The sequence below is a fragment of the Salmo trutta genome, chromosome 12 (assembly GCF_901001165.1).
Source record: "Salmo trutta chromosome 12, fSalTru1.1, whole genome shotgun sequence".
NCBI classification, from domain to species: domain Eukaryota; kingdom Metazoa; phylum Chordata; class Actinopteri; order Salmoniformes; family Salmonidae; genus Salmo; species Salmo trutta.
In genome coordinates, this window is record NC_042968.1 from 36,623,686 (window position 1) to 36,694,983 (window position 71,298).

At 41.5% G+C, this 71,298-nt stretch overlaps 5 protein-coding genes across 5 annotated transcripts; 4 read left to right on the forward strand and 1 right to left on the reverse strand.

Moving 5' to 3' along the window:
- The first annotated feature begins 1,949 nt into the window (after positions 1-1,949).
- On the forward strand, positions 1,950-11,996 carry LOC115203465 (uncharacterized). Its single transcript, XM_029768163.1, has 4 exons — positions 1,950-2,443; positions 8,151-8,327; positions 10,272-10,697; positions 11,641-11,996. The coding sequence occupies exons 1-4, from the start codon at positions 2,272-2,274 to the stop codon at positions 11,937-11,939; spliced, it is 1,074 nt and encodes a 357-aa protein (XP_029624023.1). The 5' UTR covers positions 1,950-2,271; the 3' UTR covers positions 11,940-11,996.
- Positions 11,997-16,439: 4,443 nt separating this feature from the next.
- On the forward strand, positions 16,440-19,758 carry LOC115203466 (U2 small nuclear ribonucleoprotein A'). The gene is made up of 9 exons (XM_029768164.1): positions 16,440-16,653; positions 16,816-16,963; positions 17,065-17,143; positions 17,381-17,427; positions 17,603-17,705; positions 18,124-18,203; positions 18,550-18,628; positions 19,020-19,113; positions 19,302-19,758. The coding sequence occupies exons 1-9, from the start codon at positions 16,572-16,574 to the stop codon at positions 19,625-19,627; spliced, it is 1,038 nt and encodes a 345-aa protein (XP_029624024.1). The 5' UTR covers positions 16,440-16,571; the 3' UTR covers positions 19,628-19,758.
- A 9,980-nt stretch (positions 19,759-29,738) lies between these two features.
- On the forward strand, positions 29,739-31,708 carry LOC115203467 (guanylyl cyclase-activating protein 2-like). Its single transcript, XM_029768165.1, has 4 exons — positions 29,739-30,353; positions 30,487-30,636; positions 31,086-31,194; positions 31,481-31,708. The coding sequence occupies exons 1-4, from the start codon at positions 30,153-30,155 to the stop codon at positions 31,606-31,608; spliced, it is 588 nt and encodes a 195-aa protein (XP_029624025.1). The 5' UTR covers positions 29,739-30,152; the 3' UTR covers positions 31,609-31,708.
- A 4,990-nt stretch (positions 31,709-36,698) lies between these two features.
- LOC115202532 (sushi, nidogen and EGF-like domain-containing protein 1) lies at positions 36,699-46,432 on the reverse strand. The gene is made up of 7 exons (XM_029766657.1): positions 46,414-46,432; positions 44,405-44,443; positions 43,148-43,186; positions 42,389-42,427; positions 41,785-41,906; positions 38,489-38,767; positions 36,699-36,707 (listed from the first exon to the last, which is right to left on the reverse strand). The coding sequence occupies exons 1-7, from the start codon at positions 46,430-46,432 to the stop codon at positions 36,699-36,701; spliced, it is 546 nt and encodes a 181-aa protein (XP_029622517.1).
- Positions 46,433-53,181: 6,749 nt separating this feature from the next.
- Positions 53,182-57,725, forward strand: LOC115202533 (guanylyl cyclase-activating protein 2). The gene is made up of 4 exons (XM_029766658.1): positions 53,182-53,605; positions 56,130-56,279; positions 57,171-57,351; positions 57,580-57,725. The coding sequence occupies exons 1-4, from the start codon at positions 53,399-53,401 to the stop codon at positions 57,723-57,725; spliced, it is 684 nt and encodes a 227-aa protein (XP_029622518.1). The 5' UTR covers positions 53,182-53,398.
- Positions 57,726-71,298: the final 13,573 nt, after the last annotated feature.

Consider the following 71,298-nt stretch of genomic DNA (forward strand, 5'->3'; position numbering starts at 1 on the left):
TCTGGAAGGTTCTCCCATCTCCACAGAGGAACTCTGGAGCTCTGTCAGAGTGACCATTGGGTTCTTGGTCACCTCCCTGACCAAGGCCCTTCTCCCCAGATTCCTCAGTTTGGCCGGGCGGCCAGCTCTAGGAAGTCTTGGTGGTTCCAAACTTCTTCCATTGAAGAATGATGGAGGCCACTGTGTTCTTGGGGACCTTAAATGCTGCAGAAATGTTTGGGTACCATTTCCCAGATCTGTACCCCGACACATTCCTGTCTCGGCGCTCTACTGACAATTCCTTCGATCTCATGGCTTGGTTTTTGCTCTGACGTGCACTGTCAACTGTGGGACATTATAAAGACAGGTGTGTGCCTTTCCAAATAATGTCCAATCAATTGAATTTACCACAGGTGGACTCTAATCAAGTTGTAGAAACATCTCAAGGATGATCAACGGAAACAGGATGCACCTGAGCTCAATTTCGAGTCTCATAGCAAAGGGCCTGAATACTTATGTAAATGTGATATTTCCGTTTTTATACTGTTTTCGCTTTGTTATTATGGGATATTGTGTGGAGATTGCTGAAGATTTGTTTTTATTTAATCTATTTTAGAATAAGGCTGTAACGTAACAAAATGTGGACAAAGTCAATGGGTCTGAATACTTTCCGAAGGTACTGTAACGGCTACATATCAATACAGCATTATGTACTGAACAAAACATATAAAGGGCAGAGGCAGGAGCAGGGGCCCAGCCATGAGTGGGCTTGGGAGGGCATAGACCCACTTGGGAGCCAGGCCCACCCACTGAGGAGCCAGGCCCAGCCAATCAGAATGTGTTTTTCCCCACAAAATGGCATTATTACAGACAGAAATACTCCTCAGTTTCATCAGCTCTCCGGGTGGCTGGTGTCAGACAATCCCGCAGGTGAAGAAGCCCTATGTGGAGGTCCTGGGCTTGAGTGGTTTCACATGGTCTGCGGTTGTGAGGCCGGTTGGACGTGTTTCCAAGTTCTCTAAAATGACGTCGGAGGCGGCTTATGGTAGAAAAAGTAACAATTATCTGGCAACAGCTCTTGTGGACATTCCTGCAGTCAGCATGCCAATTGCACACTCCCTCAACTTGAGACATCTGTGCCATTGTGTTGTGTGACAAAACTGCACATTTTAGAGTGCCCTTTTATTTCCCCCTGCATAGGGTGAACCTGTGCAATGATCATGCTGTTTAATAAGCCTCTTGATACGCCACACCTGTCGGGTAGATGGATTATCTTGGAAAAGGAGAAATGCTCACTAACAGGGATATAAACAAATTTGTGCACAAAATTTGAGAGAAATAAGCTTTTTGTGCATAAGGAACATTTCTGGTAACTTTTCTCAGCTCATGAAACATGGGACCAACACTTTATATGTTGCATTTATATATTTTTCAGTAAATCATTTCCCATGTTGCATTTTACCGAATTTTTCCCACCCGCGATATGAATATCGGGTCGCGACTGAGGCGACCCTGTGAGTTTTCCATACCAAAACAAAACCAGTTGACAACCACCGCTTTACACAATTATATTATGTTCATAGCTGAAAGTAAAGGTGCAGCCCTTGGTTGTTTTTTTCATTGACTTAAAGGAATCATTTAAGTACTTATGTCATGTGGTGGTTGGGGAAAAGAGCTGGATGTTTAACATACAACTCTTTCCTTTTTTCTTAGTTCAATTCGACAAGGTAAATAAAATGAAATAAAAAGGTGATTTAAAAAAAACTAGATTTCTCTCATATAGATTAGTGTTATATACTGTTTTTTGTTTTAAGCCTTTCACAAACCTTAACCCTAAACTATTCCTTAACCCTATCCCTAACCATTCAGAATTAATACCTAAAATGACATTTTAGTTTCACTTTATGTAGAGTTTGACTTACAGCTAAGATAAGGGACCACATGGCAAAATGAAAACATCTTGACGAATTCTGTTGACAAATTCTGTTGCAGCAGTTTTGTCACCAAGTATCATACATTTTTGTGCATTCCTGAAAATAAAGGATTTACTACACAGCCCTTAGTTGTTGTTTTTTTCATTGTCTTGAAGGAATCATTTCTGTGATCTGTTTATTTGTAATCTACTGTATGTTATGTTGCTGCAATATAATGTTTCATTGTCAAATAAGATCTTTTTTCACAAAAACATAAGCGAAAGTGAAACCAGAAAGAACACACCACACCCTGCAGTGAATACGCTGTCTATCTCTACAGCAGCCTACAGATTTGTTCATTCATTGATGGCCAGCAGCAATGGCAGAAGCATACTCATTCTCTCTGCTTGTTGAGCTAGGAAACCCTGATGTCCCCAAAGTACAAATCAAGTTGATCAAATATTTCCAGAGTAAAAATTCCAACAGTGGTGATTGTCTAGTTGAAGTCTCAAATGGACAAAGAGCAGTTGTGTGGTTCCGGACAGAGGAGGGTAAGTTTTATAAAAGTTCACTTGTTTTTCCACAAATTATACAGGTTAATGTGCATATTGAAATCAAAGGCATAAGGCTGTTTATAAGATACACTATTATGAAATAACAACCCTTATTTATTTTCATTGTCCTAATGGAAGGGTTATATGTAAGCTAAATATGTGAAGACACTCTGTCACGTCCTGACCAGTAAAGGGGTCATTTGTCATTGTAGTATGGTCAGGGCATGGCAGGGGGTGTTGTTTTGGGGTTGGTTTATTTAGAGGGGATTTGTTCTAGTTTTCATTTTCTATGTTCGTTTTCTATGTGTGGCCGAGTATGGTTTCCAATCAGAGGCAGGTGTCTTTCGTTGTCTCTAATTGGAAGCCATACATAGGCAGCCCTTTTTTCCTTTAGGTTTGTGGGTGGTTGTTTTCTGCATAGCCTGTGATCCTTACGGAACTGTTTCGTCGTTTGTTTATTTTGTTTGAGTGTTCTCTCTAAATAAAGAAAGAAGATGAGCACTATACCCGCTGCGCCTTGGTCTGTCCGTTACGACGCATATGACACACTCAGACATTTCACATCTAAAAACACAAGATTTTAAACATTTTACTTTTGTTTTTTCACATGAAGATTGAAGCGTCAACTTCAAATCAAAGTTTATTTGTCAAGTGCGCCGACTACAACAGGTGTAGACCTTACAGTGAAATGCTTACTTACAGGCTCTAACCAATAGTACAAAAAGGTATTAGGTGAACAATAGGTAAGTAAAGAAATAAAAACAACAGTAAAAAGACAGTGAAAAATAACAGTAGCATGGCTATATACAGTAGCGAGGCTATAAAAGTAGCGAGGCTACATACTGACACCAGTTAGTCAGGCTGATTGAGGTAGTATGTACATGTAGATGTGATTAAAGTGACTATGCATATATGATGAACAGAGAGTAGCAGTAGCGTAAAAGTGTGGGTGACGGGTCACAATGCAGATAGCCCGGTTAGCCAATGTGCGGGAGCACTGGTTGGTCTGGCCAATTGAGGTAGTATGAACATGAATGTATAGTTAAAGTGACTATGCATATATGATAAACACATATACCATGTTAAATCAGAAAGACATTTGAATTATGCAATTAAAACATTGAGACACATCATTTTCTGAAATCTGTATTTTCTGTACATATTTTAAATAGAAAAATATATTTAATTTTGAATAGGCTTTCTGTAAATTATTGTAGGCTATGCCTATGATAATTGGGTCTGTCCACCAATTGAGTACCTTTTGGGTAGTGTAACTTGGTCCAAAAAAATTATGTTATTTCACACTTTCACATTGTCATAAAGAGCACGTTCAACTAAAAGAAAAAACATGTTTTCCCACCTGAAGAATAAACGACTCGCTATTATGTGTCAAATAAAGTAACAGGGTTGACCGTAACAGGGTTGACGATTTAATCTTAAATCAGCCATGAATTCCCTTGTGACAGAAGGAATGGATTCTTGTTATGTGCACAGGGAGGGGCAATTGAAATCGAGCTTCACCCCCCAAAATTACATTGTTAAAACATTTCTAGCCTGTCTATCAATGGGTAACAGTGTTATGCTCGACCTGCCAATTTTTTCCACCACAAAACAACCAGCTCACCTGCTTTTACGCTTTGATTTGACTATTAGCTGTTCAATGTTTCTTTAGATTGAATCACTAATCTATTTAAAGAAGCTGCCAGTTGAGGACTTGTGGGGATGTCTGTTTCTCAAACGAGACACTATAATGTACTTGTCCTCTTGCTCAGTTGTTCACCGGAGCCTCCCACTCCTCTTTCTATTCTGGTTAGAGACAGTTTGCGCTGTTCTGTGAAGGGAGTAGTACACAGTGTTGTGCGAGATCTTCAGTTTCTTGGCAATTTCTCGCATGGAATAGCCTTAATTTCTCAGAACAAGAATAGACTGACGAGTTTCGATAGAAAGTTCTTTGTTTCTGGCCATTTTGAGCCTGTAATTGAACCCACAAATGCTGATGCTACAGATACTCAACTAGTCTAAAGAAGGCTAGTTTTATTGCTTCTTTAATCAGTACAAAAGTTTATAGCTGTACAAACATAATTGCAAAAGGGTTTTCTAATTATCAATTAGCCTTTAAAAATGATAAACTTGGATTAGCTAACACAACGTGGCATTGGAACACTGCCGCTTTCAAGGTGCGGGACTCTAACCCGGAAGCTTACAAGAAATCCTGCTATGCCCTCTGACGACCCATCAAACAGGCAAAGCGTCAATACAGGGCTAAGTTTGAATCATACTACACCGGCTCCGATGCTCGTCTTATGTGGCAGGGCTTGCAAACTATTACAGACTACAAAGGGAAGCACAGCCGCAAGCTGCCCAGTGACAAGAGCCTACCAGATGAGCTAAATCACTTCTATGCTCGCTTCGAGGCAAGCAACACTGAGGCATGCTTGAGAGCATCAGGTGTTCCAGACGACTGTGTGATCACGCTCTCCGTAGCCGACGTGAGTAAGACCTTTAAACAGGTCAACATACACAAGGCTGCGGGGCCAGAGGGATTACCAGGACGTGTGCTCCGGGCATGTGCTGACCAACTGGCAGGTGTCTTAACTGGCAGGTGTCTTCACTGACATTTTCAACATGTCCCTGATTGAGTCTGTAATACCAACATGTTTCAAGCAGACCACCATAGTTCCTGTGCCCAAGAACACAAAGGCAACCTGCCTAAATGACTACAGACCCGTAGCACTTCATGTCCGTAGCCATGAAGTGCTTTGAAAGGTTGGTAATGGCTCACATCAACACCATTATCCCAGAAACCATAGACCCACTCCAATTTGCATACCGCCCAAACAGATCCACAGATGATGCAATCTCTATTGCACTCCACACTGCCCTTTCCCACCTGGACAAAAGGAACACTTATGTGAGAATGCTATTCATTGACTACAGCTCAGCGTTCAACACCACAGTACCCTCAAAGCTCATCACTAAGCTAAGGATTCTGGGACTAAACACCTCCCTCTGCAACTGTATCCTGGACTTCCTGACGGGCCGCCCCCAGGTGGTGAGGGTAGGTAGCAACACATCTGCCACACTGATCCTCAACACTGGAGCTCCCCACGGGTGCATGCTCAGTCCCCTCCTGTATTCCCTGTTTACCCACGACTGCATGGCCAGGCACAACTCCAACACAATCAATAAGTTTGCAGACGACACAACAGTGGTAGGCCTGATCACCGACAACGATGAGACAGCCTATAGGGAGGAGGTCAGAGACCTGGCCGGGTGGTGCCAGAATAACACCCTATTCCTCAACGTAACCAAGACTAAGGAGATGATTGTGGACTACAGGAAAAGGAGGACCGAGCACGCCCCCATTCTCATCGACGGGGCTGTAGTAGAGCAGGTTGAGAGCTTCAAGTTCCTTGGTGTCCACATCAACAACGAACTAGAATGGTCCAAACACACCAAGACAGTCGTGAAGAGGGCACAACAAAGCCTACTCCCCCTAAGGAAACTAAAAAGATTTGGCATGGGTCCTGAGATCCTCAAAAGGTTCTACAGCTGCAACATCGAGAGCGTCCTGACTGGTTGCATCACTGCCTGGTACGGCAATTGCTTGGCCTCTGACCACAAGGCACTACAGAGGGTAGTGCGTACGGCCCAGTACATCACTGGGGCTAAGCTGCCTGACATCCAGGACCTCTACACCAGGCGGTGTCAGAGGAAGGCCCTAAAAATTGTCAAAGACCCCAGCCACCCCAGTCATAGACTGTTCTCTCTACTACCGCATGGCAAGTGGTACCGGAGTGCCAAGTCTAGGACAAAAAGGCTTCTCAACAGTTTTTACCCCCAAGCCATAAGACTCCTGAACAGGTAATCAAATGGCTACCCGCACTATTTGCAACTCCAAAGCAATTTTCTGACTATGGCGCAGGAGCCTCTGACTCGCTTTCTTTTTCTATTATGAAGACACCTGCTGGTAACTGTCAGCGGGTTAGGACAGCTCTTGAGGTCTAATAAAAGTTTTTCAAGTAAGTGGGACTCTTGTGTCTAAAGAGGTTTCATGCATAGCTTTTATATCTACCCATAAGAGTAGGAGAAAAATATCTATACTCTCAGCACTTACGACCAATTTTCCACTCTGGGACACTTTGTGGATACGGCCCCTTGGTCTGACAAACAACGCTTTACCTCAGCCGCCTTCCACCACAGATGCAAAGTCCAACATTGGCGGATGTGGTGGATTGAGACGCAGCCGATGCAAAACCCCGAAAGTCTCTAGCTTCAGATGGATTTTGATGAATAAAAACTATGATTCTGTGCGGATGTCGAAAAGAGAATAAGTTTACCCTATCAATATAATCATATTTTCTCTGCTACCGCATGGCAAGCGATACCGGAGCGCCAAGTCTAGGACCAAAAGTCTCCTTAACAGCTTCTACCCCAAAGCCATTAGACTGCTGAACAATTAATCAAATGGCCACCGGACTATTTACAATGACCCCTCCCTTCCATTTGTTTTGTCCACTGCTGCTACTCAGTGTTTATTATCTATGCATAGTCGCTTCACCCCTACCTACATGTACAAATTACCTCAACTAACCTGTACCACCGCACACTGACTCAATACCGGTACCCCCTGTATATAGCCTCATTATTGTTATTTATATGTGTTTCTTTTTATAATTTTTTACTTTCGTTTATTTGGTAAATATTTTCTTAACTCTGCTTGTAAGTAAGCATTTCACAGTAAGGTCTACACTTGTTGTACTCGGCACATGTGACAAATAAAGTTTGATTTGATTTAATCACTATTCTGATATCCAGAAGCTCTTTTCGTTCATAAGAGACGGTGGCAGAAACATTACAAAATAAGTTACAAATGTAAAAGAAACACACAAAAAAGCTCAATTGGTTAGGAGCCTGTTAAACGGCAGCAATCTCCTCCGGCGCCATTGTAACAATCCTTGCAAGCTCCTGCATGTCATCTCTAGCTGAAACCTTTGCTAACAGGTATTGTGTCAATTTAAAACTTGCATAAGACAGTTCACAGAATTGTCAATTTAAAGAAATGTAGCTAATTTATGAATTACTACATTTAGCTAACATTAGATAGTTTATTCAGAGATGTTTACCTTTGCCTTGATCTGGCAGTCTCGTCCGGATTGTAGTTTTTATGATAGCCACATTAGCAGCAAATTAGCATTTCATTTTTGGGAGGTAAATACAGGCAAATATATTGATAAAAATCACCTTTTCCCTGAGAGATTTACACGGTTATAAAAACATCACGCCAGGGTAAGCCTAACCAAAACACAGCCCTTATTTGAAGTGTTTCTAAAAAAAAACTATGAGGAAAATGAATGGTGGAAAAATGATTGGAACCATTTCCCTGTTTGACTGCTAGGTTTTATGTATGACTCATACTGTTGTACTCTATTGCCTTGAAACAAACCAGGCTTTATGTTAGCCTATGATGCAAATCATTACATTACATTTACACTTTAGTCATTTAGCAGACGCTCTAATCCAGAGAGATTTACAGTTAGTGAATGAGATTTAAGTACATTTCAATCCATTGCTATTCTAGTACACTATCTTCACCTACTTTTCTTGTCAGTCTTTCACTGTCCTATTCAACAATCATGAAATAAGCAAGAAATTATCGATTTGCTCAGTTCTTTACAATGAAATCTACAATGTTTATTTTCAGGAGCCGAGCCTAACGAAGGCATGATAATGACAAAGCCAGGCAACCTGCAGTGTAAGAAGATCATCCACTTGGTTAACCAGACAGACACGAAGAAGATCCAGCAGTCTGTTGAAGGTGCACTCAAAATGTGCACACAGAATAACTTCACATCCATATCTTTACCTGCTATTGGCACAGGTAAGTTACAAAAACAGAGGAGGGAAAGAGAATGTGAGGTACTGAAAGGAGATTTTAGTCTGTATGCATTAGTCAATGATTAACTTAACATCAGACATACAGTAAGGCTGTTAAGATATGTTCACACTTGTTCAATCTCAAATCCATGTTTGCAATGTGTGGCAACTAAAGTGTCCTGTCATTCAGGGCCAAGGCAACATACAGCCGAGTGAAGTGGCAGACGCCATGTTGGATGCTGTTGTGGAAGTGGTGGGCAAGAAGTCCCAGAACTCCCTGAAGCTTGTCCGAATGGTCATCTTTCAGCCTGCCATGCTTAATGATTTCCACACAAGTATGCTAAAAAGGAAGGCACTGACATTCAGGAAAAGGAGGGCTTTTTCCAAAATGTTTTATGTATGACATACTTCATTTTCTAAACTTTGATCTGCAGTATGTCGTGTCTTTGGCTATGCCGGATTAAGTGATATGACATGCTAACCTATAAAATTCTTTCTCTGTAATTAATATTACCTGATTAAGCTAATCATGTAAATGTAATTAACTAGAAAGTCGGGGCACCACGGAAGAACGTTTATAGAGCCGTTATCTTCCGAATAAACTCTTAAAATACTTAGTAATATTTTACATCGATAGCAGTCAATATTAACCCTTATCTTATTTTCAGTCTCATAATGAAAGTTGTAAATTCTTGGCTATCTTCACGAACCCTGGCTAACATGTTGAATCAGCAATACAAAATTGGGTTTAATTATTTATTTACTAAATACCTAAACTAATCACACAGAATTACAAATACACAGAATGCAAATGATGTCATACAGAAAACGTCCCGGTGGACAGAACAGATATGACGGCTGGTTACACAAAGGAAAGGGGGTTGGGCTTGAATGAAAGAGCGGGAAGACTTAGGAACAAACAAACAGCAGCTATGCTATCGTAAATACAGTATCTTATGCAATAAATATTTACTCTGAGCTGCGCTTCGGTAGATTGGTCGTAGATGCTGGCCGGGTTGGCCAACAGATCTTCCTGTCCTCGGAAGAATGTCTCTGGTGGTACATTGGATACGTGGTGGTATCTTTGTCTGTGGTTGTTAGACTGGATCCGTCGTCCGTCCTTTCCTAGCCCACGTCTACAGCGGCCGCTGCTAACTCAACGGCTAGGAAGTATCACTTCTGTAGTGAATAAGCTCAAAGTTCATACCATTCGCCACCAAAGCTCACGCTGAGGTTGGCTTAGTTCTGTACTTGACATGTGTGTCCTTCTAACGTAGAGGCTGCAGACCTCACGTACTGGAACAACGTGGTTATCTTTTCATCAAAGGCTTATATAGTGGAGAGGGGGAAGGAGGTGTTTCATCGTTTATAACCCCTGTCTCTTCACAGGGTTGGGCCACTGATCAAGCAGGGCACTTTCCTTATGAAAACCCAATTCTCTCATTTGGAAGCTAAAATTACATTTAATCTCCTAACAAACAATTTCAATATCAAACATTTCAATTGCATAACAATTCCATGTGACTCTGATAACTAGAGGGTGTATACTTTCCCAGGTACAGTTTATGTCGTCCTGTCATCAGTCATAATGTCTCAGATGACAACTGAACTGACATCCATACTCATTACGTTCCAAAGCATATTTCCAACTGGTTTTATTACCAAAATATGGTTCCTTTCCCCATTTGTTTGATGTTCCCAGACTCTCTATATTTAACAGGACAGCAGTCCTTCAGTAGGGTCAGTAAGAGAGGGGAAGGGAAAAAGGTATTTATGGGGGGGGGGGTCATAAACCTTACCCATAGGCCAACGTCATGACAAGTACATCATTATTGAAAATAAAGTCAGGTTTACCACTGTGCTTAATAGTAATATTTCCTGTTATTGAGACCTGTAAAGACTATTGGACTCAACATACTGTAACTAAATTATCTTCATATTCTTACAGCATTCTTTACCAGAAGGAAAGTTGATAATTCACAACAGAATGAAGTCATTGAAATTGAGAGCCAGGACATGGATCCTGCTTGCTTCCACATCTGTGGTGTGTCGCAGGCCCACGTTGATCATGCCAAGCAAGTGATCAAGGACCTGATCGTGAAAGAGCAAGACTTCAACCTCATCAATGACAAAGCCCTCTTCAGCCTATCAAAATTGGAGCTGCAGAACATCTATGACATGCAGACCGCCATGGACGTGAGCATAAGTTTTCACAAATCTTCCCAAGAGGAGGCTAAACTCACCATAGAGGGTCTCAGCAAAGACGTGCTCAAGGCTTCCAATGAGATCCATGAGATGCTGAAAAAGGTCCGACCCGAAGAGACTTTTAAAGATGTCCCCCAGCACTGGGATGACATGCCAGCCAACACTCCATGTCTGTCTTCAAAAAGAAAGGAGGACCAAGGCACTCTTCATATAATTGATTAAAATGCCTTTATTAGTATGGCATGTTCAATAGAAACAATGTTTTTAAAAAACCGACGCGTTTCGGCTGCATGGCCTTCATCAGGGTGTACAAAGAAATAATACAATGTTCTCTGTTTAACAGCTTTTCCAATTAACCCTAATTAGAAGGGGGAGTGGTTAAAATTGATTGGACACACCTAGTAAGCAATAGTATACACACTTTAAAGTGAAATGCTGTAGCTATGTTATCATAAAAATGTAACTCCAAACTAGAAGTATCAGAACACTTAGAAAGGTAGTTCTAACCTTAAATATGTCTGGGCGAAGTGTCAAGAATAAGAAAGCAATACATTCCATAGTACACTAGAACACAGCAAAACATGAACAACAAGAGTCTAAACATAGCTGAGGGCAATTGAGCAAAGATATCCACTAGATGCCAGCAAATGTACCCATCACAACCCTACAGGAAGGGTGAGAAATCCATATCTTCATTCAAACCCGGGTATTTAGTGGCCTGTAGTTTGTAAATCCAAAAACTTTCCATTTGGTTTAACTGTTTAAGGCGGTCCCCTTTTCTAATAGAGGCCGGGATATGATCAATACCCATAGCTTGTAGGGAGGCAGGGTTGCCATGGTGTAAGGACTTGTAGTGCCTTGCCATGGGGTAGTCTTCATTGCCTACCCGTATGGCGTACTTGTGTTCCGCTAGGCGATCTTGAAGGCGTCTCTTTGTCCGTCCAATATAGAACACCTTGCACTGTGGACATTCCAATCTATAGATGACATGAGTGGTTTTGCAGTTAATGAAATGCTTGACGTAATACTCCATTTTGGAAGCTGTATCAACGAAATACTTTTTCTGTGCAATATTTCTGCAATGGTTGCACTGGTTACATGTCTGTCTCCATGTCTGTCATTCCCCATTCAACCTCAAACCCAAGAGCATATTGACGTACTAAAACAATTTGAGGATACTTGTAAGAAGAATGTTCTAAAGGTCTCTCTTCTCCTATTTTCCATAGTAGTTACATGTATATTTATTTATTGTACAACTATCTTGTACAAGTCTCTTGAGATCATGGCTGGATCTGGTGAATGGAATGATTTGTACATACTCCAGAATGGGTTGAAAAAGTACAATAGCCTTTTCAATTTAATTGAACTAGATTCTAGGTTCAAGCATCACAGCTTAGCAACATTATATTAGGGATTCTGGAACCTCTTTATGGAAGTGAAAGATCTTTGTCACTGTCTAGTTAGCCAATTAATGTGTAATGCAAGGTTGTTCTTCACTCAGATTGAGAGGATCCAGAACAGAAGCCTCTGGGGGGGCTTTCAGATCAAGGAACGGTCACCTGAACAATGAGAGGAAGCTCTTCCATGGAGCCTGCCACACAACCATAGATAAGATTAACGAGCTTGGCTTCAATCGGAGCTACGCTGGGAAAAATGGTAAGTAATGGCTAAATCAAAAAGAGAAAAGCCAACAATTTGAGGTTTCTTTCTGTTTGAATGTTTGAATTCTCATATTTTATTTTGTTTGAATTATTGCATACCGATCGTAGAGATCTACTAGAGAGCTCATCTCCTATATTGGCAATGGCTTCTTCAGTGACAGTATGGGCAGTGCCATTGAGGGCTAATTCCATTTTAAAGTATTGTCTGTTCATACATAAATTGAAAAAAGGTGCATACCACCACTGTGCTGGACAGTAAAGTCTTAAAGGGTATAAAGCCAAGTTTGGTGATTTACTGTCTGGAACCTGCACTTATGAAATATTTTCTCAGGAGTGTAATTGATTGGCTACTTCTGGGTGTGACTATGCTAAAACAAGATTTGGGCCAAGTGCACCCTCTATCCAACTTTATGATTCTGATCTATATATTGGCATGATGTTTTTGCACATTTTCTATTCAAATGCAATAAGCTTTCTCCTGCATTTACTCTACAGTCTGCAATGATTTAAAGGTTTAGAGAATTTCATAACTATTCCAAAATAATTTCTGCAGCTGCATTGTATGGAGACGGCACCTACTTTGCTGTCAAAACAAATTACTCTGCCAGTGACACATACTCAAAACCGGATCCCCAAGGCCAGAAGTACGTGTACCTATGTCGAGTTCTGACTGGAGATTTCACAACAGGAAAACCGGGGATGAAAGTACCTCCACCTAAAAGCACCACAACTATTCAGCTCTATGACAGTGTGACAGATAGTGTATCTCCACCATCCGTGTTCATAATCTTCCATGACAATCAGGCATATCCTGAGTACTTGATCACTTTCAAGTAGGTGTGGGCGATGTGGCCAATACATTGTATCTATCTTTTACAACTTTTTGATCATACTGATACATAATAAATTAAATCTCAATATGTAATTAGTTATCTGTAACTCATGTGGTTTAGCTGAAGTGTAATATCCAAAACCAAAATCCCACTGGGCAAAAGCTGGTTGAATAAATGTTGTTTCCACATCATTTCAACCAAAAGAATCCGTGAAGACGTCTGAATCAATGTGGAAAACTGATTAGATTTGCAAAAAGAGATCAATGTAAGGGCATTTTGTCTTTTTTTCACCCTACTTTTAACCTAAATCAAATGACATGGTGACATTTGTTGTTGATTTCACGGTTAGTTAACAACTCAACCAAATATAATCAAAACTAGAAGTTTAACTAACATCTGTGCCCAGTGGGATCTGCTTTATAATTAAAATGCAATTTGTTTTTTTACTTGTGACATGCTCTATATTGGAATATTCAGTCAAGTCAAACTCAAAATGTTTAGATAGTAACAATTTGAGCCAAGAAGGTTTTGTGATTTTTACTGATTCCATGTCCACTTTGTTTGAATGTCTAAAACATCACCAGAACATCTAACTTCACAAAAAATATTGAATCACATTCCCAGACAGCACAGATTAAGTAAAATCCTGGACTAAAATGCTATTTAAATGGAGATTCTCCATTGAGCATGCTTTTTTAGTCCAGGACTAGGCTTAATAATCTCTATCCGGGAAACCAGCCCTTAGTGTTTTCACTTGAACAGTAAGTCATCAGGTTTTGTGAAAGTTCACTTCAAGAAAGTAATCACCTTTGGCGGTTCGCAGAGAACACAATTCTTGCAAAGTGGGTCATAAACCATGGTCTTTGCCTTGTTGCATGCATATATTTGGATTATAAAGCCTTTCGGTTAATGAATAGTGAATATGTCTGTTCTGCTAAATCTTGTGATAATGCTTCTTTCTGTTGGTCTACAATAAATGTAAAAATAAAGCTAAAATAAATATATTGCATTAACATGCTGTTTTCCCCCATTTTTAAATGTGTTGAGGGACCTGGCAAAGACCGGGATTATTTAGTGTGGACTGATGTGAACTACTGTTATTGTACAGAGATGGACTCCATTCACCTTAAATAAATGTTTGCACCTGAACTAATTTCGGTGTGGCACAGCAATGCTAATGCAATCAAGACATCTTAGATTTTGAATTATTTGAATTATTTCAATTTAAGGGAAAAATGTAAAAACTGGGCAAGGGGAGTGAATAATTTCACAACTTGTAAAAGTTGAATATATTTGGTTCAGGAAAATTACAACCAACAATGGCAAATGTATTGTGCCTTTGACCTTTGATGTGAATCACTTCAACATTTTAGACCCTGAGAGGAATGAGCATAGAAATAGATACTGTAGAAAGAGACTGATTCTGTGTCCCTCCAGTCTGGTTGAAAAGCTTCATAGTGTCTGTATCCACTGCAGTTATTTTAATGAGGATGTCTCTCACACAGTCATGCCAGCATTAATGCTGTTGAGTGAGGAGTAAAGGTCTTTCCTCTAGATCACGTGTCAAACTCATATCATAGAGGGCTGAGTGTCTGTGGGTTTTCATTCTTCCTTTGTACTTGGTTGATGAATTAAGGAAACTGATTAGTAAGGAACTCACCTGGTTGTCTAAGTACTAATTGAAAGGAAAAACCAGCAGACACTAGGCCCTCTATGGAATGAGTTTGACACCCATGTTCTAGATGGTTGTCTTCAGGCCAGGTAGAGTGAGTTCATACCTGTGGGACAGAGAGAGAGATCCCAGAGACAAAAAAGGCAGATAGCTTAGTAAAACTAATACGGTTTAGTATGTTCATTATCGTTGTAAAAGATTACATCCACACGCACAATTACCTCTGCACATTTATTGCCGGCGTTTCGGTCAGTAACCATCAAGACAAGACAGACAACAGAAATGTTGACAACAATCATCAGCAATGATTTCACGGTAAGGTCTATTCCTGCAACACCTGTTGTATTTGGCACATGTGACAAATACAATTTCATTTTATTTGAATGTACATATACTGTAGATCCTGTGCGCAAGAGTAATCTTTTAGGATGAACTGTTATGGGGCTGTTATTCCCAGCATCACAAACAAGAGAGACAGACAGTATGGCAATGTGCATGTTAATGTTCATCTTTAATGACTGTTTTGCATCACAGCATATTCCACTATCAATGTCCCACACACATTCATTCATTCACTCCACACAGATTTTAAAAAAGTATCAAAATCCCTTAAATGTGGGTCCCACCCTTCTTTACCCTTCAAGATTCAATTATTTATTTCACTTTGATGCTGACCTAGCAGGTCGCTGGATAGCCCCTCAGAACCCCAGTTATATTATTTAACTACTCCTTTAAATACAATAAGCACACAATTGCAGAGCACACAATTGCAAGGCACCAGTCTGTTTATAACACATAAAAGGATGACCACACCATCAGGGGATTAGAGAAGGAAGAAATGGAGACGGGCCCCAATTATAGCAAGATGAGGATGAGTTGCCCTGCTTACCGTCCGTTGAAGTTTTGGGCGAGGTGAAGCTGAGAAAGATCTATTTATTAGTAACCTACCTGTGGGTAAATAACACGCTAAATGGGGTTATCATTATATATGAAAAGAGGATATCTAATTGTAATTCAGAAACATATTATGCCTAGGTGACTTTCAAAGAAGTTGCCTTAACTGAGAAACCAAAAGATCACTGCACTCACTTACTGATATTTGTGTGGCTCAGTTGGTAGAGCATGGCACTTGCAACACCTGGGTTGTGGGTTTGATTCCCATGGAGGGCCAGCAGGAAGCAATATGAAAATGTAGGTACTAATTACTGTAAGTTGCTCTGGATAAGAGCATCTACTAAATTACTAATATTCAACCAAATGAAGAGATGTAGTTTGACTGTGCAATCTCAATTACCATATCGCCTCTTCCTCTCTGATAATACCAATTGGATAATACCTAAACTGACCTGTGGATGGCAGCATTAAGCCGGAAAGCATCTAGTCCGCCAGAAAGTTACAAGAAGAAGGGTCCGGGATCCTTGGGACATCCATGCCCCATTGAAGATTACCTTTTAAATGTTTAAGGTAAGGGTAGGGGTTAAGGTTAGGGTTTAGGATAGGGACGTCCCAAGATAGCACTGACTGAAGAAGAAGGGGCAATAGAGGTGTGCAGCTATCTCGGTCTGGTGAAACCTTTACTAAGTGAATAAGGTTCTGGGCAGCTTCTAGACAAATACATAGTCACCCTCGTGAGCTCCTGACAGTTATCTTTGAATGATAATCAGGCATCATCAGACGCACTGATTGAACCTCTAGTTCTCAGCGCTAGAGCGCGCTCGATGAAATTTGACCGGTTATTAGTTTACACCGAGCTGCATTGTGGGAGTAGTCTTACTTCCGGGCGGCAGCGTGTTGAAAAAACATTGTAAGGACTGGATTTTTTTTTAAATCAAGAAACCCGCTTATAAACATTTTTTCCCCCCCAGTTAGCCGTCGATATGGTAAAATTATCGGCAGAGCTAATTGAGCAGGCTGCTCAGTACACAAACCCGGTGCGCGACAGGGAGCTGGATCTGCGAGGTAAATAAACCTGCGCATTTCATGCTAGCTAGCTAGTAAAGCTAACTCTGTTTGGCTAGGCCTTCGCACTGTAATAACTGATGGATAGTGATTGCTAACTGCTAGCTACATCACCAAAACTATCCGGCTAACCTTATGCTGGTATGCTCTGTTCTCATTTAGGTTACAAAATTCCTGTACTTGAAAACCTTGGGGCTACACTTGACCAGTTTGATACCATCGATTTCTCTGACAATGAAATCAGAAAACTGGACGGCTTCCCTTTACTCAAGAGGCTCAAAACGTTGCTCATGAACAACAACAGAATATGGTAACTTTCGCAACAATTGTGTTGTCAAGGATTGCTAGATTTCGTTTTAAGGTTAGCCTCCTAGCTAGCTAGCTGTCACTGTGTTTTGTGTGCTCCCACAGTCGTGTTGGTGAAAATCTTGAACAGGCACTGCCGAGTATGAGGGAGCTGATCCTCACAAGCAACAACATCCAGGAATTGGTGAGTTATCACACATCCCATTAGTGAATGGGTCAAGGCCTTATCTGATCAGATCTTTTTAAATAATTACTTTTTGGGAGCATTTTACCAATGCATGTTGTTGATTGGAAAAATATGACCTGTGCTGTTATTTAGCAATATTTGTGACATGTGTGCTCCTGTGTTCAGTCACAGCTCTTGAACCATCGATTTGTTTTTAAAGTGTTGGCATGTTTTTAAATGTGCTTTTACCTCCAGGGTGATTTGGATCCGCTAGCCTCAGTGAAGACATTGACCCTTCTCAGGTATCTCATGATAAATACTTACCTCTACTACAACACCTAGTTAAGTCAGATTCATCCTTTAGGTTGCTATCAATTTCACTGTAAATTGCAGGACAAGATGAGTTGCTATATTTGTGCACCTAAATCCTGTGTTTTGTGAGTCAATATCGTAATCTCTGCTTTTGTGACATCTCAGCCTCCTAAGGAATCCAGTGACCAACAAGAAGCACTACAGGCTCTATGTCATCAACAAAATTCCCCAGATTCACGTGCTTGACTTCCAGAAGGTCAAGTTAAAGGTAAGTGCATGCCATCATTCAGAAACTAAGAGTTGTAGTTTTATAGAAAAGCGTTGTCATTACCAGGTCCAAAGGGTGGTCGTCTATAACACAGGCCAGGTTGTATGAAACAACTGTGTTTTTTGTAATGATGTAGGCCTTTAGTCAGTGCAAACAATCACATACCGTTGGACTTGGCCTACGAAGGCCCGAGTTATTAATCTTTGCAGTGCAATGATAAAGAAGCATGCAGAATAGAAGGAAATGTATAGGAGGAGAGCTCTGTCTTCCTAGACATGCTAAGAGAGTGCTGTATTTGTATGTTTCTCCCAAACGTCTGTCCGTCCTCCTCGTGAAGGTGTCGTCTGATTGGAAAAGCTCTCACTTTAAGCTCACTCTCACTTTAAGCTCTCACTTTAACTGTGATGTATTACCATAGGAGCGTCAGGAGGCGGAGAAAATGTTCAAGGGCAAACGAGGTGCTCAGCTTGCAAAGGATATTGCCAAGCGGACCAAAACGTAAGATGAAAGTCCCCGTCGGACGGCAGCTCCTTAGAATCACTGGACACTGGCTGGTGGGGGTGTCGGACAATCACCGGAACACTCTAGAATCGGACTATCTGCACCACCGATCACTCTTGTAGATGGGGTGTTGCGTAGCAACTGGAGTATCTAAATATGTGTTGCCCCAACTACTGTAAACACCCCCCATGCAACAGTGTTTCTTAGGAGCGCCGTCTCAATGGCATTTCCTGTCGTATCAGTTTATTTGACTCAATAAGAAAAGATACTACACTGGTTGAGAGGCTAGAGAAGCACCCATCCCCTCCATGTTCTCTCTAACTCTGCTGCTGTGCGTTCTCAGGTTCACCCCCGGAGCTGCCGTGCAGCAGCCTGAGAAGAAGAAGATGGGACCGTCTCCTGCTGACGTGGAAGCGATCAAGGCACTTCATAATTTATTAACATTGTATTTAGCGCCAGAAAATGTACACTCGCTGTGTAGTTTGTTCCTTTTGGCTTGCTTTCATTCCACAGATTGTGTGTTCAAACTCATTGCAACACATGGATTAGACCTACGTCATTGTTTTCAGACAGTGACACGCTATGGCGTGGACAGCTCAGTTTCTATACCACTATTCCACTGACCTAATGTAATTTTCACAATTTTAATGGTCAATTTATGGTCTGCTAAACAAATTAATGTAACGGGACTGGCAATCTACTCTAATGGTCCTTTCAAAAAGAGTGTTCATCAAAACCAAAATACCTATCTAATGTAATGGTTCTGTATGTATGTATGTATGAACTAATACATTTGTTCTGTGCCCTACCCAGAATGCAATAGCTAACGCCTCGTCTCTGGCCGAGGTGGAGAGGTTGAAGGGGATGCTGCAGGCTGGTCAGATCCCTGGACGGGAGGTCAGACAAGGTGTGTACAGGCGACTACATCTTCTCATACGACATGTCCAAGGCATGTACTGTGTGTCTGTCATGTCCTGCGTTGTCTGAGTATTTAAATGAGCCATCGATGGACAAAGTAAACAGCATTATGGGGCAGAGGGGTTTGCGTATATGGTTCTTTGACTGTTTCCGGTCTTTATTTCTCTTGTGTTGCAGTCCCCCCGGAAATGGTGGAGGTGGAAGAGGAAGAGGAGGAGAACGGGGTTGTACATATGGAACGAGAGATACAGACAGAGGAAGGAAATGGAGTGGAGGAGATGGAAGAGGATGTAGTGGAGGTACAGGGAAAGGTGGAGGAGGTACAGGGAAAGGTGGAGGAGGTACAGGGAAAGGTGGAGGAGGTAGATGTCAAGGAGGTGGAGGAGGTAGAAAAGGAAGAAGTGGAGGAGGAAGAGAGGGAGGAGGGTAAAGAACAAGAGTCTGAGGAAGATGAGTCTGAGGATGATGATATGGATGAAGACTCACCGGTTAATGGATCATGATCGTTTTATGCGGATCTCATGTCTCAAGTCTTGCTTGATTTGAAGGTTTATATTTGTTGAACATGCATGTAATGCCATTTTTGTTATTTTGAGAAATGAAAATACAATAATAAAAAAAAATTACAAAACGATGCAACCAATGATTACTGATCCAGAATAAACTGATGTCTGTACAGTCTTATCCAATACAATCATACATTTGTTAATACATTTCTAGATTTTCCTTTCACTTTAAAATGGTGTGGTATATTTTGTTGCTCAGTGGATTTTTTTAAATATCAGACTGATTATTGCACACAGAGTAAGTCCATGCAACTTATGTGACTTGTTAAGCACATTTTTACTCCTGAACTTATTTAGGCTTGCAATAAAAAAGGGGTTGAATACTTGACTCAAGACATTTCAGCTTTAAATGTTTAATTTGTAAAAACATAATTCCACTTTGACATCAACAGTGGTCCTGTATAGCTCAGTTGGTAGAGCATGGTGTTTGCAATGCCAGGGTTGTGGGTTAGATTCCCACGGGGGACCAGTACGGGGGGAAAAAATGTATGCGTTCACTACTGTAAGTCGCTCTGGATAAGAGCGTCTGCTAAATGACGTAAATGTAAACAGTAAGATAGTGCCGACAGCGATGGTCGCCTCACTTCAGGTCCTTAGGAAACTGCAGTAATTTGTTTTTTTATTATTTCTTACATTGTTAACACAGAAAATCCGCCATCACTAACAGTGGCTGCTGCCAACATACAGACAAATCTCTTGCCACTTTAATACATTTAATAAATGGCTTTAATAAAGGCATCACTAGTCACTTTAAATAACGGCACTTTAAAAATGTTGACATATCCTACATTACTCATCTCATGTATATACTGTATTCTATACCGTCTACTGCCTATGCTGCACGGCCATCGCTCATCCATATGAGCATATTCTTATTCACCCCTTTACATTTTAGTTTTTTTGTTTTTAACCTTTATATAACTAGACAAGTCAGTTAAGAACAAATTCTTTTTTTCAATGACAGCCTAGGAACAGTGGGTTAACTTCCTTGTTCAGTGGCTGAACGACGTATAAGGTAGTCGTTGTGAATTTGTTAGATTACTTGTTAGATATTACTTCACTGTCGGAACTAGAAACACAAGCATTTTGCTACACTCGCATAAACATTTGCTAACCATGTGTATGTGACCAGTAAGATTTGATTTGACATTATGGGGTATTGTGTGTAGGCCAGTGACAAATCTAAATTCAATCAATTTTAAATCTGGGCTGTAACACAAAAAAAATGTAGAAAAATTCAAAGGGTGTGAACTTTCTGAAGGCAGTGTAGCTAGTGCCTACCAGTGGAGGCTACTGAATGGAGGACGGCTCATAATAATGGCTGGAATGGAGTCAATGGAATGGTATCAAACACTTGGAAAAACATGAGCTGTCCTCCTCTTGGCAACTTCCACTGGTGCCAACTTCTGTGTTTCTAGAAACCCCCCACTTGGAAGACCCAATTCACAATCCCCAAGGAATTAAAGCAATAGCAAAATATTCCGAAATACACGTGCAATCTTGTGAAACTTCAAAGCTTAGTAGTGGAGCCAAATATTAGCCTAATCTTGTGATTTCATCTTAACACAATGAATGTATGATTATCCATAATCATGGTAAAATCCACATTAATGTGAAAGTGTTCCCGAAATATCTTCTATTCCTACTTACAATAAAAGTGACTCCAAAATGACACAATGCATTATTCATCATTCAGTTCATATTGGGTAAAATATAACCCCAAACACACTGCAAATGCATTCAATAAGTGTGTAGAGTCAAAAGATTGATGTAGTCATTGAGTGAAAGGAATATGGGACCAAATACTAAACTTTTGACTACTTTAATACACTTTAAGTTAATTTGTCCAAATACTTATGACTTCCTCAAATGGGAGGACTTGACACGTAAAGTTAACCCAGTTGCCGTCTCTGTTCAGCCATACATTCCACTCCTTGCTACTCCTGTGATTTGTCAAATGTGCAGTGGAGTGTTAGCTTAAAATACTGATACTCAGACTCTGTACTCCAGCATTTTGGATTTGAGATCAAATTATGAATATGAGGCGACAGTACAGAATGTCACCTTTTTTTAAGGGTATTTTCATACATATATGTTTTATCAAGAATATATAAAAGCTATCAATTCCAAAATGCTGGAGTGTAAAGCCACATTTTTTTTTAATTGCTTCACTGTCGAAAATACTGTACATATACACTGCTCAAAAAATAAAGGGAACACTAAAATAACACATCCTAGATCTGAATGAATGAAATAATCTTATTAAATACTTTTATCTTTACATAGTTGAATGTGCTGACAACAAAATCACACAAAAATAATCAATGGAAATCCAATTTATTAACCCATGGAGGTCTGGATTTGGAGTCACACTCAAAATTAAAGTGGAAAACCACACTACAGGCTGATCCAACTTTGATGTAATGTCCTTAAAACAAGTCAAAATGAGACTCAGTAGTGTGTGTGGCCTCCACGTGCCTGTATGACCTCCCTACAACGCCTGGGCATGCTCCTGATGAGGTGGCGGATGGTCTCCTGAGGGATCTCCTCCCAGACCTGGACTAAAGCATCCACCAACTCCTGGACAGTCTGTGGTGCAACGTGGCGTTGGTGGATGGAGCGAGACATGATGTCCCAGATGTGCTCAATTGGATTCAGGTCTGGGGAACGGGCGGGCCAGTCCATAGCATCAATGCCTTCCTCTTGCAGGAACTGCTGACACACTCCAGCCACATGAGGTCTAGCATTGTCTTGCATTAGGAGGAACCCAGGGCCAACCGCACCAGCATATGGTCTCACAAGGGGTCTGAGGATCTCATCTCGGTACCTAATGGCAGTCAGGCTACCTCTGGCGAGCACATGGAGGGCTGTGCGGCCCCCCAAAAAATGCCACCCCACACCATGACTGACCCACCGCCAAACCGGTCATGCTGGAGGATGTTGCAGGCAGCAGAACGTTCTCCACGGCGTCTCCAGACTGTCACATCTGTCACATGTGCTCAGTGTGAACCTGCTTTCATCTGTGAAGAGCACAGGGCGCCAGTGGCGAATTTGCCAATCTTGGTGTTCTCTGGCAAATGCCAAACGTCCTGCACGGTGTTGGGCTGTAAGCACAACCCCCACCTGTGAACGTCGGGCCCTCATACCACCCTCATGGAGTCTGTTTCTGACCATTTGAGCAGACACATGCACATTTGTGGCCTGCTGGAGGTCATTTTGCAGGGCTCTGGCAGTGCTCCTCCTTGCACAAAGGCGGAGGTAGCGGTCCTGCTGCTGGGTTGTTGCCCTCCTACGGCCTCCTCCACGTCTCCTGATGTACTGGCCTGTCTCCTGGTAGCGCCTCCATGCTCTGGACACTACGCTGACAGACACAGCAAACCTTCTTTCCACAGCTCGCATTGATGTGCCATCCTGGATGAGCTGCACTACCTGAGCCACTTGTGTGGGTTGTAGACTCCGTCTTATGCTACCACTAGAGTGAAAGCACCGCCAGCATTCAAAAGTGACCAAAACATCAGCCAGGAAGCATAGGAACTGAGAAGTGGTCTGTGGTCACCACCTGCAAAACCACTCCTTTATTGGGGGTGTCTTGCTAATTGCCTATAATTTCCACCTGTTGTCTATTCCATTTGCACAACAGCATGTGAAATGTATTGTCAATCAGTGTTGCTTCCTAAGTGGACAGTTTGATTTCACAGAAGTGTGATTGACTTGGAGTTACATTGTGTTGTTTAAGTGTTCCCTTTATTTTTTTGAGCAGTATATATAGAGGTGAGTGTAGGTCAAAGTCTTCCATGTGGCTCAGTTGGTAGAGCATGGTGTTTGGGGTTGATGATGGGCTACAACAGGGATCTACAGGTCAGAGGATTGCAGGTTCAATCCCAGTGTTAAGGAAACTGTTTTGTAATATTTGTTTTGTTTTAACCCTTACCTTAACCACTGAAGCTAAAATTGTACATTAAGCTCTGTACTCCAGCATTTTGGATTTGAGATCAAATTATGAATACGAGGCGACAGTACAGAATGTCACCTTTTTTTTAAGGGTATTTTCATACATATCTGTTTAATCAGGAATATATAAAAGCTATTTATGTATTCTGGACTTTCCATCTTGCTTGCAAACATTGGTTGAGTCAACATTGTGCTAATGTTACTTTACTATACCACATCAACATGATCATGCTGCATCAACCATTAAAACCACTTTTCTGTCAATTTGACCCAGGTGTTTTGACACATCACTCATATATTAAGTAGCTCAAATATTGGTATGCCTATTAATAACATTTTCAAGTCCTGACCAGTAAAAGGGGTTAATTGTCATTGTAGTTTGGTCAGGGTGTGGCAGGGGGTGTTTGTTTTGTGTGTTTCGGGGTTTTTGGCTTATGTTCTATATTTTCTATTTCTATGTGTTTATCTAGCTTTTCTAATTCTATGTTGTGTTTTTCAATTACCTCCAATTAGAGGCAGCTGGTTGTCGTCGTCTCTAATTGGAAGCCATATTTAAGTGTGTTCGTTTTCACTTGTGTTTGTGGGTGGTTGTTTCCTGTATAGTCTGTGCACCTTATGGGACTGTTTTTGTCGTTTGTTTTGTTTTGTTTAAGTGTTTTTTCCTTCAATAAATAAGAAGATGATCAATATACCCACTGCATTTTGGTCCACTCCTTACGACGAATGTGACAAACATTTTATTTATCGACAGAAGTGGAAGAAATCAGCCTGCTCGTTCATTTATAAGGTCACCAAACATTGCATTAATGACGAGCACAATAAAAGAAAGAGGGAATTTCTAATATGCCACCATGGCATAGTTTTGCAGGATAACTTATTTGGGGAGCAAAAATGTATGCGGCACTGACTCGCCCATGTGTGTAAGGCACATGCAGTTACAAGGTTGGTTTGAATAAACGTCAGGTGTTGGATCAAGGTCCACCTTTTTTGTATATTTGAAAGGGGTAGGAGGTAAAAAGAAAAGTACATTTACCACTAAAAACCCAGTTTGAAACCTCGGTACGTAACCTGTAAAAAACTAGTAGCAGGTTTAGCTGAACGGAGCTGTGTTTTTGCAGGTAAATTCCTTAACACCTCCATTGCAAACAGCTCCCATGGTTTAACCCCCCCCCCATCAAGGAGAGTGACAGATTGCTATAATTCTCATCAGCATGCGCTGTAACAATCTATTCTTACAAAAATCTTGATCCTCCACTCTGCAACATGACTCAGAAACACTGATAGCTGGCCAAGATTGTTGTGACATTACTTTAAATGACAAGATAGGAATTAAATATATGAAGTACTTTTTTGTTGGTTGTTTCTGGCTGTTCTGAAGCGCTCACAAAATATGCATCCTGTTTGCAAGAGGTTTGCACTTAAGTAATACTGAAAAAAATATGTCAAAGAAATTAACTTTTTGTCCTGTATACAAAGCGTTATGTTATGTTTAGGGAAAATCCAACACAACAAAAATCCAACACAACATATCACTGAGTAACACTCTTCATATTTTCAAGCATGGTGGTGGCTGCATCATGTCATTGTCATTGGCAAGGACTAGTGAGTTTTTTTGTTGTTGAAAGAAATGGAGTACAGCTAAGCACATGCAAAGTCCTAGAGGAAAACCTGGTTCAGTCTGCTTTCCAACAGACACTGGGGGGACTAATTCACCTTTCAGCATAACAAAAACCTGAAACACAAGGCCAAATCTACCACTAAACATTACATCTTCCTGAGTGGCCTAGTAACAGTTTTGATTTAAATCGGCTTGAAAATCTATGGTAAGACATGAACATGTCTAGCAATGATGAACAACTGTCACACCTGATCTGTTTCACCTGTCTTTGTGAATGTATCCACCCCCCTCCAGGTGTCGCCCATCTTCCCAATTATCTCGACAACAGCTGAGTCACTTCCGAGCTGAACATCCCCACTCAGCACCTCTCCATTCAAATGGATGTTAGAGCGCTGGACGGGCGCTCTATAGGGCGGGTCACTCATAATACCACTCCCCTCAACCTACGGGTGTCAGGGAATCACAGCAAGACTATTTAATTTCTGCTCATCAAGTCTCCTCAGATTCAGTGGTTTTGGGATTCTCCTGGCTCCAGCGACACAATCACCTCATCAACTGGTCTATGTCATGGGCTGGAGTCCATTCTGCCACGCCCATTGTCAGAAGTCAGCGCAACCTGCCCGGGATGTTTTCCTGGGGGCTCGGAAGGCACCCCGCTCGTACAGGGCTACTAGTTCCATCCAGCCAAGGCGGGTTGTGCAGGAGGTAAGATCTAGACCGGCTGTGCGCCTCCATAGCCCTGGGTTTCCAGCTCCTGTCTCTCGTGCGGACCCGGAAGTGCGTCAACCCAGTCCGACTCGTCCTGTTCCCGCTCCCCGCACTAGCCTTCAAGTGCGTAAACCCAGCACCGCCAGTCAACAGTCGTCAGAGCTGCCCGCCAGTCAACAGTCGTCAGAGCTGCCCGCCAGTCAACAGTCGTCGGAGCTGCCCGCCAGTCAACAGTCGTCGGAGCTGCCCGCCAGTCAACAGTCGTCGGAGCCGCCCGCCAGTCAACAGTCGTCGGAGCTGCCCGCCAGTCAACAGTCGTCGGAGCCGCCCGCCAGTCAACAGTCGTCGGAGCCGCCCGCCAGTCAACAGTCGTCGGAGCCGCCCGCCAGTCAACAGTCGTCGGAGCCGCCCGCCAGTCAACAGTCGTCGGAGCCGCCCGCCAGTCAACAGTCGTCGGAGCCGCCCGCCAGTCAACAGTCGTCGGAGCCGCTCGCCAGTCAACAGTCGCCGGAGTGGCCAGACTGCGCTGAACTGCCGGAGTGGCCAGACTGCGCTGAACTGCCGGAGTGGCCAGACTGCGCTGAACTGCCGGAGTGGCCAGACTGCCCTGAACTGCCGGAGTGGCCAGACTGCCCTGAACTGCCGGAGTGGCCAGACTGCCCTGAACTGCCGGAGTGGCCAGACTGCCCTGAACTGCCGGAGTGGCCAGACTGCCCTGAACTGCCGGAGTGGCCAGACTGCCCAGACTGTCCCGAGTTGCCAGACTGCCCAGACTGTCCCGAGTTGCCAGACTGTCCCGAGTTGCCAGACTGCCCAGACTGTCCCGAGTTGCCAGACTGCCCAGACTGTCCCGAGTTGCCAGACTGCCCAGACTGTCCCGAGTTGCCAGACTGCCCAGACTGTCCCGAGTTGCCAGACTGCCCAGACTGTCCCGAGTTGCCAGACTGCCCAGACTGTCCCGAGTTGCCAGACTGCCCAGACAGCCTGGAACGGCCTGAGCCGGAGCCACCTCCAGAAATAGGTGGGTTGGGGAGGGGGGGTGTAGCACAGTGCCGTCGTTGACGGCAGCCACCCTCCCTTCCCTCCCTTTAGTAAAGGGGAATTTTTCTTTTGGTGTTGCTTGGGGTTATATTTTGTTAAGGTGCTTCCCGGGTAGCACCTTTAAAGGGGGGGTACTGTCACGTCCTGGCCAGTATAAGGTTAATTGTTTTGTAGTTTGGTCAGGACGTGGCAGAGGGTATTTGTTTTATGTGGTTCAGGGTGGTGTGTTTGGTTAAAGGGTGTTTGAGTTAGTAATTCCGGGTGTTGGTTTATGTTTAGGTATTTCTATGTGGAGTCTAGTGAGTGTATGTCTATGTTTGGTTAATTGGGGTTGGGACTCTCAGTTGAAGGCAGGTGTTGTCTATCTGCCTTTGATTGAGAGTCCCATATAGTATGGTGTGTTTGTGTTTAGTATTTGTGGGTGATTGTTCTGTGTTGAGCTTTGCTTGGCCAGACTGTTTGTAGTTGTTCGTTCGTTCGTTTCTTTGTTATTTTTGTATGTTCATTTTTGAGAGTAATTAAAAATCAAGATGAGCATACACGTACCTGTTGCGTATTGGTCCTCCTTCACCGACGACAACCGTGACAATAACCATGTACTCAATGTAACAGTTGCTGAATGATAAATGATGTTAGACCTTCTGAATATCTTTTCACCTAGACATGTATGTGACATAGGGTTTGCCCTCAATCTCTAACAGGATTTTCACTTATGTCAAAAATTGTTGTTAGAGAGGTGTCTGTGAGAAAGGGCAATATGTTTAGGTATCATATTGAGAATGACATAAGGGTTTAGGATGTTTAGTTTATTGATTTTATTGTTTACTATTTTTCTTGTATTCAACTATAATTTTGCACGGCCAATTTTTCAGTTTTTTATTTGTTAAAAAAGTTTGAAATATCCAATAAATTTCGTTCCACTTCATGATTGTGTCCCACTTGTTGTTGATTCTTCACAAAAAATTACAGTTTTATATCTTTATGTTTGAAGCCTGAAATGTGGCAAAAGGTCGAAAAGTTCAAGGGGGACGAATACTTTCGCAAGGCACTGTACTTTAATGAGATTTGGACCAATGGCTTACTTTATCCACACCTTACCTCATTATTCCAATATAGCTTTTGTTTAGGATCCACTGCTGGATTCCTGCCAGCCTGCCACTGTGAAATGAACGCTATTGTACCAATTATAAAATGGATAACAAACAACCTTTGAATATAGCCTAGCGGGTAAGAGTGTTGGGCTAGTAACCGAAAAGGCCGCTGGTTTGAATCCCCTAGCCAACTAGGTAATAAAAATGTTGGTTAAAAGTTGGGTGAAAAAAATCAGAAGTTGCCTTACGTTGACATCTTTTTGCAAATCCAATCAGTTTCCCACATTGTTTCAACGTCATCAGATTACAATTTTTGGTTGAAATTACATGCGAACAACTTTAATGCAAAAAGTTTTTGCCCAGTGGGAGGTGCTTTTATACGCTTCCCTTATTATGGACTGACCCACTGGAAAATATACAGGGTCGGGTTCACTAGGCACGAAACTGAAAAAAAACTGTTTGAAGCTGGGAGGTACTATATGAGCTCGTTTTGCTACAGTGTGCCCTAATGAATACGACCCAGGTTTGCTTTATCTTTTCTTTAGCTCAGTGTAGCCTAGCCTGATGCATTAGCCTTGCAGCGCCACAATCCCATTAGGGAGCTTGATATACCAGTCTTCCATCTACAAATCTAGCTTGGCCGAGAGCCTCTTAGCTTCACCCGGGGAGACATCCAGTCCAGGAAAAACAACATTGAGACTGTTTAAGGAATAAGGACAGACATGGAGCTCAATCTGGCCATGGCCATGTAAGTGCATCTCAGTTCAAGGTGAAAAGGCCTACGTTACAGCTTTGACGTGGATTACGACATGTTGTGCAATTTACAGTCAAATCAATGTCAGAATGTTTTGTATAGCATATGAGGTCCCTAGCTTGGGTATCTAGCCTACCTGACTGTTTCAGCATTCAGACACATTACATTGCCTTGACAGCAGCTAACGGGGCTCCATAATAAATACAAATACCAATTCCAGAAAACAACTTCAAAATGTGTGTGTGACCACCGGATATAAATGACTATCAACATTGTTGTTCTATGGCTGGCCTAGGTTGTATTCATTAGGGCATACTGTAGTTGACGTAGCAAAGTGTTTTACAACAGAAAATGAAAACAAGCCTTTCTTATTGGACAAGTTCAGGCAGTCCCTCCCTGTTTCAATCTGTTTTGTTCCCTTTGGTGCCCAATGAAAATGACCCAGGCTGATTGTGAAAGGCCTGGCATTCACTCACCTAATTGACTTCTCTGTTATGTTAAGATGTTCTGTTCTGAGAAGATTTGCGGGCATCAAGCTGGGAACCCCTTTAAGGACAATTGCTTTCGATGTGAAATGCTTACATGGCAGTAATGAATGTCCTCTGGCATAATCCATGGACCATTGGTTATGGACGATTCCTTCATAGTGATTGGTTGATCAGCAGCTCCATGGTTCCACAGTGAAAGACTGTGAAGAATTAACCACATGATGAGAATCACATACTGAGGGACTTTACCAGACAAATTAGCTTGGTCTGAGGGGCTTTGTGTTTTCTATTGATTCAATTGCTGTGCTGTCATGACAGTCTTGACAGCTTATAAATAGAATCAGGAGAAAGAATGAGATGGGGTGGTACAGCCTCATTAAATAGTATTTTCATTAATTAAAGCATTTGGGGAGTTGTATGATCATTTGAATTGAGGAGAGAGTGTCTAGGTCGGCATTACCTTGAATAATGTTCAGGACAAGCTGACATGAGGGTATATACAGGGACTATAGGCTAGGGTACCATACGTTTTTATCAATTCACAACCCTTGGGGCCTGGGAAAACCTGTCTGACATAATTCCTGTTCTAAAGCTGCTCCAAGTCACCTGACTGGAACATTAGTGAAGCCTCTGTGTCCAACCTCTTATCAGTTCAAGTGCTTTCATGATCGAGTCCTTCCTAATTACTGACACCAACTCGGGAGCCCCTCCTGTTTGTTAATGACCTCTTTTAGTAGGCCTACTGCAGAGACTCAGCACCAAGGAGTTTCAGAACAGAGGACAGCGCTCCCCCAACCACCTGCCTGCCAACATGGGACAGACGCACCACACGGAGCAGAATGACCCGGAGATCGATGTCAAGGCGCTCCAGGACATGTACAAAAAGTTTGTGACGGAGTGCCCGAGCGGTGTTTTATTTATCCACGAGTTCAAGCGTTTTTTTGGCGTCGACCCAACTGGGGAAGTCTCAGAGTATGCGGAGAGCATGTTTCGAGCTTTTGACAAGAATGGGGTGAGATAGCCTATTGTATGCTGTATGTTTCTGAGTTTTGCAGTTTTCTATATCCTTGCAAATGAACACGGGCACCGTTTTTCTAAGTCTAGGGAAAAAAACGATTGTTTTCAATTTGTCTATGTCTTTTCAGGATAACACCATTGATTTTCTGGAGTTTGTGGCAGCCTTGAATCTGGTTTTCCGGGGGGACTTGGAGCACAAATTACGCTGGTCATTTAAAGTATACGACAAGGACGGCAACGGCTATGTAGATAGGACAGAACTGCGAGCTATTATTGATGTAAGCACCCAGTGAAGGTCGCCTGAGGATTCCACAAGGTCACTACGGTGTCTAGTGATTAAATTATCCAAGGGTCTTATGGGAGTGTCTTCTTCAGTGGTGATAAATAAGCCGATGCAGACAATCAGTTTATCAGTTAAAACTTTCTGTTCAGATGGCTAACTTTTAACAATTCTGATGAGCCAATTCTGTGTGTGTGTATATGTGTGTGTGTAGGCTACTTTTGGCATGAGGTGTGGTTTAAATTACAAATCTAAAACAACTTTGATGTGTAAAAACATTAAGTGTGAATGCACACCTACAAACAGGTGCTATTGATGTAAGTTAGGCCTAACAATAGTAAAGGTTTTTAGGCCCTCTTACTTTGTGAATGATCTTGGCCTAAATAATTTATAACCATAGACTGTATGTATTGGTTACACACTGTTGCTTCTTAATTTCCCCCCTAGAGTATATATCGATTAAAGAAGACGTCCAAGAGCGAGCAGGAGGGTATGCAGCTGTCGGTGAATGAAGTGTGTGAAAGAATACTGAAGACTGTGGATGTGGACAATGACGGTAGGTGCATACTCAGTCTGAATGTTTACATTATGTGCAGTATTGGGGCAAATTCAGCAGAGCCCAATGTTATGGAACAAACAGATAGATATGTTTTGAAATCCCTCTTGTTTTCTTCTACATGTAGTCATGTCAGCTCTATTCATGACATGTTATCTGCACGTTTTCCTACTGAACGTGGCCCTGGTCTGCTTGTCCAGGTGTGCTGTAGGCCTGCACAGAAACTTCCAGTCTGTCTGTCTGCCTTGTTTTCTGGACAACCTTTGTGTTGTGATGGCCCATACAGGTCACATCACCCTGGAGGAGTTCATCAAGGGGGCCCAGGGAGACCCATGGATCATGAACATGCTCCAACTGGACATGAACCCTTATGGCTGGGTGCTGGAACAGAGAAGGAAGAGCGCACACTTTTAAAATGACTGGAAAGACAAAAGCATCTTCATTTAACATTTTTCTTTCTTTTTCCCCCCTTTTTTTTCTTAAACTAAATTAGGTTCCAAATCAATTGCACATGATAGGAAAAAACCCATTGCACATTCATTCAGATTGTTTAAGCTAGTTTTAATTATAAGGACAGGAATGGTTGTGTCGATTACCTTCCATAAATTCCATGAGATGAACAGCTTGTTCATTCTGAGTGAACCTGCAGTGCAGTTTTTCTTTATCTGTAGATGATTTAATTGGGGCCTTAAAACAATGTCAGTTCCACTTTAACTACTTTGCAGATATGAAACAAACAGACAATCATAATATCAATACAAAATATAAAATTCCCAGAGCATGCTACAAAACCAACTTAATAAGAAGTTTTAAAAATAGGTTCTATTTCACTCAAAATTCCATGACATACAGTAAGGCATTGTTTGGAGAATAGATGGATGCAGTTCAATGCATGAATAATATAATTCACCAATACTTTGCATTCGGAAAGTATTCAGACCTTGACTTTTTCCACATTTTGTTACGTTACAGCCTTATTCTAAAATGGATTAAATTGTTTTTTTCCCTCATCAATCTACACACAATACCCCATAATGACAAAGCAAAAACAGGTTTTTAGAAATGTTAGCAAATGTATTAAAATAAAAAAAATGAAATATAACATTTACATAAGTATTCAGACCTTTACTCAGTACTTTGTTGAAGCACCTTTGGCAGTGATTACAGCCTTGAGTCTTCTTGGGTATGACGCTACAAGCTTCGCACACCTGTATTTGGCAAGTTTCTCCCATTCTTCTATGCAGATCCTCTCAAGCTCTGTCAGGTTGGAATAAGGAGCAGAGCTGCACAGCTATTTTCAGGTCTCTCCAGAAATGTTAGATTGGGTTCAAGTCCGGGCTCTGACTGGGCCACTCAAGGAAATTCAGACACTTGTCCCGAAGCCACTCCCGCATTGTCTTGGCTTTGTGCTTAGGGTCCTTGTCCTGTTGGAAGGTGAACCTTCACCCCAGTCTGAGGTCCTGAGCACTCTGGAAAAGGTGTTCATCAAGGATCTCTCTGTACTTTGCTCCGTTCATCTTTCCTGCAATCCTGACTAGTCTCCCAGTCCCTGCCGCTGAAAAACATCCCCACAGCATGATGCTGCCACCACCATGCTTCACCTTAGGGATGGTGCCAGGTTTCCTCCAGACATGACGCTTGGCATTCAGGCTAAAGAGTTCAATCTTGGTTTCATCAGACCAGAGAATCTTGTTTCTCATGGTCTGAGAGTCCTTTAGGTGCCTTTTGGCAAACTCCAAGCGGGCTGTCATGTGTCTTTTACTGAGGAGAGGCTTCCATCTGGCCACTCTACCATAAAGGCCTGATTGGTGAAGTGTTGCAGAGATGGTTGTCTTTCTGGAAGGTTCTCGCATTGCACAGAGGAGCTCTGAAGCTCTGTCAGAGTGACCATCGTGTTCTTTGTCACCTCCCTGACCAAGGCTCTTTTCCCCCGATTGCTCACTTTGGCTGGGCGGCCAGCTCTAGGAAGAGTCTTTGTGGTTCCAAACTTCTTCCATATAAGAATGATGGAGAACACTGTGTTCTTGGGGACCATCAATGCTGCAGGCATGTTTTTATACCCCAGATCTGTGTATCGACACAATCATGTCTCGGAGCTCTACGGACAATTCCTTATATAGACAGGTGTGTGTCTTTCAAATCATGTCCAATCAATTGAATTTACCACATGTGGGATCCAATCAAGTTGTAGAAACATTTCAAGGATGATCAATGTAAACAGGCTGCACCTGAGCTCAATTTCGAGTCTTATAGCAAAGGGTCTGAATACCTGTTTTCGCTTTGTCATTATGGGGTATTGTGTGTAGATTGATGAGGATTTTTTTAAAATTTAATACATTTTAGAATAAGGCTGTAACGAAACAAAATGTGGAAAAAGTTAAGGGGTCTGAATAATTTCAATATGCACTGTACATTTCTTGGTAGTCCAAAAAATATTGCTATCAAGTTGTAAATCACAGTTGGCCTGGTACATTGTTTGCTGCTTCCACTTAAATCGGGATGCATTGTTTCAGTTTCAATGACTCAATATTTTGGGACGAAACGGGACGAATGTAACTATGGCTGGGAATGTCAATACAATCAAACTTGCAAGGGCAATGATCACAAGATTTTAGCTCATCTCGCTCTGGCTAGTATTAGTTGTTTATCTTGTGGTTGTTGATGTGCATAACTGAAGGTGTCACGCTCTGACCTAGGAGAGCTGTTTTCTCTGTTTAGTTAGGTCAGGGTGTGATAGGTGGGTGGACATTCTATGTTTTGTTTTCTATGTTTTGGCCGGGTATGGTTTCCAATCAGAGGCAGCTGTCTCTCGTTGTCTCTGATTGGAAGCCATACTTAGGCAGCCTGTTTTTCCCTGTGTTTTTGTGGGATCTTGTTTTTGTGCAGCTGTGTGTGAGCAGCCCCAGAACGTCACATTTGTTTCAGTTTCACCTGTTTATTGTTTTGTTCAAGTTCACAAATAAAATATGTGGAACTACCGGCACGCTGCGCCTTGGCTAATTTATGACAGGGAATTCGAAGACAGCACTCGTGACAGAAGATCCCACCAAAAGAAAGCCAAACAGCGTGCGCTCACCAGGAAGACGAGCGGGACCAAGCAGTGTGGTTCAGAGGACTGGACCTGGGAAGAGATCCTGGATGGGGCAGGACCTTGGACAAGGCCAGGAGAGTATTGCCGCCCGCCGGAGGAGATAGAGGCAGCGAAGGCGGAACGGCGATACTGGGAAGAACGGCTAAGAGAGCTACAGGAGCCCGAGAGGCAGCGGCAAAAAAAAAATGGGGGGGGGGCACACGGGTAGATTGGCTAAGGCGGGTGTAAGACCTGAGCCAACTCCCCGTGCTTACCGTGGGGAGCGAGTGACTGTACAAGCACCGTGTTATGCGGTGGTGCGCACGGTGTTGCCCATGCGCACTCACAGCCCGGTGCGCTCGGTGCAAGCTCCTCACCGTTGTCGTGCTAAGGTTGGCACTCAGCCAGCTTGGAGTATGCCATCATTCACTTTGAACTAGACTGTGTGTTTACAGGCAGTAGGACCTGCCATTCTGAAATAATTCAGAATAGCCTACTACACCATGAAAATGCCCTTAATTTAGCCACAGAGGATCAACAGCTTCTTTAAAAAAAAATGCCAAGCTGTGGATTGTGTGTAGCCCATTAACAAGGCATAGCCTACAGTCGGGAACGCGCTGCAAATCTGTCAGTGAACAGTATGCAGACAAAATGGTCTTTCTAAATATTTCTAAAACAATTGCGGGAAAACACAGGTTGGAAACCAAATGTCTCCTGCTAAAAAGAGAAGAAGTCTGCTGTAGGCTAACAAAATATTTGATCAACTTCCAAATATTGTTTTACAAAGTAATCTGACTATGTCGTATGGCTGTGGGCTACACTAGTTCATTTAGCAGACATGATTTGCTTAGAATTTTGAGGCATTATTTTATATCTGTCATGACCGTCGTTTAAATAACTGGACCAAGGCGCAACATGAGTAGAGTTCCACATTTTATTGCTCGTGAAAAAAGATATAACGATCGTGCAAAACGTAGCGCACAAAGGCACTCGCACAAAACAATATCCCACCACGCAGGTGGGAAAAGGGACACACTAAGTATAATCCCCAATTAGAGGCAAAGATATTCAGCTGCCTCCAATTGGGAACCATACTCACACACCAACATAGAACTATAATAACTAGAAAAAAAACCTAGTCACGCTCTGACCTATTACACCATAGAGAACCCCGAGGGCGCTCTATGGTCAGGGTGTGACAATATCATTTTATAGTATGAAGAATATAGTTTAACATAGCTGAATAAAATATAAATCATATTTTCTCCAAACGATTTGGGGGAGTGTGCACATGCAGCAATTCTGTGTTGAGCAGTTAACAAATAAACAGCTACTCCTATATGCTTAATTTAGAGTTATTTATGAAACTTTAGTTGTGATGCAAATGTTGGGCTATATATATTTTGATTTTTAATACATTCTAAGGCTGTATGGTGCTACTCTCATTATGATTTTTAAAAAGTTGCATGAAAGGCATGAGCTCAGCTTTGTTTTTTTGCGCAGGCTGTACACACTCTCATTCACAATCTGACAAGCACTTGATAATTCCTCAAATTTCCTGGCTGCATCCCCTGTGTGGCCGTAATGCTCCTTAAAAAAAATCCATGCCTTTTGCGGCCAGTAGCCATTGTGCCCTTGGGCTGAATGTGATCATTATAATTCCTATGGACAGCCATGTGAGCACCTCTCACTCATGTGGCTGTCCATCACGTGATCGGGTCTTTCTCACAGGCTACAAGTGAAGACAGACTCAGGGACGCAATGGCGCACATCCATATCCAGTTCTGAGGTGCATATTGGAAGAACTGTCTAAATTTACTTTTCGTCAGCCAACAAGATGAGTAGGCCTACCGAACAGCAAAAGTACTAGCCTATGTCAATCTACTATCCCCCATAGTACAAAAGTTGACCTATTCTGTGCGAGAAATAAATATTCCAAACATAGTGTCATGACTATCTCTATCTTGGTGAGGATCACAGGACAACAGATAGCCCAAACCTCCTCTCTCCCAGAGGAGAGGGGGAGTTGGGCTGGTTTCATGACTTAAAGACAGGTTGTAAACTTTCTCTCTCTTGCACTGCAGTATGGAGAAGTTAAAAATCCTTTCGTTACAACAGAGAGAAACTGTGACACCAAAACTTCAACATCAAAAGATTGGACATTGGAACATTCGTTTTGAAATCCAAATGTTTGGAATGGTTGGTGAGGATCCAAACAATAATCATGTCATCATTTATTATTTTGTGATGTCATAAGGATGGTATAACAAGATAACTGTAACTCTAGGAGTGTACACGCCCGAGTTGTCAGGTTTGCATCTAAATGTTGTATAAAATCAATGATTAAAACATACCTGTCTGAAGATTTACAGGTGCAAATACTTAGCTAGTCCCCCCCCCTTCATTTTAGAGCCCGTTTATTACTATGCATTTACTAGGTAAGCTGATTAAAAAAATATACGAAATACGGAGTAACAATTGTGTCCCCGATGTCGCCGCTCATCTCTGATTCGCCACTGGGCACACAATATCAAGTACGCCTGTAGGCTATTTAGTGTGGTCTCAATCAAATGATCCATAGCCTATAGGCTACGAAGTGCATGCTTGTAGAAGCACAGAGCAAAGTTATATTTCTAAGATAATCAAATGTTATTGGTCGCATACACATATTTAGCAGATGTTATTGTCGGTGTAGCGAAATGCTTGTGTTCCTAGCTTCAACAGTACAGTAATATCTAGCAATTCACAACAATACACAAATATAAAAGTAAATATGTATATATGTGTGATGGGATGTATAGACATTATGGATAGCTGGTGGGATGGTATAAATAAAACTAGGCTGCATTACACACTGCTAATGGATATTCCAACCCTGAGCCCCGGCCTGCTCTGCGCTAGCTGATCAAAAGTGTTTGTCTGCTGCTTAAACAATGGCTGTGCTGCATAGGAGGCCTACGGTGGCAGTTCAGGAGGAGAGTAAGCCTACCTGTTTAACATACGAAATTAGGGTATATGCTGCTATAGCCATAGATTTGTCGGTCAATTCCTCCACCCACCATGCACTCTTTAAATAGCCTATCTCAGTGTCACTGAAGGGCTGTTAAGTTAAAACCAAGACTGGAATTGAGGGTGTATGAGAGGTTATCCCGTAGGACTACCTTTTCTTAAAGAAAATTGTAAAAAAATAAAATAAAATAAAAAAAAAAACAGGCCTACCATTTCTTAAGATTTTGAAGAAAATAAAATGGATCTGATTATATAAAGTGGTCTATAACAGCGCTTTGGTCTGCGAGACTTTATGTTAGGAACAAGCTGTAAAATACCTGGGAAAGGCGTGACTCCGTCTGATGCATATGGAGATATCATTGTTTAGTTTCTTTGACATTCAGAGGCTGAGCTACAACCCTCGATAGCCGAGGATCATTTTTGGGGACTTTTCTTGGGAAGTAATCTAATTCTGTCGCTATCAATTTATTAAATTATTCCGTTTCCGTATGTAACAGTGTAGGTTCCGTCCCTCTCTTCGCCCCAACCCGGGCTCGAACCAAGGACCCTTGCACACATCAACAACTGACACCCACCGAAGCATCGTTACCCATCGCGCCACAAAAGCCGCGGCTCTTGCAACGCAAGGGGAAACCCTACTTCAAGTCTCAGAGAGAGTGACGTCACTGATTGAAACGCTATTAGCGTGCACCACCGCTAACTAACTAGCCATTTCACATCGGTTACACGTACAATAGAATATGTTTAAACCCAGACAGCTTTTAGGGAAACACTTGTGACCTTCTCTCGTTGGGTTAAGCCACAGAAGAAGAGTAGCCAGCACGTAAAGCTTACATGTTCCTGTGTCGGAAAGCCTACTCTGTCTGGGGTGGAAAGTAAGGCCTAACTTTTGAAAGTAACATCACAGATAGAACTATGAGACAGATATTTCACCGGATGTATAAATGTGAAGCATCCGTTTGGCATTTCCACTCACTACCAAATATGGTACTGAGAGGAAGGCCAGTGGCCGGCAGTGGGAGAAGATGGAATGAGATGGATTTTGGCCGACATTCTGCTAATTCTTATCAACGTAACATTTGATTTCAACAGAGTTCTCTGTTTCCAAAACTAGAATCTGTTACGAACAGAGTGGACTAAGTTTTGTAGAAAGTGCCAAAGGAAAAAAAACGGTGTTGTTTGTGGAAAAAGTCTTGTTGGTGGAAAAAGTCTTACTGTTCCAAAATTGTTGTAGTAGGCAACCTTATCCCATGTAGCAACGAAGACCCAATTAACAGAGAAGCCCAGGTTTAGGAAGTACTGATTAATGTCTTGTGTGGCCTGTTGAAGAACACTACCACTGCTGTACTGCCGGTAAGAGATGGTACCATTCCACCTGTTGTCCAAATCGGTCCAAAATGGAGCGATCAGATCTCTTGAGGAAAATGCAGGGAATCGGTATGGTTTGTAACTGGCAAATGCTCCATTGAAGGTCAGATGTCCATTGTGGTTCACCTGAAATGAAATTACTTAATTGAAATGGAAATAAAGCCTGTATGACAGTTTAGACACAACTGGTTACGCTTCATAATTTGTTTATTTGTAAGGACAGATCTTTGGAGAAGATCATGGTTTTGCATCGCTTACAACACTGACAAGTGAAAGTAAATGAAAATCAGACAAAATGCATGCGTGAATAAATAAATAAAGTACATGCAACATATTGTATGGGACACTTTTAAATGTACTTTTAGAGACCATTCAATACAATACTCATCATTAAAACAAAAGCAGTTTAGGTCAAAAGAGATTAGACTAATAAAGGAAATAGAGGAAGTAACAGCGCAGGTAGAAGGTAATGGAAATTGTACTATAGAGGCACAAAATAGGCTACAGAAAAAACCAAAATTAATGGAGGTACTTATTCAAGAATGATCAAGTGTAATGTATTATAAAAAATAAAGTGAATTGGATGGAAAATGGTGAAAAATGCTCAAAATTTCTCTTGAATCTTCAACATAGAAATTCTACCAAAAATAATTTACAGAAACTCGTTATCCATGATTCATCAAATTATAACTTGAAAGAGGAAGCAAAATATTTTAAGCATGCGTTTTCTTTTCAGTCTCCTCTGTTTCACTGAATGATGTTAACTGTAAGGATTTCTTTCCTAATAATAATAATAATAATAATAATAATTTAAAATGAACACATTTACAGAAAGACCTGTCTGAAGACCAACTTACTGAAGAGGAACTTTTTGAGGCAATAAAATATTTTCAGTCTGGAAAACATCAGAACTTGACGGTATACCAGTAGAGGTATATCAGAACTTTTTTGATGTACTCAAATATCCATTATTAGCATATTTTAATTACTCCTATACAAATGGTAGACGTTCAAGTTCTCAACAAGAAGGTCTGATTTCATTACTACTAAAACAGGACCCAGGTGGTAAGTATAAAGACCCAGTCCATTTTAAAAACTGGAGGCCTCTAATGCTTCAATGTTATGATGCGAAAATCCTGGCGAAATGCATAGTACATAGAATAAAAAAGGTTTTACCAGATATTGTTCATCCTGATCAGACAGGGTTTTTACATGGACCATATATTGGAGATAATATATGACAATTACTTGAAACAATTGAACATTATGAAACATTGAAGATACCAGGCTTGGTCTTCATAGCAGATTTTGAAAAGGCATTTGATAAAGTATGACTAGAATTTATATATAAATGCCTGGATTACTTTAATTTTGGTGAATCTCTTATACAATGGGTTAAAGTTATGTACAGCAACCCCAGGTGTAAAATAGTAAATAATGGTTGCTTCTCAGAATGTATTGAGCTTTTAAGAGGAGTAAAACAAGGCTGTTCATTGTCTCCATATCTATTTATTATGGCCTTTGAAATGCCAGCTATTAAAATTACATCCAACAAGAACATCAAGGGGTTAGAAATCCAGGGGATAAAAACAAAAAATGTCAATGTATGCTGATGACTCTAGTCCGCAATCTGGATCCCTGCACAGTCTCATTTAATTTTATTTGGAACGCTAAGCCAGACAAAATTAAACGTGCCTATTTATATAATGAATATGAGTTTGGGGGGCTAAAATTATTAAATATTAACATTTGAAACCTCTCACTAAAAGCTTCACTAATACATAAATTATACTTAAACTCAAAATGGTTCTTCAGTAGATTATTAAGAAAGGCTCAGCCTTTGTTCAAAAATTGCCTTTTTGCATATATACAGATTGAAAATGAAATTTTGTTTAAGGTATTGCCCTTTCTTAAACAAGCCATACAACGCTGGTTACAATTTCTGTTTTATCCTCAAGAAAAGATAGAACAAATATTACAACAAATGTTATGGTTAAACTCAAATGTACTGATTAATAAAAAAACATTCTTTATAGATTTTCTTTTTAAATGGTATTATATTTATTACTGATATTATGAATAGAAATGGAGGAGTTATGTCACATATTTAGCTATTGAAATATATGGGAATATCTGCTCAATCCAAACTTACAACCATCTGGATGCAGTACTACCACAAAAATGAAGGAGGCAAGTGGAAAAGGGAGAAGGTAGGGAACTTGTTTGCCTGCCATATATTAAAGATGCAAATTGGCTGAACGGAACTGCATAAATAGAAAAATATACCAGTTTCATTTGAGGACAAAAATGTTGACAGCTGCGCCATACATGTTGCAAAATAAATGGGAAGAGATTTTTGATGTACCAATTCCATGACACATGGTTTATGAACTGGTACAAAAAACTGTACTTGATTCAACACTTAGAGTTTTTAAATGTAAGTTATTATATAAAATTCTTGCCACCAACAGAATGCTATATATAGGGGGCATACAACAATCTCAGCTCTGTAGATTTTGCCTGCGAAGAGATAGAATTAATAGATCATTTATTCTGGTATTGCCCCCATGTAGCTTGTTTCTGGTCACAGGTTCAGGAATGGTTAAAAAATCACAACATGATCTTAAAATTAACCTTACAAATAGCAGTGTTGGGCGATTTGGAAAGCCATAGTTAGTCAATAAATAATATAATAATACACGTAGGAAAGTTTTTCATCTTTAGCTCACAAACCGGGGATACTATACGATTAGAAAGGTAAAAAAAGGATCTAAAACATCACAGCACATTGATAAATATATGGCACAGGGAAAAGAAACAATGGTGGTCTATGGTGATAGGTGGGATGGGCTGAGAGTGGCTGAGGGGTGGGATTAAAGTCCTTATGTTTGGTAATGTATTATTGTTATGTAACTGCTTTATATAAAAGTACCATGTATGTAAAATGTGTATGTAAAATGTATGTATATGTAGCAGAAAAGCTGTTAAAAAAAACAAAAAGATATTTGTACTCTGGGTGGTGGAGGAGTAAAAAAAACAACAAAAAAAAACATGCAACATATTAATAAATACAGTATGTACTACTATCACTCCATAATGTATGTACTATCCCAGAGAGGTTAAAAACATGTATTTGTACGCACGTATATCTGTTGATACGGTTTTCCAAAATAAACAAATGGCTGCTCCAGGATTATAGGAGGGGAACTTCCATCATCGGATCGGGAGCTCACTGTGTCTCCAGCCCCAAATGGATAGAGTGGGCCTGAGATGAACAAAATGGTCTGTTAATAACATCATTACAGTTAGGCCATACAGCGATTATCTAACAATCTGTCACGGCCAACTTTCTGCATTGTCATCCTCACGCCAACTATTTTGTTGTTGATTTGGTTGATGCCACACACTAAAGGGAGAAGAAACTCTTGGGATTTTTCAGCAATTCAGCAAAAGTGATTTTAGGTCACGGCGGGACACAAGATGCTTGGGAATTGGTTTTTAATTTTGGAATATTGACAAGTGGCAGTTGGAGTGCAAGTGCGCAATATTTAAATTCTCATTTTGCCCAAAACCATGACAGACTGGAGTGATCACTATCAGACACATCAACAAGTGGCCATTCCATAAAGGGATTAGAGTCCAGGTGTTCTTTTAATATAACATTGGTTTCAGTCAGTTACAATCCAGTAAGAGAGAATTGAGAAGTGGATTGAAATCAGCTATTTATTGGGTGTAATGTAAACTCACCAGGGGTTGTTGAAGGGACATCAGTTGTTGAAGTGGTCACTGGAGGATATAGACAGAGAGGTTAGAAATTTAGCACTTCCTGTAAAGCCCCGGAGCCCCCAAAATAAGAGATTTGGTCTCTTATAAACGCTTAAAGCCCCACTGATTTTAGATTGCGGCGGGACACGAGATGCTCGAGAATGGGTCTTGAATTCTTGAATATGAACACGTGGCAGCTGGGATGTAAGTGCATATTGTCTGACTTCTCATTTTTCCCAAAACAGTGGCATACTGGAGTGATCAGTATCAGGCACATCAGTAAGTGGCCATTCCATAATGGGCTTAGGGTCCAAGTGTTCTTTCAACATAAGATTGTTAACCTGTTGTTTTATGTAAACGATGCCGAGTCTCCAAGGCACTGTGTAATGGACAGGGCTGTCTCACTGTCTGGAGGCTACGATTGGATAGAGCACAATCAGTGCATCTGTTTAATCTAGTGTTAGTGGGTAAATGGACATTATTGTAATTCAAAAAGCAACCCTGATGTAAATCGTGATGCACAGCGATTGGCCATCCATCCAGTAGCAAACCCGCGTCACAACTACATCTTTACTGATCAAATCCCAGCTCTTTCCTGACAACCCCACCAATATATAATATTTGTTATATAACATAACATCTCATTAAGATGAGAGACGGTTTCAGTCAGTTACAATCCAGTAAGAGAGAATTGAGAAGTGGATTGAAATCAGCTATTTATTGGGTGTAATGTAAACTCACCAGGGGTTGTTGAAGGGACATCAGTTGTTGAAGTGGTCACTGGAGGATATAGACAGAGAGGTTAGAAATTTAGCACTTCCTGTAAAGCCCCGGAGCCCCCAAAATAAGAGATTTGGTCTCTTATAAACGCTTAAAGCCCCATTGATTTTAGATTGCGGCGGGACACGAGATGCTCGGGAATGGGTCTTGAATATGGACAAGTGGCAGCTGGGATGCAAGTGCATTTACTGCTTGTGAAGTTGCTAGCTAGCAAGTTAGCATAAACTAGCGCTAACTGGGCTAGTCATTGTCTAAATCAGCTGTTCCCAAACTCGGTCCCCGGGACCCGAAGTGGTGCACGTTTTGTTTTTTGCTCTAACACTACACAACTGATTCAAATGATCAAAGCTTGATGATTAGATTATTATTTGAATCAACTGTGTAGTGCTAGGCCAAAACCCCAAATATGCACCCCTTGGGGTCCTGGGGACCGAGTTTGGGAAACCCTGGTCTTAATGACAGGTAGAAGCACATTCATAAAAATAGTTTGGTGACATCTTGTGGTCTGATGTGAATTAAGGGGGGGGGGGCAGTTACCGCAGGGGGCTATTTACCTCTAGTACCCTACCCTGCTGCAGCCACCGGTTGGTTGAATTTTTTTTTTTGTGAAATTTTAAGAGTAATGTGTTGCGTTGTTTCATGCTTCAACCACCAGGTGATTTAAAAAGTATTTTGTGACATTTCAAGAGTATCAACTCGACAGCAACAATAATTCATCACTGAGCCAGGAGGGCCGAGGTAAACTAGGGTTGACTTCCATAGATTCGATTTGCTCTGATTTGATTCATTTTTTTGCTAATTCTAGTATTCAGAAAATAATAATTCTCAACATTCCAGAGAGTGCCAAAACCCAAAGCTCGAAACGTGTCTGCTGCAGAGGGACAGGACAAAGCCATAAGAAAACTTAATCATTCATAGTGTAAAAATTATTAGTCGCTAAATCCAAAAACATTGACATGATTGTAATCCAAACCCAACCCTCATGTAAATCGTGATGCACAGTGATTGGCGGATCAGTCAGTGGCAAGCCGCGTCACAACAACATCTTTACTGATCAAATCCCAGCTCTTTCCTGACAACCCCACCAATATATAATATTTGTTATATAACATAACATCTCATTAAGATGAGAGACGGTTTCAGTCAGTTACAATCCAGTAAGAGAGAATTGAGAAGTGGATTGAAATCAGCTATTTATTGGGTGTAATGTAAACTCACCAGGGGTTGTTGAAGGGACATCAGTTGTTGAAGTGGTCACTGGAGGATATAGACAGAGAGGTTAGAAATTTAGCACTTCCTGTAAAGCCCCGGAGCCCCCAAAATAAGAGATTTGGTCTCTTATAAACGCTTAAAGCCCCATTGATTTTAGATTGCGGCGGGACACGAGATGCTCGGGAATGGGTCTTGAATTTTTGAATATGGACAAGTGACAGCTGGGATGTAAGTGCATATTGTCTCAATTCTCATTTTGCCCAAAACAGTGGCATACTGGAGTGATCCCTATCAGGCACATCAGCAAGTGGCCATTCCATAATGGGCTTAGGGTCCAAGTGTTCTTTCAACATAAGATTGTCAACATGTTGTCTTACAGTATATATACTGTATATAAAACAATATCTAAAGAAAGCCACACACTCTCTCACACACACACTCCTATAGTATATGCAATACCACTTAAATGTAACTCAATTTTATCTCAAATGTAATCACTGTAATCCCCAAAAGTAACTATTTATCATGAAGGGGCATAAACAATAACTACTAATGCTGCATACTCCAAGAAAAATACAAATCTCACCTTTCTGGTAAAAAAAAGTATAAATTGCTGCGGTGTAGTCTCTTTTGAGGACACAAGCTCAAATACACAGTACAAATATGATAAAAATATGAAAATATGAAATATTTGATAAAAACTGTCGTTCTGGGTCGCCTCCCTGACCAAGGTTCTTCTTGCACGGTTGCTCAGCTTGGTCAGCGCTAGGCAGAATCCGAGTAGTTCCATATTTTGTGCTCAAGGAAATGTTCAACACTCTAGAAATTGTTTTATACCTTTCCCCAGATGATCTCCGAGATGAGGAGATCTACGGACAGTCCCTTGGACTTCATGGTATAGTTTCTGCTCTGACATGCACTGTCAACTGTGGGACCTTTCTATAGACAGACGTGTTTATTTTTTAAATCTTGTCCAAACAATTGAATTGGCCACTGGTGGACTCCAATAGAGTTGTAGTGACATTTCGAGGATGATCAAAGGAAATTGGATGCACCTGAACTCAATTTGGAGTGTCATAGCAAAGGGGTGTGAATACTTATGTAAATTTGATATTTCTGTATTTAATTTAAAAAAAATTAGCAAACAATTCGAAAAGCATGTTTTCATTTTGTCATTATGGGCTATTGTGTGTAGATGGGTGAGCAAAAATGTATATTTAATCCATTTTGAATTCAGGCTGTAACACAAAAAATGAGTAACAAATCAAGGAGTATGAATACTTTCTGAAGCCACTGTATATTATACAGTATAAGCATTTCCAATGCAAGTCAATGGAGAGTGAGGCATGCTCCAGTATTCTCCCTATTCCAATCCCTCTCTCACAAGTACGTGTACACATAAGTGGAGGCTGCTGAGGGGAGGACGGCTCGTAATAATGGCTGGAATGGAGTCAATGGAATGGCATGAAACACATGGAAACCATGTGTTTGATGTATTTGATACCATTCCACTAATTCTGCTCCAGTCATTGCTGTCACGACTTCCGCCGAAGTTGTTCCCTCTCCTTGTTCGGGCGACGTTCGGCGGTCGAAGGCACCAACCTTCTAGCCTTCGCTGATCCTCTTTTTATTTTCCTTTGGTTTTGTCTTGTCTTGTATCACACCTGGTTCCAATCCCATCAATTACATGTTGTGTATTTAACCCTCTGTTACCCCTCATGTCCTTGTCAGTGATTGCTTGTTGTAAGTGCTTGTGCACGTCTGTCCTAGTGTGCGTCGGGTTATGTACCCATTATTTGATTGTTCTGTTTTCCGGTGTTTTTTTTGTTATTAAACTGCGCCGTTTGGAAACACAGTTTTTGCTCTCCTGCGTCTGACTTCTCTGCCGCCAGTACGCACCCCTTACAATTACCAAGAGCCTGCCCTCCCTAATTAAGGAGCCACCAACCTCCTGTGGTAGACACATACCACAGACATCCATGCACACCCGCGCAAAATCTTTAATTTTATGTCACAGATCTTCTCGAGTGACATTGTCGCAATATAAGTTAAATAGAAGTTATTTTAGAATGCTTGTAGGCCAAGTTTTCACACTTGTAGTTTCCACACCAAGCATTCTTTTGGTAGAATAAGGAAGTAAAATCGATGAATCTGTGCTAGTTCAGGAACTACCACCTATGCCTCTAAGACTAAGTGATGTAATCTCTGCTTGTTTCATGTTATGTAAGTATCTCATGACGGTTTCAGTTACAATTTAGTCCGAGTTGAAAAGTGGATTGAAATCAGTTATTGGGTGTAATTGTCACGTCCTGACCAGCAGATGGAGCTATTGTTTTAGTTTTGGGGTCAGGACGTGACAGTTTTGTGTATGGGAATGTTTGTATTGTTGATTGGGACTTCCAATTGAAGGCAGGTGTGTTGAGTTGCCTTTGATTGGAAGTCCTATATAGGTGTGTGTGTTTTTCTTTGGGGTTGTGGGTGGTTGTTTTTGCACTGCGTTTATAGCCTGCAGAACTGTTGCTGTTGTCACCTTTATTGTTTTGTTAAGTGGATGCTTTACTCCTTATTTAAAATTAAATATGAGTATTCACATACCTGCTGCACCTTGGTCTTCTCTCCATGACAACTGTTGTTACAGAACCACCCACCAAAGGACCAAGCAGCAGAAGAGGAGGAAGCCACGGGAGAAAAAGATGGAGGAATGGACCTGGCAGGACGAAAGACAATTCTGGGAGGATAAGTTAAGGGAGCTAAGGGAACCCGAGAGGCAGCCCCAAGATTTTTTTGGGGGGGGGCACACGGGTAGCTTGGCCAGGCCAGGGAAGAGCCGTAAGCCAGCTACCCGTGACTACAGGGAGGTGCGTATGAGGTGGAGGGCGCCATGTTACGCTGAGGTTCGCACCATCTCGCCTATACGGACGCACAGCCCAGTCCGCCCGGTACCAGCCCCACGCATCAGGAGTCTAGTGCGTCAGCCCAGCCTCGCCAGGCGTAAGTCGCCAGAGCTGCCAGCCAGTCAACAGTCACCAGAGCTGCCCGCCAGTCAACGATCACCAGAGCTGCCCGCCAGTCAACGGTCACCAGAGCTGCCCGCCAGTCAACGGTCACCAGAGCTGCCCGCCAGTCAACGGTCACCAGAGCCGCCCGCCAGTCAGGAGTCACCAGAGCCGCCCGCTAGTCAGGAGCCGCCAGAGTCGCCCTCTAGTCAGGAGCCGCCAGAGCCGCCCTCTAGTCAGGAGCCGCCAGAGCCGCCCGCTAGTCAGGAGCCGCCAGAGCCGCCCTCTAGTCAGGAGCCGCCAGAGCCGCCCTCTAGTCAGGAGCCGCCAGAGCCGCCCTCTAGTCAGGAGCCGCCAGAGCCGCCCGCTAGTCAGGAGCCGCCAGAGCCGCCCGCTAGTCAGGAGCCGCCAGAGCCGCCCGCTAGTCAGGAGCCGCCAGAGCCGCCCGCTAGTCAGGAGCCGCCAGAGTGGCCCGACTGCCCGGTTCTGCCAGAGTGGCCCGTCTTCCCGGATCTGCCAGAGTGGCCCGTCTTCCCGGATCTCGCCAGGCGTAAGTCGCCAGAGCTGCCAGCCAGTCAACAGTCACCAGAGCTGCCCGCCAGTCAACGGTCACCAGAGCTGCCCGCCAGTCAACGGTCACCAGAGCTGCCCGCCAGTCAACGGTCACCAGAGCTGCCCGCCAGTCAACGGTCACCAGAGCCGCCCGCCAGTCAGGAGTCACCAGAGCCGCCCGCTAGTCAGGAGCCGCCAGAGTCGCCCTCTAGTCAGGAGCCGCCAGAGCCGCCCTCTAGTCAGGAGCCGCCAGAGCCGCCCTCTAGTCAGGAGCCGCCAGAGCCGCCCGCTAGTCAGGAGCCGCCAGAGCCGCCCTCTAGTCAGGAGCCGCCAGAGCCGCCCTCTAGTCAGGAGCCGCCAGAGCCGCCCTCTAGTCAGGAGCCGCCAGAGCCGCCCGCTAGTCAGAGCCGCCAGAGCCGCCCGCTAGTCAGGAGCCGCCAGAGCCGCCCGCTAGTCAGGAGCCGCCAGAGTGGCCCGACTGCCCGGTTCTGCCAGAGTGGCCCGTCTTCCCGGATCTGCCAGAGTGGCCCGTCTTCCCGGATCTGCCAGAGTGGCCCGTCTTCCCGGATCTGCCAGAGTGGCCCGTCTGCCCGGATCTGCCAGAGTGGCCCGCAAAGCCGGATCTGCCAGAGTGGCCCGCCTGCTCGGAGCTGCCAGAGTGGCCCACCTGCCTGTGACCCGGAACCGAGGGGGTCTGCCTGTGACCCGGAACCGAGGGGGTCTGCCTGTGACCCGGAACCAAAGGAGTCTAGCAGCAACCCGGAAATGAGTAAGTCTATTAATGATCCAGAACTAAATTTAAGTAACTGTTTCAAATGAGTCTACTGACAGTGTGGAATGGAAGAGGTCTGCCTACGATCCGGAACGAGGGGAGTCTGCCTACGGCCCGAAACGGATTAAGTCTGTCTGCATTCTGGAGGACAGTAGGCCGGAGCCTGAACCACCACCTGTATAGGTGGGTTGGGGAGGGGGGGTGTAGCACAAGTGCCGTCGGTGACGGCAGCCACCCTCCCTTCCCTCCCTTTAGTTTAGGGGGATTTTTATTTGTATTTTATTTTTTTTTGGGGGGGGGGTTTCGTTCATTTATGAGGTGCATCCGGGGTCTGCACCTTTAGGGGGGGGTACTGTCACGTCCTGACCAGTATAAGGGTTATTTGTTATTGTAGTTTGGTCAGGACGTGGCAGAGGGTATTTGTTTTATGTGGTTCGGGGTGGTGTTTTTGGTAGAAGGGTATTTGATTTATGTATTCTGGGGTTTTTGGGCACTGTTCCTGGTTTATTTATTTCTATGTTTAGTCTAGTTAGTTGTATTTCTATGTTTAGGTTAATGGGGGGTTGGACTCTCAATTGGAGGCAGGTGCTTTCTCGTTGCCTCTGATTGAGAGTCCTATATATGGGTATGTGTTTAGTGTTTGTGGGAGATTGTTTCTTGTTTTGCATGTGTGAGCCTTACAAGACTGTTTTGTTGATTGTTCGTTCTTCGTTGTTTGTTATTTTGGTGTTTTCTTGGTCTAAATAAATAACAAGATGAGCATCCACATTCCTGCTGCGTTTTGGTCCTCCATTCCAGACGACAACCGTGACAATTTCTATGTTGGGTTGTTCTAGTTTTGTATTTCTATGTTGGGCTGTGTTTGGGATGATCTCCAATTAGAGGCAGCTGGTCATCGTTGTCTCTAATTGGAGGTCATATTTAAGTTGGTGTTTGTCCCACCTGGGTTTGTGGGAGATTCATTTTGAGTAATGTATGTTTCACCTCTGCATCACGGTTTGTTGTTTTTTGTCATTCAGTTTATTCATGTATTGCATAGTTTCACAGTATAAATAAAATGTGGAACGACACACACGCTGCACTTTGGTCCGCTTCTCCATCCTACGACAACCGTGACACAGATCCAATGAACCATTGCATTTCTGTTCAAGTATCAATACAGCCCAAATGTGCCTAATTTGTTTATTAATATCTTTCCATGTTCAAAATTGTGCACTCTCCTCAAATAATAGCATGGTATTCTTTCACTGTAATAGCTACTGTAAATTGGACAGTGCAGTTAGATTAACAAGATTTCAAGCTTTCTTCCAATATCAGATATGTCTATGTCCTGGGAAATGTTCTTGTTACTTACAACCTCATGCTAATTGCATCAGCCTACGTTAGCTCAACCATCCCGTGGAAGGGACACCAATCCCAAAGAAACTTCTTCAGGCTAGGGTCCTTTTTTCTGCATTTCCGCCTGACTGATGTGACCAAAGTAAACTGCCTGTTACTCAGGCCCAGAAGCCAGGATATGCATATAATTGGTACCATTGGATAGAAACACTTTGAAGTTTTTAGAAATGTTAACATAATGTATGAGACTATAGCACAATAGATATGGTAGGAGAAAATCCAAAGATTAAACAACCAGAATATTTTTTTTTGCGAGCCCATGCTCTTCCAATGGAACGTATAGGGTCATATCCAAATCCAGCTCCCAGATTGCAATTCCTATGGCTTCCACTAGATGTCAACAGTCTGTTCAAGGTCTCAGGCTTGTTTCTTCTCAAACGAGGAAGAATTTTGAGTTTTAGTACTGGGAGTCAGAGTTGGAAATCAGTCTGTGCTCGCACGACGAAGAGGACGCAGACCTAATTTTGCTTTCCTATTGAACATACTTCTTTCCGTATGAAATAGTATAGTTTAATTACATTTTAGGGTACCTGAGGATTAAATTACTCAAATCGATGGCGCCACTAAACAGACCTTTTGGAATATAAAGAAGGAATTTATTTAACAAAATGACCGTGCATGTTGTAGCTGGGAACCTTTGGTTTGCAAATCAGAGGATGATTTTCAAAACGTAAGTGAAAATTAATTGCTATTTGTGATTTTATGAAGCGTGTGCTGGTTGAAAAATATTTTGATGTGGGGCGCTGTCCTCAAACAATCGCATGGCATGCTTTCGCTGTAAAGCCTATTGTAAATCGAACAATGCAGTTAGATGAATAAGACTTTAAGACACTTGTATGTACCTAAATGTTTAATATCCATACGTTTTATGATTATTTATTTGAATTGCACGCCCTCCAACTTCACAGGAAGTTATCGACAGGTGTCCACCTTCTCTATTTAATATCGGACTATAAAAGACACCTGGGAGCCAGAAATCTTTCTGATTGAGAGGGGGTCAAATACTTATTTCCCTCATTAAAATACAAATTACTTTATAAAATTTTTGACATGGGTTTTTCTGGATTTTTTTGTTGTTATTCTGTCTCTCACTGTTCAAATAAACCTACCATTAAAATTATAGACTGATCATTTCTTTGTCAGTGGGCAAACGTACAAAATCAGCAGGGGATCAAATACTTTTTTCCCTCACTGTAGAACCCTTATTGCCTTCCAAAGAACCCTTCTTGCCTTCTGAAAAATCATTCTTTGCTTCCAAAGAATCATCAAAGAACCCTTTCTTCCAAAAACAGTTCTTTATAATGTTAAAGGTTTTAGGTAGAAACATTTGTCTTACATAGAACACTTGTCTTTCAGAAAGGGTTCTTCAGATAAAAACAGTTCTTGGTAGAACCCTATCCCTATACAAATAATCCCTTTGGAACCATCTTTTTCTAGGACTGTAGGCATAACTGAATAATCTTTGCAGATGAATCCTTCATTGACCCACAGCCAACCTCGAGGTATTCCTCAACAAGGGTCTTCTGTAGGGAGTTACTCTAACCTGAGCCTTGTACCAGAGCTACTCAACTTCTACCTGACTTCTCTATTTAATATCGGACTTGTTTAATGTATCCTTATCAGGGTGAATTGATTCTCATACAACACCTCAACTGAATCCTCTCACATGGAATCATCTCGCTGAATCATCTCACATTGAATAATCCCACTGAATAATGCACCTTCACCCATATAATAATAATAATAATAATAATAATAATAAATGCACTTTTCCTACTAGCACTGACTTTGCTGATAACTACTTTATTGAGGGAAAATGTACCTGCTACAGTTGTGATATGTTGTTGTCTCATCTAGCTATCTTAAGATGGATGCACTATTTGTAGAGTCTGTGAAATGAATAAAATGTCAATGTAATTTCTGTTTCATATAAATCCTCCTTTGACCGATAGCCAACATCGAGGTTTTCCCCCACGTGGGTCATGTTGAAGAAGCTTACACCAGAGCCAATCAACTTGTACTTGTGTAATATCCCGTAACACTCTTAGCCCATACCTGACCTTTAATGATATCTCTTATCTTTATCAACTTATAAAAATGCAAAAGGTAGACTGAGATGCTGAAAACAATAGGTCAGGTATGGGTCACTGGAGTTAAAAGCGATTCATTGCCAGAATCTCAATCTAAGGTACTAACTTAGAAAAAAGGTGCTCCCTTGAACCATAAAGGGTTATTATTTAGTTGTCTCTGTAGGGGACATCTTTTTTTGGTTCCTTTTCACCAAGGAGTTCTTAATTTTAAAGCTCATTTCAGGGGTTCCTTGTTGGGTGAAAGGGTTCTACCTGGAACCCAAAATAGTTTTTCTACAGGGACAGCCGAAGAACCCTATCCGAAACACTTTTTTCTAAGAGTGAATACAATCAAGCTGTCCTGGGTCTAGTCTCTCGTGACAGGCCAGTGTGTGCAGTTAATCCTTCGTTGACCCACAGCCAACCTTAAGGTATTCCCCAACATGGGTCATCTGAAAGTAACAATTGCCCGAACCTTACACCAGAGCCTCACAAATTCCAACTGACCTCTCTATTTAAACACCTAACTTCTGTTACATCCAGTAACACTCTAAACTCATTTCCAACCTACTATTGGATATGTTACCTATATTTTATCTGTTCTGATCTCTGTACACATACTATTTTGACTTCAGAAGTGGCTGTTAAGTGAAAATGTATTTATTAATCCTCAGATAGTGATGGGTGATCATTTGCCCATGGCCTGACAACCTCCATTCCAGGTGTGAAAAGGTTTTATAACATAAATGCATGCAATTGTGAAAATGTTTTATAATATATTAACACAATAAAACCAGTTGAGTCACAAAAGTTATAGGACATATACTCTCTATTTGGCACACTGTAGCCTTGTAGGTCTACAAATTACATCGTGCAATTGGATCAGGTCTGCAGATTACTAAATGCCGATATAGGACAAGTCTTGCTAAAAATAAGTTAGCCTGGGGATAACGTATGTATATCCCACATGATGTAGCCTATGTTGTCAGACCTATTTGCACGCACAACCATCAAAGGCAACGATGCAGGGAGCAGAGAGAAGATACGAGGTCGAATTCTTAAAGGTTTACAAATTTTATGAACCTCGGAGGTAACCGTGTCCCCAGGCTATTGCGCACAGCCATATTGGAGACTAGCCCACAGCTGGATTTAAATTTACGCGTTGTCTTTTTCACACTTTGAACTTTTTCACTCAAACCTTTTTTACTTTACAATGGGTCAAAATCAGCAAGCTCAGTCAACCAGCGAAGAAGAGTTGGAAGTATCGACAATTCAAGACCTCTACAGGAGGTTCATCAATGAGTGCCCCAGCGGTTCGTTGTACTTGCACGAGTTCAAAAGGATGTTTGGGGTTCAAAACAATAATTCGCCGGAATCGCAATACATGGAGGGCATATTCAGTGCGTTTGATATGAATGGGGTAAGATTCTGAATACAAACAAGCAGACCTGGGTCATTTGCATTTACTGTAAATTATGTATTTGCATACTGTAACAAAACATGTTGTATTGGTGTAGGCCTAAAGTTATCATAGACCCCTCCCCCTCAACTCAAGTGTTTTCAACATCCCATTTAATTCATGAATATAGATTTATACAATTTTAGTACAATACTATTATTAATATTGTTTTCTAGAATATGGGTTTCCCAAATTGTGTGCTCTTTCCACATGTAGGCTAAGCTATTTGTCTGTACACTATCATGCTTCATTTGGCCATATGCTTAATTAAAAGCCTAAAGGTAGATGGCCATAACACCCCTCTTCCATAAAGTGGGCCAGAGTGTAAAGCCAAATGGGTCGTTCCACCTCGTTCCACCTTTCCATAAAGTGGGCCAGAGTGTAAAGCCAAATGGGTCGTTCCACCTCAAAAAGCACAAGAAAGAGGATTTCAACACCAACCTTCTCAGATTGTTCTGAAATAGTTTTTGTATTCTTTAAATATAATACCTAACTTCCAAATTTGACCATTATTTTTCTAACAGTGACTTAGACATCAAAAGCCACCAATGGACCCCCCCACACCCCACGCCAATCCCACCCCAACAATGAGTATATTATCAGTTCTCTATGTCTGACAAGTAGTATGGAGCTGCAGCTCTGAGTTTTGTTTTTCATTCTATGTATTGTATTCTACCTGTTCAGAGAAATTAGTCATTGAAGCTGTTAGGTTTATGTCCCATCCTACATCTTGATATTACCTGGTTTGACCACTAGATGGTGGTGTTCCTGCTATTAGGTGAACAAAATTTGAACTATCCCCCCCTCAAATGGATAGTTCACCCAAATTACAAAATTACATATTGGTTTCCTCAACCTGTAAGCAGTCTATGGACAGCACATGCTTTGGTTATGGTACCTATGTTAGCATTTTCACACTTCATGTTCAAATCATCCTAAAGTATTTAACATGTATTGTGTACCTTCATTTCAATTAAATGCCAAGTCTCAAATAGCCGTCTGTCCCTTTTAATAGCCAGGTGGCGGCACACATTTCCGCAAATAAATGCCTGTTTCAAATAATACTTATTCTGTTAAGGAAAAGTAAAGAAAAAAATCAATAGAGGCATGCTAAGACAAAAGAAATGTGACACAGTTTGTAAACGATAACACATTAGTGTAGGAAAATGAAGAAATGTATTTAAATGCTGGAAGTGAATGCTGGAATTTAACAATTAACTATGCAAATGAGCAAAAGCTGTGTGCATTAAGGAAATAGACAGCTGGCTTAAATAGAACCCTGTCTCTAATAAGCACCTGTTGTGTTCAGGAATTGAATTAAATAAACACCTGGGCTATTAATTAAATGTTTATGTTAACTCAATGGTGTTACTTATAGATTATATGGATATGAAGTGCAAAAATGCTAATAGGTACCATTGACTTGCATTGGATTTGCTGGTTTGAATACCCGAGCCGACAAGGTGAAAAATCTGTTGAAGTGCCCGAGCAAGGCACTTAACGCTAATTTTCTCCAGGGGCACTGTACTACTATGGCTGACCCTGTAAAACAACACATTTCACTGCACCTATCTAGTGTCTGTGACAATACAACATATTTATTTTCCTAGTGGTCAGAACCTGGTAATATCAGGATGTAGGATGGGATATAAACCTAACAACTTCCATTACTAATTTCTCTGAACGGGGAAAAGAAACGTCACCAAATTCACTGAGAATACATTACATATGATGAAGAAATAATACTCAGAGCAGCAGCTCCATACTACTTATCAGACATACAGAACTGATACTATAAACTCGATGTTGGGGTGGGATTGGCGTGTAGGGTCCGTGGGTGGCTTTTGGACATTTCTTTGGATTCCTCACGTCTTACTCCTTGTTAGAAAAAAGTTAAGGTCCAAATCGTATCTTAGGTACTATATTTATTGAATATTCTATGAATCCTATAAATTAAAATGTCCAATTTAGGTGCAATCAATTAGCTTAATTTCTCAGAAATCAAATTATATTTCAAAAAAGGATGTTGCAGAAATGCTAATAGTATCTGTTTTTAACTACAGAAACGACTTCAGAAGAATCTGAGTGGGTGTTACGGCCTGCTGAATTGACATGGAAAGACCCAAATGGAAATAAGGCCACACTTCCAACAAAGGCCCAAGACAATGCTGTAGGCCAGTAAGCTATCCCACAGTTACCACCAATGTAACAATTGATGAGAAACAGTTTGAAATAGGCTCAATGCAGAAGTCTAAAAAGGTCCACAACTCTCTGGATGAGTATCTGGATATAGGCTACCTGAAAATACATATTTGACCCAGGTCTATTTCCCTATATTTTCACAATCCACCATGATCCCATGGTATACCTTTTGTTTTACATATGCCCACTGTCAGGGATGTTATGTATTTCTTACTTGGAGAACACGTAAGGATTTTTATTGAGGCTGTAGTTGATCATGATCGTTTGTCTGTCTCTATTACAGGACAACACCATGGATTTCATTGAGTATGTTGCTGCGCTAAACCTTGTGCTTCGAGGACGGCTCGAGGATAAACTCAAGTGGTCTTTCAAGGTGTTTGACAACGATGACAATGGGCGACTGGACAGGCACGAGCTGAGAATAATTATTAGGGTAAGGGTTTGGGCTGAAGTGCGACCTATAGTAACATTCTAAGCCAGTGTTTCTCAACATGGCTCCTGGAAGGGATGTGATCTACAGCACACTATAGCTCATTATCAATTAGACACTAAGCCGTATATATCTGCTTGGGTCAGGTAACCACTAAACTCAAAGCCTCTGAGAATCAGCTATTTATCAAACAGAAAAACAACAACAAAGTTGAATAAACACATTTATATTGTAGATACTGCACTTTGCCCTTGCATTACCCATATAGTTAAGGTCATACAAAGGCAGAGTGCAGTATCTGCATTTTAGGGGTCATAGATCAAATCAGTGGTCATGGTTGATATGCATAAACGTTGCTTCATAATAAGATTATACGTCATTGCATTATCACTTATTTACCTACAACCTATTTGGATGGCTAACAAAAATACTTTAAAGACATTTTTCTCAGATTCACTGTTGGCATAGTTACTGTATTGGCAGTATTGGAAGTACTCTAGTTAGAATAATTCAAATGAATTACATTTGGGCCATTTCATTCAGGCTTCTTAATTGGAGCAATTTATAGGGAAATTGAAAATCTGTGTGCACAGTGGCTGTTCAGGATCGAAGTTGAGAAACCCTGCTCTTGGACTTGAAGGCTGTAGTCCGATGCTCTACTGCTCCCCCGAAGTGTGTACTCGTATACGCCCCCTTATGGATTTAAAAGCATTGAATTGGTGTAAAGAATATGGTAGGAACTTTCTCCAGCCGTCCTTGTACTAACCTAATGATTTAAAATGCACACATGTGGAAGGGAAGGAAATCTCTCAAACCCTTTGAGGAACCAACGTCTGCAAAACGTAACTATAACAGTTGATTGATGTAACATTCCTCTGTTTGGGATGTCTGTAGATCATCTACAAGATAAAGAAAGGTTCCGTCAGTGACGAGGCAGGCCAAATCCACCTTACACCTGAAGAGGTTTGTGACCATATCTTCCAGAAAATTGACGAGAATGGTGACGGTGAGTACTGGAGCACTTATTTGTGTATTTTGACGGCCTTTAGCTTTTACTCTGGCAGGATGGTCATGTGTCAGAAATAATGACATAGTGAGACACTATTAAAAAAGTGACCTATGCATGGCTTGATCTACTCAACCGATGGCGTGGGAAATGAAGGAATTGTTACTTGTGAGATCTCAAAAAATTTGGAGTGAGCTATCTATCGCCTTTAACTAATTCTTGATCATACAGTATAATGACAGAGTGGATACACATTAGGTAGAATAATAAGGATCTCCTTGTTGTCTTTGGTTCCAGGTCAGCTAACTCTGGAGGAGTTTGTGGAGGGGGCAAAGAGAGACCCCTGGGTGCAAAAACTAATACGCCTGGATATCAACCCCAGTTACTGGGTCCACCAGCACTTGAGTGACAGAAAACTCCAAAAGTCCAAAACGATGAACTAAAATGTCCGACAGGGAGGAGGAGGACATTGGTTCTCTCTATTAAAGAGGATCTGAACCAAAACAACAACTTTTCTGGTTGAAAACGGCCTGTATTCATTATCATCGACTCTAGTCCCATAAAAGGATAACTTTGATCATAAAGTCAGTATCTCTCAAAATGGGGATTTGCTAGATTTAGGAAATTAATGACGTTGCCAAATCCTTGGATATTTAAGGATTGTGTATGGATTTCAATTATTTCCAGTATACTCACTCTCCGAGGAGTCAGAAGAAAGCGGATGTTTCCAGTTTTCAGGGATACAGTATTTTCAAACTAACTTCCATTTCCCCTGAAAAACAGACGTGGGAACTTCGCTCAGGCATATTTTTGCATCTGCTACATTAGGTTAGAGCATCCTGCATGATATTCAATTGTGTCAGCAGAATCAACCTACAGCCCATTTCTTTACAGACAGCAGAAATTCCCAATTGAGTTATTAGCATACATCGCCTCCGGGCTTATTTGATTGAGATCTTCTCCTACAATGAGTTTTGAGAAGGAAGCGAGGAGAGAGGACACGAAGAGTATGCAATTGAGATTCTCCTATTCAATTTGCCGGCGCATGCTCTGCAAGGTGTCGAAAGCGTTCCACAGCAATGCTGGCCCATGTTGACTCCAATGCTTCCCAAGTTGGCTGGATGTCATTTTAGGTGGTGGACCATTCTTGACACAAAAGGGAAACTGTTGAGTGTGAAAAACCCTGCAGCGTTGCAGTTCTTGACACAAATCGGTGCGCCTAGCACCTACTACAATACCCCGTACGAAGGCACTTAAATCTTTTGTCTTGCCCATTCACCCTCTGAATGGCACACATACACATTTCTTGTCTCAGTTGTCTCAAGGGTTAACAATCCTTCTTTAACCTTTCTCCTCCCCTTCATCTACACTGATTGAAGTGGATTTAACAAGGGACATCAATAAGGGATCATAGCTTTCACTTGGTCAGTCTATGTCATGGAAAGAGAAGGTGTCCTTAATGTTTTCTACACTCTGTGTATATGCCAATATCAAAATAAATGCAATACATTTTTATAACATTAAGATAAGTATTGATACTGTAGTACATGCCCAGCTAGCACTTTTGGTTCATTGGAAGTTGTGGGAACATATGTTTTTGGTTTCCCATTGGTTCTGGGAACGAAGCCATACGTTTCCTGACCGGTACAACTGAATATGTTTTAAATGTTCTGAGAATGGAAATAAAAATGTTTCCTGTTCTGGGAACGTTCATTTTTAGGTTGCAGGGAGGTTCTGAGAACATTTTACTATGGTTCACTGAAAGTTTTCCTGGGAGGTTTTATTAACGTTCTGAGAATAGAAATTATAGTTTACTTGAAGGTAACTAAATAATACTCTGAGAACATGTGTCAATAAGACTTTCAATAACACTGCTAGCTTAAACGGTTTTGAACTCCAAGCACAGGTAAGACACATGAAAATGTATCTTCTTAGACACTAATCATATAAACACATTCATTTTTTATTGTGGCATGGTGTCAGTATCAAATCAAATGTATTTATATAGCCCTTCTTACATCAGCTGATATCTCAAAGTGCTGTACAGAAACCCAGCCTAAAATCCCAAACAGCAAGCAATGCAGGTGTAGAAGCACGGTGGCTAGGAAAAATTCCCTAGAAAGGCCAAAACCTAGGAAGAAAACTAGAGAAGAGCCAGGCTATGAGGGGTGGCCAGTCCTCTTCTGGCTGTGCCGGGTGGAGATTATAACAGAACATGGCCAAGATGTTAAAATGTTCATAAATTACTAGCATGGTCAAATAATAATAATCACAGTAGTTGTCGAGGGTGCAACAGGTCAGCACCTCAGGAGTAAATGTCAGTTGGCTTTTCATACTCATTGAGAGTATCTCTACCGCTCCTGCTGTCTCTAGAGAGTTGAAAACAGCAGGCCTGGGACAGGTAGCACGTCCGGTGAACAGGTCAGGGTTCCATAGCCGCAGGCAGAACAGTTGAAACTGGGGGAGTAGGATTCAAACCTATGATCTTCTGTTCTCTATCCATGGAGCTAGTCCACTGTGCCACAAGGATGGAGCTATAATCCTTTGTTTTTCTTTCCTCATGCAAAGCAGTTCAATTTAGTCTATTCAAACAGACCCCCATTTCAAATCAAATCAAATGTATTTATATAGCCCTTCGTACATCAGCTGAAATCTCAAAGTGCTGTACAGAAACCCAGCCTAAAACCCCAAACAGCAAGCAATGCATGTGAAAGAAGCACGGTGGCTAGGAAAAACTCCCTAGGAAAAACTCCCTAAAAAGGCCAAAAACCTAGGAAGAAACCTAGAGAGGAACCAGGCTATGAGGGGTGGCCAGTCCTCTTCTGGCTGTGCCGGGTGGATATTATAACAGAACATGGTCAAGATGTTAAAATGTTCATAAATGACCAGCATGGTCAAATAATAATAATCATAGTAGTTGTCGAGGGTGCAACAAGCACGTCCGGTGAACAGGTCAGGGTTCCGTAGCCGCAGGCAGAACAGTTGAAACTGGAGCAGCAGCATGGCCAGGTGGACTGGGGACAGCAAGGAGTCATCATGCCAGGTAGTCATGAGGCATGGTCCTAGGGCTCAGGTCCTCCGAGAGAAAGAAAGAAAGAGAGAAAGAGAGAATTAGAGAGAGCATATTTAAATTCACACAGGACACCGGATAAGACAAGAGAAATACTCCAGATGTAACAGACTGACCCTAGCCCCCCGACACATAAACTACTGCAGCATAAATACTGGAGGCTGAGACAGGAGGGATCAGAAGACACTGTGGACCCATCCGATGATACCCCCGGACAGGGCCAAACAGGCAGGATATAACCCCACCCACTTTGCCAAAGCACAGCCCCCACACCACTAGAGGGATGTCTACAACCACCAACTTACCGTCCTAAGACAAGGCCGAGTATAGCCCACAAAGATCTCCGCCATGGCACAACCCAAGGGGGGGCGCCAACCCAGACAGGAAGACCACGTCAGTGACTCAACCCACTCAAGTGACGCACCCCTCCCATGGACGGCATGGAAGAACACCAGTAAGCCAGTGACTCAGCCCCTGTAATAGGGTTAGAGGCAGAGAATCCCAGTGGAAAGAGGGGAACCGGCAAGGCAGAGACAGCAAGGGCGGTTCGTTGCTCCAGCCTTTCCGTTCACCTTCACACTCCTGGGCCAGACTATACTTAATCATAGGACCTACTGAAGAGATAAGTCTTCAGTAAAGACTTAAAGGTTGAGACTGAGTCTGCGTCTCTCACATGGGTAGGCAGACCATTCCATAAAAATGGAGCTCTATAGGAGAAAGCCCTGCCTCCAGCCGTTTGCTTAGAAATTCTAGGGACAATTAGGAGGCCTGCGTCTTGTGACCGTAGCGTACGTGTAGGTATGTACGGCAGGACCAAATCGGAAAGACAGGTAGGAGCAAGCCCATGTAATGCTTTGTAGGTTAGCAGTAAAACCTTGAAATCAGCCCTTGCCTTAACAGGAAGCCAGTGTAGGGAGGCTAGCACTGGAGTAATATGATCACATTTTTTGGTTCTAGTCAGGATTGTAGCAGCCGTATTTAGCACTAACTGAAGTTTGTTTAGTGCTTTATCCGGGTAGCCGGAAAGTAGAGCATTGCAGTAGTCCAGCCTAGATGTAACAAAAGCATGGTTTAATTTTTCTGCGTCATTTTTGGACAGAAAGTTTCTGATTTTTGCAATGTTACGTAGATGGAAAAAATCTGTCCTTGAAACAGTCTTGATATGTTCTTCAAAGGAGAGATCAGGGTCCAGAGTAACGCCGAGGTCCTTCACAGTTTTATTTGAGACGATTTCAAAGGAAACAAGCACTCATTAAGTTCAGGTGTGGCCAATTAGTGGTCACAGCCAACACACCTGAACACACTTAACAAGATAGAGGACAGAGGGAGTTTTGTTGACACTGAGAACATAATGCATATGTTGTTAAATAACATTCTTAGAACTAATGTTTACTAATGTTTTCTTAATGTTCTGAGAACATGACTAGAACCCTGAGGAAACATGCAGAAAACGTTATGCTGAAGTACTGAAATTCCCACCCAAGAAACATGGTTCTCAGAACATTATGTGCTACCTGGGTATCCTTCACCATTCCCAGAACATTGTGGGAAGGTTGTATAACCATAGGACAACCATGCTCTCACCAAGCTCTAAGAAACATATGGTTCTCAGAATGTTATGTGTTAGCTGGGTACCTTACATATTGTAAAAAAAAAACAATATATACCCAATATACAGTACGTCCAGGTATATATGGATGTTTTTAACATATTAAATGGTAGAAACAAGTAAGCTTACCAGCCAAGTACTGTGAATGACAATAGAGACCACACAATAGCCATTTAAATACTTGATAACTGTTTTTGCTGGCAATTGAGTCATAAGAGATTGTTGGTGGAAGATAATTCACAAGAACTTCAGGTAAATTATCTTTGAATACGGAGGACTGATATTTAATATTCTTTAGATATGTTTTGAATTTAGTTTTGAATATTCAATAGTTTAGAATCTTGAAATGTGTTCTTGATTTTGAAATCTTGTTCATTAATAAGTGCCAAATGTTAGTATGTGGTCATACTAAAGTCAAAATAGTTACCATGTTTTTACATGGTTGTCTATGGCACTGCAATTGAAGTGATAGCTTTGGATCAACCTGTAAAACAAACCTTCTATTAAGGCAAGTCATCCAGGTCCTGACTCCTGAGGCAGCAAAGCATCCCCAAACCATCACACTACCACCACCATGCTTGACAGTTGGTATGAGGTTCTTACTGTGGATTGCAGTGTTTTGTTTTCGCCATGACGTCCAAAAAGTTATACTTTTGAATCATCTGTCCATAGAATATTCTTCCAAGGGTTCTTGATGATCATCCAGGTGCTTCTTGGCAAACTTGAGTCAACTTTTTGGACGACATGGGTTTTGGAATGGTCTAGTCGAGTTCATGCTTGAAAACCCACAAATGTCGCTGAGTTACAGCAGTTCTGCAAGCAAGAGTGGGACAAAATTCCTTCACAGCAATGTGAGAGACTGATCAACAACTACAGGAAGTGTTTGCTTGCGGTCATTACAGCTAAAGGTGGCACAACCAGTTATTGAGTGTAAGGGGGCAATTACTTCTCACACAGGAGAATTGGGTGTTGAATAACTGAGTTTAACCTGTCTGGAAACCTGGGACGCTTGCACCCCACCCTAGCCAACAGCCAGTGGAATCGTGTTGCGCGAAATACAAATACCTCATAAATGCTATAACTTCAATTTCTCAAACATATTACTATTTTACACCATTTTATAGATACACCTCTCCTGAATCGAACCACGTTGTCCGATTTCAAAAAGGCTTTACAGCAAAAGCAAAACATTAGATTATGTTAGGAGAGTACCCTGCCAAAAAAAATCACACTGCCATTTTCAAAGCAACTAGCATGCATCACAAATACCCAAAACACAGCTAAATGCAGCACTAACCTTTGACAATCTTCATCAGATGACACTCCTAGGACATCATGTTACACAATACATGCATTTTTTGTTCGATAAAGTTCATATTTATATATAAAAACAGCATTTTACATCGGCGCGTGACGTTCAGAAAATATTTTCCCTCAAATGCTTCCGGTGAATTACCGCTACAATTTACAAAATTACTATTCGAAAACATTGTTAAAATTTTATATTGTCATTCAAAGAATTATAGATTAACATCTCGTGAATGCAACCACATTGCCAGATTTAAAAATAACTTTACTGGGAAATCACACTTTGCAATAAACGAGGTGGTATGCTCAAAAAAATAGGCTAGGCGATACAGGTTAGCGCCATCTTGGAACCATCTAAAATCAAATATACTATTGTAAATATTCCCTTACCTTTGATTATCTTCATCAGAAGGCACTTCCAGGGATCCCAGGTCCACAACAAATGTAGTTTTGTTCGAAAAAGTTAATAATTTATGTCCCAATAGCTCCTTCTTGTTAGCGCGTTCCGAAGGCTACTCATAATGTGCTGAAGCATGCGGGACTTGTTGTCACGAATGTGCAAAAAATGTATATTTACGTTCGTTCAAACATGTCAAACGTTGTATAACATAAATCTTTAGGGCCTTTTTCAACCAAGGCGGATGATTGCATTGTCTTACTAAACGTTTCGGAATGAGAGGGTACCCATGGGCGCCCGCGTCATAGAAGTAATGGCCCTCCCCCTATGACCAACTTTCCAGGCCTCTCGTTCGGTCAGTTTTTACCGGAGAAGACTCAAACCACTTTGTAAAGACTGTTGACATCTAGTGGAAGCCTTAGGAAGTGCTAAATGAATCCTAACTCACGGTGTGTTTCATAGGCAAAGTGTTGAAGGTGATTCCACAAATCAGATTTCCACTTCCTGCATGGAATCTTCTCAGGTTTTGGCCTGCCATATGAGTTCTGTTATACTCACAGACACCATTCAAACAGTTTTTGAAACTTTAGAGTGTTTTCTATCCAAATCTACTAATTATATGCATATTCTAGTTACTGGGCAGGAGTAGTAACCAGATTAAATCGGGTACGTTTTTTATCTGGCCGTGCAAATACTGCCCCCTATCCGCAACAGGTTTTAAGCATAACAAAAAGTGTTTATACTTAAATTAAACAGGTTTAATTTTTTGGGGTTATTTGTAAACTCAGGTTCCCTTTATCTAACATTAGGTTTTGGTTGAAGATCTGACCCCATTCAGTATCAAAAATATGTAAAAATAGAGAAAATCAGAAAGGGGGCAAATACTTTTTCACGGCACTGTATCTGTTTTACAGTTTCAAAATGAAAGCGCCTTATGTATCTAGTCACCCCATTTGAAGATGTCATAAGTATTTGTACAAATTCACTTATAGTGTATTACATTTTGTCAAAATGTAGTATTTGGTCCCATATTCCTAGCACGCAATGACTGCATCAAGCTTGTGTGTCACGTCCTGACCAGTATAGGGGTTATTTGTGATTGTAGTTTGGTCAGGACGTGGCAGAGGGTATTTGTTTTATGTGGTTCGGGGTGGTGGTTTGTTTAGAAAGGTGTTTGATTGATTATTTCCGGGTTTTGGGTTATGTTCTATGTTTTTGTATTTCTATGTTCTTTCTAGTTTAGTAATTTCTATGTTAGGTAATTGGGTGTTGGACTCTCAATTGAAGGCAGGTGTTTGTAGTTGCCTTTGATTGAGAGTCCTATATATAGGGATGTGTTTTGTTTGTTAATTGTGGGTAGTTGTTTTTGCATTGCGTTGGTGTAGCCTGCAAAACTGTTTCCTGTCGTCGTTTCTTTGTTTATTGTTTTTTGGTGTTCACATTTCATAAATTATAATGTTGAGCACGCAACCCGTTGCGCCTTGGTCCTCTCTTCACGAAGACAGCCGTTACATTGTGACTACAAACTTGTTGGATGCATTTGCAGTTCGATTTGGTTGTGTTTCAGATTATGTTGTGCCCAATATAAATAATGTATTACGTCATTTTGGAGGCACTTTTAATGTAAATAAGAATAAAATGTTTCTGAACATGCATACATTAATGTGGATGCTACCATGATTACAAATAATCATGAATGAATGGTGAATAATGATGAGTGAGAGAGTTAGAGGTGTAGGGGAGTGTATGTATGTATATTATACAATAGTATTTTCCAAACACAGTACAATGCACTCGTTGTAATGGTATAACTTGTGCTCCTGATTCTTGTGCTGCTCTGAATGGAGTGTTGGGGACTGAGAAGCTGTTTCATGTGTTATAACATATTAAAGATCTGTCTGAATGCACTGGACAGGTTCTTTATGAATGCACACTTAACACAACTACTCAACCTGAACACGTGAGAAGGGCCAGGTTTCCCCTTTAACTACGGGGATGGATAACTGGAATTTTGGCATCTCTGACTGGGGGGAGGAGCTTAATGTTCTCACCTTATGTAAATGCCTATGTGTGTTTGACCCAGGTTACCCAGAACAATCCTAAAACTCTTTTCAACGTTTTAAATGATCTTGTTTGTAATCCATTGGTGTCCTGTGAAGATATTTAATTGATTGCTGAGAAGAAAATTCTACAGGATAAAAAATATTTTCACAACATGAAATTAATAAAGGGTCTGGGGAGAAGTTACCCCAGAAAAAAACATGCCCCATATGCAACATTCCACTACCCTCATCCCCCATAGTGCCCAGATTCTTGAGCAAAGGGACAAAACTAAGAGCGTGTGGCTGCCCTCTGGTGGACGAATCGGGAAGTCAGACGTATAACTCCCTAGGACAGAAGTCAAATAACAGAGTCTGCTGCTTGGGTTACCCAGCTACACAATTTATTTTACAGTAATGTCGTTCACACACCTTTTTAAATATAGTGAATAGTATACTATTATTTACCCAACTTTTTTCCCACTAGGTATATCCCTGTCACTTACCACTATACAGCCCAGCCTGAGATACGATAATCCAATAGTCTGAGCCCTTCTTCTGCCACGCACTCATTAGGCAAGGATCAAGTCGCAATCTCCTCCCAATCAAAAGCTGTTTCATCACCATTGGCTATCAGACATCCCCCAGAGCAAAAGATCTGGTCAACTAATAACATCTCTATTTCAACATAATGTTTGTGTAATTATGGTGAGCATCAGCATAGCACACCATAGCTGTGCTGGGTGAAGCTGTGCTGTGCAGTTTAGGTCTCATTTTAATGTAGGGTGTCAAGGATTCATTTCAAGTTCAATTCATGTTAGTTGAAAACAGAATCAAATATCAACCAATGTTGGAAAATGTTCTGTTTTTGCCTGGTGGCATGTTGTTTTTACCCATAGAGTTATATGCCAAGTGTCTGTTTGCTAGGACCCAACAGTACAACCCCATTAGACTGATCCTATCCTCAAGTCTAATCCAGTCTGAAGAGGTGGAGAAAGTCACCATACACACACTGTCCTCATCATCATTCCTTATTCATTACTACATTTAGCTAACATTAGATCATTGATACAGAGATTCTTACCTTTGCATCGATTTGGCAGTCTGTCCAGATCATGGCATTAGTAGATATTTATGATAGCCATATTAGCAGCTAATTAGCATTTCATTTTGGGGAGTAACTACAGGCAAATATATTGATAAGCCACCTTGTCCTGGAGAGATTTACACGGTTATCAAAACGTCACGCCAGGGTAAGCCTACACGAAATGCAGCCCTTATTTTAAGTGTTTCTAAAATCTCCTATGGGAAACATTGATGGTGGGAAAACGATTGGAACAGTTTCCCTGTTTGACCGCTAGGTTTTATGGGTATTATGGCTCATACTGTCATTCTCTATTGCCACACCTGTAGGGAATCGTAGGAACAGCCCCTGCTTGGCAGTGCAATTTTGACTGATTAAAGTCAAATCATAGGCTTTCAGCATCACCAGTCTGGTATCCATTAGGTTAGGACACCATCAGCCTCAAGCCACCGTACACCACGTCATCGAGCCACAGTCACCTTTCACCTACCATGGCCAAAACACTGCCAAGCCAATTACAAACTCCAGACAATTACTATGTATACCATTAACACCGCCCAGGTACCATACCTCAGTTTAACCACGTCGAGGCACTATTCTGTTTTCTGTGATTTAACTGTATGTCTACACAACCAAAACAGCACAGGGTCTCTCTGTGGTCATTTGGATGCTATTGCACCAAGGCTTGTGGTTTTGCTTTGAGTGACCTCACAGCAGCCTTTCCTATAGCTCTGTGTTGGCTGGCTTCCAGTGGTAGGTGAGAGGTGGTGGTGGTCTAACCTGGCTTTTGTTATGCAACACCTGGCCAGTAATAGCACTAATGCCATTTAAGGTATTGTTATACGAGTATCTAAGCCTTTAGGGCACTAGTACAGATGTAGGATTTTAGCCAATTTGCTACAGCAGGAAAATAATCCTGCAGCAACAGGAAATGTGAATTATATGTGGATTATAATTAATGGCTATTTTTGTAGGGGTTGACACACTTAGGCAAATCAAGTCTGAAACTTGAAAGTGGAAATTACACATTTTAGAAGTATTTTTAAAACTCATACACTGCTGTGCAGGAAAATCCTCCGCAACAAAAGAGAGATCAAATTATGATCCTACATCTGTACGTGTACTATACTGGGCATCTGAAGGAAACAGTCCTACTTCCATGACTGGAATTCTCTGGATGGTCTATTTCAAGCAGAGAGAACCCTCACACACCCTATTGACTACAAATGTATAGAAGGCCTAAATCTGACAAAAGGTGTTTTTTGCTATGATGCATTTTTTTCTTTGCTTTAAAAAAATAGTTGTAGTGTAGTGCAGGCCAGAAATGTCCAGTCAAACTGACACCACATCTGGATTTCTTCTTCTTAACGAGAATCATTCTTTTTTTCTAAGACAATTTATGAAATGTTTTCATATTTAACAAAATGTGCCCAATGCTGCAACAACAAATAAAGTACAAAAACAATAACTAACAACACAAACTAACAAACTAACAAAAACTAACAAACTAACATACCATACCATAACTAACAACACAAACTAACATACCATAACTTTCTGATAAGTCATACTTCATGGACATGATACTTCTTTATGTACCTTTAAGGAAAAGCAAGAATTGCTCCCATATCTCTTTGGAGTCTGTATTACTTTTCTCCAGCCTTTTGGCTAACATAATCTCATAAAATGTTGTATTTTATCAACAAATCCATCCATTCTGTGAACACTGGCTCATTAGTGCTCTTTTCTCTTCCTGTCACCAGAAAGGCAAGAATCTTCCTTTAAGGAGGCATTCTGTGATTCCAAAAATAACAAAGCCAACCGACAATGTAACCAACTGACATTAGGACTGACATCCTCCTGAGTCCTAACAACTCCTTGTTGTCCTCTCTAATGGACATTTGTTTTTGGTCCGTGTCGCTAAAGGTCATACATGCCACTGTGTTAGGACCTGTTGTGGCTTTGAGAAGACATTCTGGGCTTTTCACGTGGGGGTGTCACCTTCATCATTTTTTCTTTCTGGTTTTTCAAAATGGCTACCATCACAACTACCATCAAAATTAGCACATTTTATGCCAAGTGTGTATAGTTGTGTAATTGTAATTTTTGTGAGTTTGTTACTCAAATTGTTTCTAATAGATACATATCTCAGCAATAGATTGGTGAGTTTTCAGAGCAGTGTAATATTTTTTAAATATCAAACACATTAAATAGGAGCTTAAGAGCCTGTTAATACATGTCCTCTGTATTGGACAGCAGGATGAAATAACTATGGTTTTTACCTACTGTCCCTGTTTACTGCAATGTAAAAAAATTCCTATTTACTATCAACTGAGCCAATTGAGTCCTGAGTCCTAATGGCCACTACAGTGCACATACATTTTGCTACACTCCAAACTCATCATTAAGCTTGAGTCCCTGGGTCTTGACCCCGCCCTGTGCAACTGGGTCCTGGACTTCCTGACAGGCCGCCCCCAGGTGGTGAAGGTAGGTAGGAAACAACATCTCCACTCCGCTGAGCCTCAACATTGGGGCCCCAGAAGGGTGCGTGCTCAGCCCCCTCCTGTACTCCTTGTTCACCCACGACTGGGTGGCCATGCACGCCTCCAACCCAATCATCAAGTTTGCAGACGACACAACAGTGGTAGGCTTGATTATCAACAATGACAAGACAGCCTACAGGGAGGAGGTGAGGGCCCTCGAAGTGTGCTGTCAGGAAAATAACCTCTCACTCAACGTCAGCAAAACAAAGGAGATGATCGTGGACTTCAGGAAACAGCAGAGGGAGCACCCCCCTATCCACATCGACGGGACAGCAGTGGAGAAGGTGGAAAGTTTTAAGTTCCTCTGCGTACACAACACGGACAAACTGAAATGGTCCACCCACACAGACAGTGTGGTGAAGAAAGCGCAACAGCGCCTCTTCAACCTCAGGAGGCAGAAAAAATGTGGCTTGTCACCAAAAACCCTCACAAACTTTTACAGGTGCACAATCGAGAGCATCCTGTCAGGCTGTATCACCGCCTGGTACGGCAACTGCACCGCCCACAACCGCAGGGCTCTCCAGAGGGTGGTGCGGTCTGCACAATGCATCACCGGGGGAAAACTACCTGCCCTCCAGGACATCTACAACACCCGATATCACAGGAAGGCAAAAAAGATCATCAAGGGCAATAACCACCCAAGCCACTGCCTGTTCATCCCGCTTCCATCCAGAAGGCGAGGTCAGTACAGGTGCATCAAAGTTGGGACAGAGAGATTGAAAAACAGCTTCTATCTTAAGGACATCAGATAGTTAAACAGCCATCACTAGTACAGAGAGGCAGCTGCCTACCTACAGACTTCATGTCATTGGCCACTTTAATAAATGGAACTCTAGTCACTTTAATAATGCCACTTTAAGAATGTTTACATATCCCGCATTGCTTATCTTATATGCATGTACTGTATACTGTATCCTACACTATCTATTCTATACTATCTATTGCATCTTAGCTACTCTGTCACTGCTCATCTATTTATTTTATATTTATATGTTCTTATCCCATTCCTTTACTAGATTATGTGTATTAGGTTCTGTTGTGGAATTTGTTAGATATTAGGTTTTGTTGTGGAATTGTTAGATATTACCTGTTAGATACTGCTGCACTGTCAGATCTAGAAGCATAAGCATTTCACTACACTCGCAATAACATCTGCTTACCATGTGTATGTGACCAATACAATTTGATTTGATTTTATTTTAGATTGATAAATTTAAAACTTTTTTTTCTTTGTAAATCCCAAACCCTTGTGATGAAAAAATATATAATTCCAGAACTTTTTTTTGCTGAATCTCGGTTTTTGAATGCCATAATAGTATACATCTCGCCCTGACAGGCAAAAGCAATTTTTCGATGCTAACCAACATGTTTCGACAGAGATTTTGAAGAATACATCAACCTGTCTGACTATAAGTACTCTAATAAACTACAGTATAGGTATTCTAATATACTATAGTTACTATAATATACTACAGTATAGGTACTCTAATATACTATAGGTACTCTGATATGCTATAGGTTTGGATTTATGAACTTTAAATCCTTATTAATCATTAGTTGTAATAGAGAAATGAGAGGTGTCATAGCCGAGGGGCTACACCAGAGGTTAATGGTTATCTGTAGGAGGAAAATATATGGTGGGGGAAATTAAGCTTGGAATGTACTGACTGTAGGGAAAGCGATCACATGTGGCAGGCATTGATAAGGGGAGAGAGCCATGGATTAGTGCAGAAGGGGTCGAGGTCAGGTCAGGTCATGTTAAGGGAGAAATAAAAGTTTATGGCCCGTATCACTTAGTGTCCTGCCTAGCAGTAAAGATACAATGTTTGTACAGATGTGTAGGAGGAGACTCAGCCTAGGAGAAAGGGTTAAACATCAGTGCTTGTGTGAAAATGTCTTTCTCTAATGTAGCTGTATTGACCCTCTGGGAAGAATAAACTTGGTTTAAGCTTTCGTAGTGTTTTTA

Excerpts from the sequence above, each read along its gene's own strand:
- LOC115203465 (XM_029768163.1), top strand. The coding sequence starts at position 2,272 with ATGGCAGAAGCATACTCATTCTCTCTGCTTGTTGAGCTAGGAAACCCT. Across the intron at positions 2,444-8,150 it reads GTGGTTCCGGACAGAGGAGG|GAGCCGAGCCTAACGAAGGC; the intron begins GTAAGTTTTATA and ends GTTTATTTTCAG. Across the intron at positions 10,698-11,640 it reads CATGCCAGCCAACACTCCAT|GTCTGTCATTCCCCATTCAA; the intron begins GTCTGTCTTCAA and ends GTCTGTCTCCAT.
- LOC115203466 (XM_029768164.1), top strand. The coding sequence starts at position 16,572 with ATGGTAAAATTATCGGCAGAGCTAATTGAGCAGGCTGCTCAGTACACA. Across the intron at positions 17,144-17,380 it reads GCAACAACATCCAGGAATTG|GGTGATTTGGATCCGCTAGC; the intron begins GTGAGTTATCAC and ends TTTTACCTCCAG. Across the intron at positions 17,706-18,123 it reads TCCAGAAGGTCAAGTTAAAG|GAGCGTCAGGAGGCGGAGAA; the intron begins GTAAGTGCATGC and ends GTATTACCATAG.
- LOC115202533 (XM_029766658.1), top strand. The coding sequence starts at position 53,399 with ATGGGTCAAAATCAGCAAGCTCAGTCAACCAGCGAAGAAGAGTTGGAA. Across the intron at positions 53,606-56,129 it reads GTGCGTTTGATATGAATGGG|GACAACACCATGGATTTCAT; the intron begins GTAAGATTCTGA and ends TCTCTATTACAG. Across the intron at positions 57,352-57,579 it reads CTCTGGCAGGATGGTCATGT|GTCAGCTAACTCTGGAGGAG; the intron begins GTCAGAAATAAT and ends CTTTGGTTCCAG.
- LOC115203467 (XM_029768165.1), top strand. The coding sequence starts at position 30,153 with ATGGGACAGACGCACCACACGGAGCAGAATGACCCGGAGATCGATGTC. Across the intron at positions 30,354-30,486 it reads GAGCTTTTGACAAGAATGGG|GATAACACCATTGATTTTCT; the intron begins GTGAGATAGCCT and ends ATGTCTTTTCAG. Across the intron at positions 30,637-31,085 it reads AACTGCGAGCTATTATTGAT|AGTATATATCGATTAAAGAA; the intron begins GTAAGCACCCAG and ends TTTCCCCCCTAG.
- LOC115202532 (XM_029766657.1), bottom strand. Across the intron at positions 42,428-43,147 it reads TGTCCCTTCAACAACCCCTG|TGACCACTTCAACAACTGAT; the intron begins GTGAGTTTACAT and ends TATATCCTCCAG. Across the intron at positions 38,768-41,784 it reads AACCGTATCAACAGATATAC|GTGAACCACAATGGACATCT; the intron begins GTGCGTACAAAT and ends ATTTCATTTCAG.